The 70,345-nt window shown below is 51.0% G+C and overlaps 1 protein-coding gene and 1 long non-coding RNA gene across 6 annotated transcripts; one reads left to right on the top strand and one right to left on the bottom strand.

The window, feature by feature from the left end:
* Positions 1–30,980: 30,980 nt before the first annotated feature.
* PJA1 (praja ring finger ubiquitin ligase 1) lies at positions 30,981–35,760 on the top strand. Of its 3 annotated transcripts, XM_032330689.1 has the most exons (3): positions 30,983–31,132; positions 33,106–33,626; positions 34,191–35,760. In XM_032330689.1, the coding sequence occupies exons 2-3, from the start codon at positions 33,334–33,336 to the stop codon at positions 35,311–35,313; spliced, it is 1,416 nt and encodes a 471-aa protein (XP_032186580.1). In that variant the 5' UTR covers positions 30,983–31,132; positions 33,106–33,333; the 3' UTR covers positions 35,314–35,760. The 3 variants fall into 3 exon arrangements, with proteins under 3 accessions (XP_032186577.1, XP_032186579.1, XP_032186580.1); XM_032330686.1 differs by having other exon boundaries at positions 30,981–31,132; positions 33,106–35,760; XM_032330688.1 differs by having other exon boundaries at positions 30,982–31,132; positions 33,432–35,760.
* Positions 35,761–39,432: 3,672 nt separating this feature from the next.
* Positions 39,433–63,661, bottom strand: LOC116582872. 3 transcript variants are annotated; one of them, XR_004282540.1, is made up of 6 exons: positions 63,337–63,661; positions 62,511–62,677; positions 50,409–50,788; positions 41,911–42,009; positions 40,407–40,524; positions 39,433–40,183 (listed from the first exon to the last, which is right to left on the bottom strand). It is a non-coding gene; the product is annotated as an uncharacterized LOC116582872 (long non-coding RNA). The 3 variants fall into 3 exon arrangements; XR_004282539.1 differs by lacking the exon at positions 41,911–42,009; XR_004282541.1 differs by lacking the exons at positions 41,911–42,009; positions 62,511–62,677.
* Between the last annotated feature and the right edge of the window lie 6,684 nt (positions 63,662–70,345).

Genomic DNA, 70,345 nt, shown 5'->3' with positions numbered 1-70,345 from the left:
CATGCAGGAATCTTCGGCAGAATCGGGACTGAGAGCTCCATATTCTAGTGACTTGTATCCCTGCATAGGGCTCTCCACTTCTCCCTCTGCCTGCTGGTTGGGGCAGGGGAGGGCTCCCAAGGGTCAAGGAAAGAGGAAAGGGTAGCGTGTGGAAAGATGGGCCTTTGAGGCCTAGGGGGCCAAAGTGGAGGTGGAGGAGAGTCAGAGGTGGCAGCACAAAGGACAAGGCCATCCACGGCCACAAGCTGGTGGGGACTTGAGGGGCAGAGCAGGGAAGCGGGCAGACAGGAAACAGCAGCTGGAATATTGAGGACACATGTTTCCCATTAGGTGCTCCTTCTCTGCCACTCACTCTCCTCTAGGAGGTACAGGGAGAAGAAGGAGGATGTGAGGTCTAGGTGAGCCCTCCTACATGGGGACATGTTGGCAGGGCTCCCCAGGTAGGCCCTTCTGGAGCCCATGGCCTCAGGCCCAAGGCCCTCCTACAGACCAGAGTTCCAACCTGCTTACCCAGCTATTCTGCCTCCTTGAGGCCTCCTCCTAGGCCTGTTCACCGACTAGATGCCTTCAACCTACTGGCTTTGGGTCAATGACACCCAGGTTTGAATCTCTCTTCCAGTACTGGCCAGGTGATAAGACCTCGGTTACTCTTTCTGATCTTTTGTTCCTACAACTGGAAAGTGGCAAAAATAATTGCTGGCCTGCCTCCCTCCTAAGAAAAGTGTAGGAAGGGGACAGAGACCACATGCAGAATCTCCTGGGGCCCTGCCTTTCCATGGGCAGTGGCATGGCTCAGTGACCTCATGCCTCTCTCTTCCTCTCTACACATCCTGGCCCTGCTCGGTGGGAAGACACCTGACAAGTGAAGCCCTGGAACTGTGCTGTATCTCCATCTAGGTCCTCGTTACATAGGTTGATACTTAGGTAAAAATGTATGGAGCTCTAACACTTAGGATCAATAGGAATAGTATTTTTCGAAACCCAGGACACCAACAGATTCTCCCAGATCTTTGCATGGTGGGCTCCTTGTCATTCAGATGACCCTATAAATATCACCTCTTCAGAGAAGCCTTCCCTGACCCCTACCCTCCACCACGTAATATGATCTAGTAACACCCCCCCACCCCATACCCCAGTTACTTCTTTTTCTTCTGTTAATTCACTGTCTTCTATTTTGGGGCTTCTATCAGTAGTGTGCTGGAGCTGTCTCTCACCAGCACCTCCCATCTCAGTGTTCAGTGACTTCAGGTTGGTGGCTTGGAATCTGCCACAATGGATGGAGTTATACCAAGGATATCAGCAGGTGCTGCAGTTCAGAGCTCCCTTCCTCCACAGCTGGTTATTAAACATTGACCAGCACACCCTGTGCATCTCGTTATCTGAGATTCTCTTTTGCCTTTGTTTGTTTGCTTATTTGTTTTCTGCACCCCCCCATGTGTAACGTCCGCAAGGGCAGAGTCTATGACATCATTTTTTGCCACTGTTGCCCCCAGTGCCTAGAACAGTGATTGGCATATATTAGGTGCTCAATAAATGCTGGTTGGATGAATAAAGGTCTGATGGAGATGCTGTGGAAGTACCGAAGAGGGAACAGTTAACTTTATATTAGAATAAGGAACATTTGGCTTGGGACTGCAGGGATAAGAAAAAGTTGGCCAGGTTGACAGGATAGAAAGGACTTCCAGCAGAGGGAACAAACCAGAAGCATGAAAGAACATGGGACCGTCTGGAGAAACCCCGGAGCCAGAGCAGCCATATTACAGGGTGGGTAGGGTGGGGAGAGGTGGGAATCGTGTGGAAAGGTAGGCTGGGGCCACAATGTGAAGGACCGTAGCTCCTTGAACATAGGGCTGGGTCTTCCCCTGTGGGTGTTTCGGAAGCCACTGAAATGTTTTAATTAAAGAGAGAATCTGATCACGTCTGCTGGCAAGGTATCTCTGAGAGCAGTACAGAGGGTGGCTTGAAAGGGCCTGCCAGAAGTCCTGCTGTCTCTGCAGGCTGCCTAGGACAGAGGCTAGTCTTTGGAACCCACAGATCTTCTTGTTTTCCCTGCCAGTTAGTTTCCTTCCCTCAGTGAAGATGGAACACAGCTGGCCCTTTCCTCAAAGCCCAGCTACCGGTCAGGTTCTAGGCCTTAGTCTCTCCTGGCCACATGTCTCCTCAGTCTAGCCTAGCTCAGAGGGGGAAGCCTCTGGGGCCCTGCCAAGATTCTAAGAGGAAGGGTGCCCACTGTGGCCACGGGAAAGGTCTGTGCCTTCCTAGTGTTCTGACAGTCACCCCACGCCCTGCTAGAGAAGGAGGGTTAAGGGGACTTTGTTGTCTGGGGTGTTGCTATGCAGCCCTGCCTGAGATTGGGCTGTGGTCTGGTATGGGGCTCATGTTTGGCAGCCAAGGCAGGCCACCCCAGCCTGGGCTCCCACTCCAGGCAGGGAGCGCTAAATTAGACCCTCCGGCCTTTCAATTTAGAGGACAAGAATAAACCCAGCAACATTCCTGCTGGGGCCCCAGGGCTCCAACCTCCAGGCAGAAGCCAGGCTCTGACCTCTCCCTGTAAGTTATAGAGACTGGGGAGCTGGGGAGCCAGAGATGGCTAAGGACTCAGCCACAGGGCAGACTGGTAGCACAAGAGGTTAGGGCATTTGCCCGTGTCCACTTCAGTTCGGTCTGATTCCACTCACCACACACATGATGTTGGGCACTGAGCTAGCTCAGCTCTGAATGACCACAGGGAGTACTATTAGGACTCACCCATCTGAGAGATGCCTTAAAGGCTATCTGGACCACACTTGTTATGTTTCAGATGAAAAATGAGGCCCAGAGAGGAAAATGGCCTGACCCAAGCTCACACAGCAAGGCGGGGAGCAGAGCCAGGAATAGAATCTAGGGCTCTAGTTCAGAAATCACTCTGCCCCAGGCAGGCGCAGAAGAACCATGCTGCTGGAACATCAGATGGTAGGTCAGGGGGTGCCCTGGAGGATCCCTAGAATTCAGGTTGCCTGCAGAAGCTGGGGGAGGCTTTGCAAAGGTGGGACACGGAAGCTGGGTTGAGGCAGAGGGCGATTCAGGCATAGAGAACAGGCCTCACAAGAGCACCTCCTCGCCAGAACCAAGTTCCTTATGTGGCCCAAGAGTGGCATGGGTCCATGGGTTTCCCTCCCTAGCATCAGTTCCAGTAAGGACCTCCTCCTAGGAACACTTGCTTCCTTTCCTTCTTAGGAGGAAGAAAGCTGAAATGAGGATGACGATCATCAAAATAATAGCTAACATTTATTGAGTGCTTATTGTGTACGAAGCTCTGTGCCAAGTGTTCACACCTGTTCACACCTGTTCATTTGGTCCTGTTGGCAATCCTATGAAGTGGGACCTATTCTCATCCCCCTTTCAGAGCTGAGACAATGGAAGGACATAGAGGTTAAGAGACTTGGACTGGGGTAACACAGCCAGTGTTGGAGCAGGGATCTGAACACAGGTGGTCTGGTTCCAGGGTGTGCGTGCCTAACCACCACACTATAATAGCGTCAATGAAAATTATAATGATGAGTTCATCCCTATGGGCCAGACACTGTTGAAAGCCTTTTGCAGGAAGTAGCTTGTGTAATCCTTACAAAAACTTTATGTGGTGGGTATAATTATTATTATCTCTACCTTACAGAGAAGAAAAACTGAGGCAGAGAGTGGTGAAGAACTAGTACAGCTTCTGCAAGGCCTTGCCAAGTAGACAAGGGAGAAAGGGCTTCCCAGGCCGAGGAAACAAAATGGAGGCATGAAGGAGCATGGACGCCCCTGGGGAAGCTTGGCTGCCAGAGTAGATTTTATGGGGTGAGGGTGGAGAGAGACATGGGGTGGGCCTGGAGGTTGCCCCATGCCCTCCAGTAGAAGGGACTCTGCAGTGGCCTGGGTGAGAGGGAGTGAGGCACTTCTCCTAGTTGATCGGTGTGGTAAGCCAGAACTGTCCTAAGGCCCCTCCCTGCCTCCATGGGCCAGGCTAGTGAAGGGAGTGAGGGGAGCCAAATGTGCAGGGCTCGCCCACCTCCTCCACGGGCAGGCAGAGCCAAGGGATATCTCTGTAATGTCTCTCTCTCTCCTCTTACCCGAAGTTCACTGTCCTAGGGAGCCTAGTAATTCTTGGAAACCCAGAGAATGGCAGGGCCATAAGAGAGGCCCTTAGTGTGACTGTCCCATCCCATGCTCTTGTGGCAACAGTGTCAATGCTGAGGCTCAGAGTGGTGGAGAGGCTCACCCAGTATCCTTCAGCTTAGAAGTGGTGGGGCTGTGGGTCAATCAATTCCCAGTCCCAGACTTGGAGTCTCCTCCCCCACTTAGAGTCTAATCTTTTTGAGTAGGCCCTTAGGGTCAGAAGACAGCTGAGCCTGAGTGACAGTAGAGTTCACACCTGAAGCCATGGAGGCTAGAAGGAAGTGCCACAATATTTCTCAAATCCCAGAAGAGAAGACCAGTCAACCCAGAACTCAATATCCAGTGAAAATGTCCTTTGGGAATGAAGCAGAAGTGAATATACTCCCAGATGAAGGAAAACTAAGAGAATTTGCAGCCAGCAGATCTGTTCTAGAAGAAATGCTAAAGAAAGCTCTTCAGATGAGAGAGCAAGGAAGGTAACCTGGGAAAGGGATAGATTGGTTCTTTTGTGTCATGTTGGCCCTCATCATCTTCCCCCATTCCCCGCCCTGTTCTCTTACGGTCCCTCCCAGCCTGGCCCACCCTCCCAGAGGCCCATGCCCTCTGCCTCCTGGCCGGGGCGGTGATTTAAGAACCCTGGGCCTGGGCTCATAGGCAAGGCAGAAGGCTAAGGGGATTGGTATGAGATGCGGAATTCTGGGATGTGGAATAGCACCTAATGCCCATTGACCCGCTAGGCCACCTCAGGCAGGTTTCTTATCCTCTCTCAGCCTCCATCTGGCTAACGGGGAAAATTACCCTTTTGCATGGCTGACACAAGCGGAGGGGTGGGAAACTAGTTAGTGGTGTGTGGAAAGGCTGTCCAGATTCGAGGGATGGTTATTATCATTCCTCTGCTGGCCTCCCTCCTTTCCCGCCAGCCAGGCATCTGCAGTTGGGGCTGGGGGCAGGCCACTTAGCAACTCAGCTTCCTTTGACTTCCTCCCTGGGGCCTTAGCAGTTCTGGATTCCAAAGCTTTGATGGAAGGGGTAGGAGATGTCTCTTCCATTAGCATCCTGGGCTGCTTTGCCTGGGCCTACCTCTTGCCACGGATTTTTATCAGAAGGGAAAGAAGTAGGCCAAAAGTGGAGTGGCTCTTCCACCAGGAAGATCCTAGCATGCTCTGGGCTCAGGCAGAGGGTCGAGGCTTCTCCAGCCAGAGGCCTGGCCCTGCATGCAAAACTCAAGGTAGTAACAAGCTGTGACATCAAGCAGTGATGGAGTCACCAGGTGAGAAGGACAAGAAGGCACCTAGGCCTGGACACAGAGCAAAGGCTGCCAGAGAAGTTCGGAGATCTGACTTCTGAACCCACTGAGTCCCATGCCAACGATGGGCATTCTCCTTTCCCTTGTCAAGCCTTGATTTCCCATCTGCACTCTGCATGTGCGTGTGCGTGTATGAGGGCTGGACTGCTAATCTTGGAAGTCTTAGGCTCTGACGCATAGTGGTTCTAAGTGAGCCAGTTAAGGCCTGGGGAAGGAAGCCCCGGGGTGGGAGGGGGTCCCAAAAACTCTCCGGAGGAGGCGGTACTGTGTGGTCCTCGCTAGAGCACTTTGTCACCTGACTGAGGGGCTGGGAGTTCCAGCTCTGCTCATTATCATCTACAGAACCTTAAACAAGTCACATAGTGTCCCTAATGTTGTGAGGCCAGTTTTGCTTTTCTCCCATGGCCCCCACCTTGGCAGGACATTGCCATTTCAGTGGGCCACGTGGAAGATGTGAGATCACCTTCGCATCTGATAGCAGGGCTCACCAAATAGCTACAAGATGCGGTCGGCACAGTTGTTCTCATGCGTGGTTCCCACATCCAGCCTGTTCCAGCCCCCCTACACAGCCCAGCTCCTAGCCAGGCTGGCACCAGACCCTCTCAGGCCCTGGGACCTGGAGCAAACCCGATTCCCCTCTGAGTCTCATGAAGGCAGTCACAGGTCTGGGCCAAACTGTTTTTCCAGCCGGTGCCCCCCTCAGAAGATGGCAGAGGCTTTTGGTACCCCAGTTTCACTGTTTGCTCAGAGGTGATTCCACAAGCTAGTGCACAGGGCTTTGAACTAGCCTGGGGCCAGGTGTGAGGTGATCAGGGTGACTGATGGGGAGGGCTATGTCAGCCCCTCTAAACTGAAGGACACTCACAGAAGGGAAAAGAACAAGCTGTTTGGAGACCATGACAGGTCCAGAAAGTCCTGGAATGCCTGTGGTGTTAGGAGAAGCCCCAAGGGCTTGGTCAATTATAAAACAGAGGCACCTTGGGACTAGGCTTCAGTAGTTGGAGAAGGGGCAGGGATGGACAGACTTCCAGAAGCTTGAAGAACTCCCTCTCCCAGCTCCCCAGTAGCCAACCAATTGCTCTCCACATAAAGAAGCAGGGACACTGGGGCACCTGGGTGGCTCAGTCATTAGGTGTCTACCTTCAGCTCGGGTCATGATCCCGGATCAAGCCCCGTGTCAGACTCCCTGCTCGGTGGGAACCCTGATTCTCCCTCTCCCACTCCCCTTGCTTGTGTTCCCTCTCTCTTTCTAATAAATGAATAAAATCTTTGAAAAAAAAAAAGAAAAAGCAGGGACATTTAATAAATTACTCCCAACTTCACTTGTCATCTGACCTGGGTCGGGGGTAGGAAAAGGAGGAGCAGTGCCCTTGGCTCTGTGACATTCTTCCCTGCCTTGCTGGATACCTTCCCTTTCCCTGAGGTTGGTTATCTGCCTTCCCCAACCAGGCTCTGAGCCTTCCCAAGGTCTTCCAGTAGATCTTTTTTGGGGGTTTAACTTAGCTGGGTACAGCCCTGCTGGCTGAAAGTAAAGAACCACGACACCCATCCTCGTTCTAGAACAGACTCAGGGCACCATGTGGGCTTGGGCCAATTCCAAATCAAGGTCCCCTGGGTAGTGGGTAGTGGGTAGTGGAACTAGGGTGCCCTAGTTCCAAGGCTTTGGGCTAAAGCACACCGTAGGTGTTTCATGATGCATAAGCTGATTTAATAAATGAATACATTACCTTCACTCCCAGCTGTCCCACTGACCCTGTCCAGCCTGTACCCACCTCTGACCATAAGCCTACCCCGGGCCTCCCTGCCCACCTGACTTCAGAGAGAAGGAAGAGAAAAATCTGAGACACAGGATGGCAGAGCTGGCCTGGCCCTTACTCTATGGGGTCCAACTGACCCAGATGGGAGTGGGGGGCCCAAGGCCCCAAGAGGTGAAAGGACTGGCCAGAGGTGTTAGGACTCGGCTCTCCTGCCTCTGTCACAACATATGGCAGGAATTTTCGTTAGGTCTGTGTTGCAGGGGTCCCACTCCAAAGCAAGTCCCTTCCCAGAATGCACCAGGACTTCAAAGCATGGCAGGATGGCACCACTCCCCTTCGCCCCCGGAACTCCTGAGTCTAGAGGGTGGGAGTGCCTTTGATCAGCCAGGAGTGTTGACTGTCCTTCACTGAGCCTGACAGCAGAGATGAGCCAGAGGCTGGCCCATGCCCTCTGGATGCCGAAAGAGCACACCACGTCACCAGAGAGAAAGTCCAGCCTCCAGCCTGGGGCTTCCTGCATCTGGGGCTCGCCACCCAAAGCCTGCACAGCTGGCCGGCAGGGAGGCCCCCAGCTGGGGGATGTTTGTGCTAATCCTCAGCAATGGAAGCAGCTTGATAGCTCAGCTCATGTCTCCAGGGTGGGCTGCCACTCAGTGCTAGGGGCTTGGCTTCCAAGTGACTTTGCAATCCCACATTCTTCCCCTCAAGTCCCTGCCTCCTACAGCAGTTACCCCACCCCCAGCTTCTTCTACCCTTTATCACTACTTCTTCAGAGAAGGTCAAGGGTGGGGAAAAAAGGACAGGACCCTGGACTGGGAGTCTAGAGACCTGGGCCCTGCCACTCTCTTGCTGAATGCTCTTTGAGTTAGTCCCTGGCCCTCTCTGGACCTCAGTTTCCCCAGCTATGGTGGAAGGGGATGGTCCTGGCACTGCTACTCCACGGGCCTCTGAATCAAGGAATGGGATTTGTGCCTGATAATGACCACGGGCCGTGCACGTGTAAGGGCTGCTCGGTCTCAGGCCTCTTGGGCTCAGTTTGCTGGACTCAGCACTGTATCTGTTCAGCATGGCCCTGAAGCCAGTGTTAAAGGAACAGGGAAGTAATGTTCTGGAGAGAACTTTGATTAGGCTGGGAGAGAAGAACACAGAAGAGTACAGATTGTGCGTTCAGACTGAAAAATGCCCCACCTGTCCTTGGACCTGTGGCCTAGGAGAAAAGCCAAGAAGCCCGATGGTGTATACATTTAGGAACAAGGAGTACAGGCCTCCTCTCAGAACAGGGTTCTTGGGTCCGAGCTCCTATCTCGCTCCCCATATCCAATGATGCTCATCAAAACAGCCTTTCTTGAGAAAAAAGACCATGCCACTAGACTGCTCTAGCCAACAAAAGATGGAGGTTTGTGCTTGGCCGCCTGAGCCAGTGTATATTATTACTGCCAGAGGCCGCTGGCACCCACTAGAGCTGGGGACCACCACCATCACCTATGCAATGCAACAACTCAGGCCTTGCTTGCTAAGACTGGGGAAAACCTGTACCTCAAGCCCCCAGTTGAGGCTGGCCAACAAAGCCATTCCTGCCAAGGTTTCCCTCCCTCATGGGTTCCTTAGGGCCACTGGGTGCTGGGCCAGGAGGAAAATTAAGAGGTAGAAAGCCTCCTGGAGGTCATTGGTAGTTGAACAACCCTCGGTGATGGGAGGTGGACCAGAAGTCTATGGGCGTGGAGTGCCACTGGGAGAAGGAGAGGGGCTCTCCTGTGGCCTGTCCACCTTGTGCCCATCGTCTTTTTTTCAGCCCTCACAATCCAGAAGAGAGGGGGTCTGGGCTGCTTTTTCTAAGTGAGAAAATCGAGGCCCAGAGCAGTTAGAGGGCTTTCCAAGATGTCCAACCACCCAGAGTCAGGAGTCAGGCCCAGTGTCTTCTCCGATTCCCACCGTCTCTCCTGACCCCCACACTGCACTGCTGTTGTCCAAAAATAGACAGGAGCACATCCAACAGGCGAGGCCTGGAGGGTTTCACAGGAAAGGTGGCGTTTGGAAGGGAGTTTTAAGGATGGAGGTTTGGGGTGGATGAGTTGGAAAGAGGGGAATATTCCGAGGGTGTGGGGGAGTGTGTGGGGTGAGATTCAGGTGCACCAAAGATGGGGTTGAGGCATAGAGAGTTCCCATGGAAGGATAGCAAAGAGGCCAGATTGGCTGCAGGGAGAGAGCAAAGAACAAAGCTCCACAGATAGTTTGAGCTCTGACTGGGAAGGGGGCTCTTGAACACTCGGAGAAGGAATTTGGTAATGGAGAGTTGTAGAAGGATTTCAAGAGAGCAAGGGCCATGGTCGCGGAGGAGATGGGACCTGAAGCATGACATACCAAGGCCAGAATTAAAGGTTAAGAAGGGAGGAATGCCAAGGAATGCCCTTCTCTCCAAAGAGGAGGGGGATTTAAGGAATTAAAATGCATAGGACTCTAGGTATTACGGGGGGGGGTGGTTAAAGGAAAGGAAGATGAGGTAAGTTGAGGGTTCTAGCAGATGAAAGAGCCAGCACAGGAGGTGAGGCTCTGGGAGGAAGCTGACAAAGAGGAGATTTTGAGGTTGGGTGTGGGTGCAAGGGAAATGCTGGTGCCCTTTTGGCTGGTGATTTTGAGAAGCCTATGGGACATTCCAGCAAAGGTATGCCATGAGCAGTAGGAGGAAAGGAGAGAAGGAAAGGAACCAGCTAAAAAGAGGGTGGTTTGGGAGGCATCACCCCTTACTAGCTGGGCAACCTGAGGCCAGTCCCCAAACCTCTCCGGGCCTCAGTTTCTTTGTCTGTGTGATGGGGTAACAAGAACGCCAACCTTGTTGGGTGGTTGTGAAGATGAACTCACATGCGTGCGATGCTTAGAGCAGTGCCTGGCACGGAGGAAACACTCGAGGACTCTTAGCTCTTAATATTATTATCGACACATAGGTGATGCTTGTAGCCTGAGGGGTGGGTGAGATTGTGCAGGCTGCACGTGAAAGGATGAGCTGAGTTGCAGGCCTAGCAGACCTCAAGGAGCCTCGGCTTGTCACGAATGGACAGAAACCTGAAGACGATCAGCCAGAGATCCTCAATAGTGTGTCAGTGACCCAAGCTGGGAGGCCCTGGACCTCAAGTTCCAGTCTTACTAGGTTTCCAGAACAGAGTCTTTCTGCCTGACTTGAGATCCGGGTGTCCAGCTGTGATAGCCATGGTCATCTGGGCCACCAAGTTTCCCTACATCACCTCTGCTAACAGTCAACCCAGTCCCTCATACTGAGCCCTCAATTAAGCACCTTTCTGGAGCTGAGCAAAGGAAAATCTTCACTTGGTATGGGCTTACCTTTCCTTCTCTCCCACTGTGGGCCTTGAGATGGACCTTCTCAGATTTCCATCTGTAGAGTGGTTGGGGAACGGCCCCCTTTGCCACTCAGTCCAGGACAGAGGGTGTAGATGATTTTCTGGGTTTGAACAGCTCTGGGCACACTCAGGGATTCCCACCCAAGGCAGGCCCAAGCACTAACTTACCAGGTGATGCAAACACAGGCTCTTCCAGTGGAGGAAGGACCTTCTCTTTCTGCCTGCAGTCTTCCAATAGGCCACCAGCAGCCCCCTGAGAGAGCGGAGGGGAGGCCTATTGGCGGGCTACAGCTCTGGGGCCATGGGCAGTCTGGAGGCCCCAGCAGCAGCCCAATAATCCCCCGTGATGGTAGCCTGGCCAGGCTCCCGGCATGCAGCAGGTCGCAGAGCGCCTGGCTCACATTGGCAGTGGGGTCCAGGGTCCCAGGTGGGCTGCCCACACTTGTGTTGGGCAGCTCAGCCAGGCCAGCTCTGCCAAAGTTCATGACAGAGACAAGCAGGGGATGGAGGCAGGTATGTAGTGGTTGCATTCCAGGCTCTATGGGTCCTTTCCTCCTTTTTGGTAGTAGGGAACACGGGGGTGGGCAGAGGGATGTGAAACACTCATACACTGTGAAGAACACTGAGTGTAGGGACCCTGGGCAGCTCAGCCTGTTGAGCATCTGCCTTTGGCTCAGGTCATGATCCTGGGCTCCTGGGAGTGAGTCCGGTGTTGGGCTCCCTGCTCTGTGCACGGAGCCTGCTTCTTCCTCTGCCTGCCACTCCCCCTGCTTCTGCACGTGCTCACTCTTTCTCTTTCTTTCACTGACCAATAAATGAGTAAGTTCTTTAGGGGGGGAAAAAAAGAACACTGGTTAGAGAGGAAGGACTGCATGAGCCACAGATGACTGCCTGGGCAGTCATGGCGAAGGGGCCTTTTACCCTTGCTGTCAGAACCAGACTTTGTTTGTTCGCTTATTTTAATTCCAGGTAGTTAACATACCATGTACTATTCGTTTCAGGTGTACAATACACTGATTCAACACTTCCATACGTCACCCAGCTCTCACCACATGTGCCGTCCGTCGTCCCCATCAACTATGTCACCCATTCCCCGCCACCTCCCCTCTGGCAACCATCAATTTAGGCCCTGTAGTTAAGAGTCCGTTTCTTGGTCTGCCTCTTTTTTTCTTTGAGAAACACACTTTATTTGAATCTCTTTTATGTGCCAGACACACAGGACTTCCTTTCATCTTCACAATGCCTCTCCAGGTGAGGTATTATTCCTCCCACCCTACAGGCATGGAAACCGAGGCCCAGAGAGGTAAGGCGACTTGCCCAAGCTCAAACAGCAGCAAAGTGGCAGAGCCGGTGTTTAAATCCAGGCCTACCTGAATCTGGAGCTCATGGGCTATCCCCTGTGCACAGCAGCCTCCGGTTACAGACTGGAGGAGAAGGAAGAGGAGGAAGTGTGGTGAAGGCATGGGTTCTTCTCTTTTTAAAGATTTTATTTATTTATTTCAGAGAGAGAGAGTAGGGGGACAGGCTGAGGGAAAAGCAGACTCCCCACTGAGCAGGGAACCAGATGCGGAACTCCATCCCAGGACCCTGGCTGGGACCGTGACCTGAGCCAAAGGCAGACTCTTACCCGACTGAGCCACGCAGGTGCCCTGAGCCCATGGCTTCTTAACTAGAGTAGAGTGGCTGAGCCTGACTGGCAAATTTAGTGCTTGTCATCCCACAGGGTGAAGGCTGCGTGGGAGTGCCCAAACCCAGACATCTAACACAGCCCTAAAAGCCTGGATCAGAGAAAGCCTGAAGTGCCCCCCCCCGGCCCCCCGGAGTGTCTGTGCTTCTCTTCGGCAATATGTGGACTCCTTTCTATCAGTGACAGCACAGGTGGTGGCAGTCTGAGCTCTCTGAGCCTTGCCTTCCTCCCTAGCCTTATGGGCCTGTCATGCAAATTAATGGAAAGAACTCCTGGGAAGGAGCTGGGTTTCCAGAAGCCCCGGGGACATGGAAGAAGCCATCTGAGAATGAATGCCTCACCTGTGTACACCATGTTAGAGTTTACAGAAGCAGAGTATTATTTATTCTCAGGGCCTCTTTCGTTCTGTCTCATAAGCCAGATGCTGGTGATGGTGCATTGAGGGTGGCAGTGGGGATGACAGCTGGGGTGATACACTTGAAAAGAAACATGTATCTGACTGGAACATGGCTGCACCCTTTGATCCGGCAACTTAGCATTAAGAATTAGACAAGTACTTGAAGGATGTTGGTTACCTTCTTATATTAGCCAAAAAATGGGAAACAACCTAATAGTCCAACTCTAGGGGATCAGTTAGACAATTGATCGCTCTAGCACATAGAGGACACACAAGGGAATTAGAGTACGCTTCTGGTTAAGGCAGTCACAGATCCCTCTATACCAAACCTGGAGTACCCAATGATCAATAAATACAGTGTCGAAAGAGAAGACCCCCTCCCACCCAAAGGCAGTCTGGCTCAAAAGCTGAGGTACCCAACATGCACAGAAGTGTGCATCCATGAGCACCACTGTAGCGCATCAGCCCCGAGGTCAGAACATGGATCTGGAATGGGGGCAGAACTCAGCTCCTGGGGTACAGCAATCACCCTACCATGGGCTGGGAGGCCACCAGCCAGGCTTACAGTGGCGGCCAGAAGAAGGATCTCCCAGTAAGAGCTGGAAATACCAGCAGCTGCTGGCAGTTCTGCCTACAGGGCCTGTGGGAGGCTAGCAGGGGCTGGATGGAGCCCCACGACCAGAAGTGAACTGAGTCATGAGGACTCCAGGTTGGATCAGGAGAACCCTGACATGCCCTGGGGCAGAGCTCTGAGCTGCCATTCTTAGACCTGATTCTGGACTGGGGGGCCTGAGGGACCAGTGGAGGTGACCACAAAACCACCAGACAGTGAAGGAGGGGGTAGCACTGAGGGAGGGAGAGAGAGAAAGAGAGAGAGAGAGAGAGATACTAAAACGTAAGCACAAACAAGACAGTACCAACTCTCCCTCTCCAAATGAGCCTGCAACCCCATATTCCAAAACACATAACAAAATCTAATGCTCAAAGAGAGCCAACGAAATCTACAATCAGCACATAAATTTACTCCAGATGAAGTTTTAGAGAGCAGGCTGACAGATTTTGAAAATAAGCGTGTCTAGGATGTTCGCAGAGATAACTGAAGGCATGATCGTCCTTAAAAGGACAAGATAGGATTGTACAAAAGCAGGAAGAGATACAGGAAGAAAAAAAAGCAGTTGGAAATCTTTAAAATAGAAAATACGGTCATTGCCATAAAAAATAAAACCTCCAGGGATGGATAGGCCATGGCAGAGGAAGAGACCTGCTGGGTCCCAAGGAAGAGGCCTACCCACCAGTCCACACAGCTGTGGGCACATGGCAGAGCCACGCCTGGTGGGGTGGCTCAGCTTCTCCAGCAGGCCACCTCTCCTGGTGACCACAGAGCCAGCTTTGATAGATCCAGGCTGCGCTTCCTTGGCATTCCTGCTGACCTGCCAGTCCCTTCCCACTCCTTGTCGGGACCATGCGAAACAGCCCCTCCCTCTGTCAAGGTGGAAATGCCATGTTCCCTTCCTGGCTACTGCCCCTGCAGAGAGAGGGGACTGGGAGCAAACTTCCTCGCCAAAGCTGTGACCTCAGAGGGAGCCACCCGGAACATCAAGCCTGGCTTTGGGGCAGGGGATTGGGTAAGCCAGCCCTGTAGAAGACCACCACCATCTCCCCGCCCGCCCCCCCGCCCCAATTCTTACCAGAGGAGGACAAAACAGGAGTCGCCGTGTGAGGTGAAGGTAGTGTCTCACACACTTGGGAATCACAGGCATCCAGCTTCGAATCCCAGCGTTGACGTTCAGATGACGTGCCCTTGACTGGCAAAAATTACTTTCTCCTTCAAGCAAGGGCCATGTTAGCTAGAAAATGTGAAATGTTCACCTCACTCCTGGCCTGTTCTTTCATATGGGGCCTGGCCCTGCCCCGACTTCTAGGGTGGGTACTGGGAGGGAAGAACTTCTGTATTGGAGCCCCTACTCTCCAGGGAGACTGAAGAGACAGGGCCCGGCAGGGTCCAGGTGGAGCTGCAGAGCAAAGGAACTTGGGAAGTCGGGGTCAGGGAACCGCAAAGGGGCCAGGGGAGCACACCAAGCAGGTGGTCTGCCCTGACGGTTCCTGTAAGTTTCCAAGTTCAAACCCAGCTCTGCTCCACAATGCTGGGGCCACCCAGGGCCAGCTGTTTAACTTCTCTCTGCCTCAGTTTCCCCGTCTATCCTAGTAGGGATAACAGCATTCCCTCCCTCCACGAGCAGGATGAAATGAGGTGGGGGCATGTCAGGCACTCAGCACTGTGCTCACAGAGGGACCCTCTCTCTGCCCCTTCCCAGGTCTTTAGCTCCAGGCTCTGCCCCAGCCCCCAGCCCCCAGCCCCAGCAGTGCCACCCTCACTCGTTGTTCATCTGAGCCTTTCCTCGCTGAGACTTCTCAAGGAGACAGAAGTCCAGATTGCCCAGCTCTTTGGAATGATGACAGTTTCTGTGGCTGGACTGGCCTTTTATAAGTGAGAGGGGAATCTTTGTTCATTCTTTTATTTGCTCATTTGTTTCAATATTTATTCATCCCCGACTATGGGCCAGGCACTGGTAATAGAATAGGGGGCCAAAGAGAGCTCATGTTCCAGTGGAGATGATGTCTACCTTTCCTGGGGAGGCCTCAAATACAGTCCTACACCCAGGTTAGCTGTCGGGTCAGACATGCCTTTTCATCTCTTTCTGAGATGTCCAGCCTTATGGCCCCAGCAGACACCTAAGGGATCATGTAATCTGCCCTCTGTTTCCAGACAACTGTTCCAGTGTAGACCACTCAAACACCTAGGAACCAAGCCTGGTTCTGTTACTTTTTGATCTTGGGCAAGCATCATAATGGCTCTAAGCTTCCATTTTCTCAGCCGTGAAATGGGGATATGAACAGCACCTACCTCAAAGGGTCACCATGTGGATGACATGAGATCACAAGAGAGCATCCTTGAAACGGTGCCTTGCACGTGGTAGGGCTCGACACAAGTTAAATTTAATGCTACTGCTATCATTGCTACTATTATTACTATTATTATTACCTGACCCAGTGTGTCACAGGCCTTTGGTTTTGTGACCAGTTTTGGGTTTGAAAGATATGCCTAGGCCAGGCCCTGCAACAGGGCCAAAATCCATATGGAAGCCTCCCAGGGAGCCGGCCCACCATGGCCGATGGGGGGTTAAGGCCCACTCCTGGGTGTTCTCATAATGCTTTGTGGAGAACACCCCCCTTTAGGTTTGCCTCATGTGACCCCTTCTCAAGAAGGCCTTCCCTGCCACTCCCTCTGAAATTGCAAACCCCCAGCATTCCCAATCCTCCTTCTCTGCCCTCTTTGCCTCTGTAACACACAGCACCACCCTTCATGCTATGTATTTTAGTTATTTTTTTTCCTCTTTAAAAATTGTGGTCTGCCTCTCTGCCCAAGAATGTAAGCAGGAAGAGACTGTCAACTCTGTAGGGCTGAGCAGGTCCAAGGCAGTTGGCCAAGAGATAAGCCAGATACCCTGGTCTGCTACTTAATAACTACAGGAGAGTCTCTTCCTTAATCCGAGCCTCTGTTTTTTCTGTCAGAACCACGAGGTAGGTGGAACTGGTGGTCTCCAAGGGACTCCTCAGCTCTGACTTAGAACATTCTGTGTTTCTATGCAGCTTCTCATGATCCACGGAGCAGGGCCCCGGCCTTCACACATAGGAGGCTATGTCACAAGCACTCAGAATTAAAAGCAGGATTCCTCTGCCCCTCAATCTGGGCTTCCCAAGCCCTCTCCTTTGACAGGAAGGCCCTGGGCTTGGGGGCAGTGCGGCTTGGCCCCCCCCTACTCCAAGTGGTAGGAGTATTCAACCTCAGCTCCCCATCCTGGCTCATGGGGCCCCAGCTGATGCCCTCCTATAGTCTGATGACATTGCCACAGGTCATGGCCAGAAGCATGCTTCCCTTCAAGATGCTATGGCTGGACATGAAAAAGGCACATTTTCTGGTGAATTACCTGTGGTTTGCAAATGGGGTAAAACAACCCCACAGGACAGTTGGCTGATTCAGGTATCACCGGCTCCTGGGTGCAGGTCCCGCCTGGAAATCTGTCCTCTCTCTTATTCTCAGAGTGTGGTCATCTGCTGGGGCCCAGAATAGAAAAGGCCAGAACCTGGCACCTAGGTCCCAGCCCTTCTCTCTGCCCCAGTGCTCTGCCAGGAAAGAGACCCCATCTGGAGAAGGCAGCCATCTCCACCACGGTTTGGTGTCCCCCCGTGGGGGCCGTTGACAATATTTATCAGGTAATTGCTAGGGGCCACACACTGCTTTAGGGGCTGTGGAGCACAGTAAGCAAACACAGATAGGGTCTCTGCTCTCCGGCTCTGTCTATATTCCCAGGGCAGAGGGACCATCAGCACCCTGGAGGCAAGTTACAAAGACTGGGCAGGAAACCTGCAGCTTGCAGCAGAACCTGTGAGCATAGATGAGACGGTTGGAAAAAGAGTGTAAAGAGTGAGAAGCAAAGGGGCTTGGGATGGAACCAGGGGCACCCCAACACCTCAGAGGAGGGCCGAGGGAGGAAGCAGTCAGGGGCGGGAGGCCTGGGCATTGAACCAAGACAAGAGGAGATTTCCAGGAGGAAGGAATGACCAACCTTCAAATTAGTCCAGTGAATGAAAGGGAGGTCCAGGCAAAGAAGAGAGGTCTCCTTGTTAGGGAGAGGCACCACTGAGTAGTACATATGGAAGGCAGCCTGTCTTGGGCTCCAGAGCCAAGAGGAGATGGTGAGTGCAAGCAGTAATAAAGCAACGTTTATCAAGCACCTATTATATGCCCGGTCCTCAGCATGGGCCCCCATATGCCTCATTCTTTTATTATTATTATTATTATTAAAGATATTATTCCTTTATTTGACAGAGAGACGGAGTATGAGCAGGGGGAATGGGAGAGGGAGAAACAGATTCCCCGCTGAGCAGGGAGCCCGATGCCGGGCTTGATCCCAGGACCCTGAGATCATGACCTGAGCTGAAGGCAGACACCCAGCTGACTGAGCCACCCAAGCATGCCCCCACCTTTTGCCTTATTCTTACATCAATCCTGTCAATAATTTTCTAGATGCAGGGACTTCATGAGAAGTAAAAACAAGGCCCCTACCCTCATGGATCTGGGGACAGGGGAGGCATGGGCAATAGGAGCCATATGTGAATCTGAGTATTAGGCAAAGAAATGGGAAACCGCAACTGGGGTAAGCGTCATAAAGGAGAAGCGCAAGGTCCTAATGAGAACTGGGCTCTGACCCACTGGGAGGGCAGGGCAGACTTCTCTGAGGAGGCCAGCAAGCTGAGATCTGAAGGACAAATGGAAATGGAAGAGGTAAACAGAGGAAGGGGGAGTGTCTCACGCAGAGGGCACCACATATATGAAGGAACCTGAAGGTGGCCAGTGGGAGCAGAGTGAAGAAGGGAAAAGGAAGAGTGAGTCAGGGTGAGGATGGAGGGTGGGCGGAGACTAGATAAGGCTTCACAGGCCATCATGAGGGGTTTTGTCTTTGCCCTACAAGCACAGGAAAGCCATGGAAGGGTTTTAAACAGGAGTACAACATGGTCAGTGTTGTCTCGGAAAGGCCACTCTGGCTTGTTGTACGAAGGAAGGGCAAGAGATAATTTGGCCAAGCACTGAGGAAGCTGTTAGGCGGAGTCCAGTAAAAGATGGTGGTAACTTGTCCCAGAATGGAGACAAAGGAGATGGAAACAAGTGGATGGATTAAAAGACGTTTAGGTATTGTTGACAATAGCGAGAAATTGCCTGGTTGTCCATAAGAGGGAAGGTTTCACTCACTTGAGAGGGTCGATTCTCCAGGAGAGGCAGAATGGCGGGGGACCCAAAGTACCCATGGAAGTTTGCTCCCAATGAAAGGCAGCTCCTTTATTATAAGAGGAGACGAGTGGCCAGGGAGGGAAGACTCGAGAGCTCGTTTGGCTTCAGCCTTGGTTACAAAATCTCCTGGGGGAACCCCTGGAGCCTGGGAGCTCCAGCCCTACACAGATGTGTATGGTGGGCTCCATGGAGGTGGTGGCTAGGGAGCTGTATCTCCCTGTCTCCATTGATCAATGGGTCCTGACATCAACTGAGGGCCGTCATACCACACACCTGTGCTTGTAACCTCACACCTGGCCTTCGCAACGGTCCTGTGCACCATGTTATTAAATCCATTTAAGGGTTAAACACAGTAGGCTCAGGAAGGCTCATGGTCACAAGGCTAGAAAAACGCCAGGACTCAAATCCAGCAGACCCCAAATCTCCTGATTCCTGGGCCTTGGAGAGGTCCTGGGAGAGAGCCACTGAGGAGATGGGATGAAGGAAGAAACGGAGGCCCAGAGACCCTGAAGACACCTGTGTAATCTGAAATTCCCTCCAGCTGGGTTTTTCCCACCCAGGGGGTGATTGTGCGATGGCTGGAGACGTTCTGGTTGTTACAGCTTGGGGTGGGGGTTCACCTCTGGTGCCCAGTGGGTAGAGGCCAGGGCTGTTGCTGAATGTCCTTCAGTAAGCAGGACAGACCTGACAATATAGAGGCCTAGGGTCCCAGATTGCAGAACCCCCAGCCTCAGAAGCTCCCAGGGCCTAGCACTTTCTCATAGTCTCCCTGTCCCTCCTCAAAAGTGAGTATCTGCATTATTGCTACCGGCTTTCTACTTCTGCGATGTGTGCGTCACTGGAAAACATTCCAACAATGCCACAGTGTTTAAAGTATAAAATAAAAGCCAGGCCTCCTCCCTCCCATCTCAATTCCCCAGAGATAACCCTTGTTACTGTAACTTTTAGTGAACAGGTTGAACACCACAAGTGGAAAACAACTTGTTTTTCCCCAGTCCAGTCTCTCTGTGACCTATTTCTTCTATGCTTCTTGGGTAAGAGCTCCAGAAGAGCCATAACTTTTTCAGCCATTTTCAGAAAATTAAAATAATCCTCCACCGATTGCTCTCAGGAATTAACATGTCCAGTCCAGTGTCACAGATGAAAGACACTCCGGACATCACTGAGAGTTAAAGTTTTCCCTTGTCCTCTGTTGGGCCTATGAGGCCCAGAAGCAAGGCTGTCATAGATGATGGTGCGGGGGGCTCCCTTGTTCCTTCTTTCTGGCTGCAGAGGAGGCCCCGGTAAGGATGCACCATTGTTTATTTACCCAAGTATTCATTAGTGGGTATTGAAGTCATTTCCAGTTTTTCACTTTTATAAATAATGTTGTGACATCCTCATACATATGCCTATCAATACACATTGGTTAAATAGTTTCTTTAGTGTAAATTCCCAGAAGTCAAGTTGCCAAGCTATGTGTATTTAAAACGATGAAACCTCGCCAAAGGCAAGGGAAGCAAGGGCAAAAATGAACTATTGGGACTTCATCAAGATCAAAAGGTTTTGCACAGCAAAGGAAGCAGTTAACAAAACCAAAAGAAAACTGACAGAATGGAAGAAGATATTTGCAAACGACATATCAGATAAAGGGCTGGTATCCAAAATCTATAAAGAGCTTAGAAAACTCTACACCCAAAGAACAAATAATCCAATCAAGAAATGGGCAGAGGACATAAACAGACATTTCTGCAAAGAAGACATCTAGATGGCCAACAGACACATGAAAAATTGCTCCACATCACTCGGCATCAGGGAAATACAAATCAAAACCACAATGAGATACCACCTCACACCAGTCAGAATGGCTAAAATTAACAAGTCAGGGAATGACAGATGCTGGCGAGGATGCAGAGAAAGGGGAACCCTCTAACACTGTTGGTGGGAATGCAAGGTGGTGCAACCACTGTGGCATACAGCATGGAGGTTCCTCAAAAAGTTGAAAATAGAGCTACCCTATGACCCAGCAATTGCACTACTGGGTATTTACCCTAAAGATACAAATGTAGTGATACATAGGGTTACATGCACCTGAATGTTTATAGCAGCAATGTCCACAATAGCCAAACTATGGAAAGAACCTAGATGTCCATCAACAGATGAATGGATAAAGAAGATGTCATGTATATATACAATAGAATACTATGCAGCCATCAAAAGAAATAAAATCTTGCCATTTGCAACTACGTGGATGGACCTAGAGGATATTATGCTTAATGAAATAAGTCAATCGGAGAAAGACAACTATCATATGATCTCCCCAATATGAGAAAGTGGAGATGCAACGTAGGGGGTCTTGGGGGTAGGAAAAGAATAAATGAAACAAGATGGGATTGGGAGGGAGATAAACCACAAGAGACTCTTAATTTCACAAAACAAACTGAGCGTTGCTGTGGGGAGGGGATTGGGAGGGGGGAGTTGGGTTATGGACATTGGGGAAGGTATGTACTATGGTGAGTGCTGTGAAGTGTGTAAACCTGGCGATTCACAGACCTGTACTCCTGGGGCTAATAATACACTATATGTTTATTAAAAAATTATTAAAATAAACGGATTCTTAATAAATAAATAAATAAATAAATAAATACAACGAGGAAACCTCTTTCCAGAGTGTTCTCCACAGCAATGGTATCAGTCTATGCTCCTAAGAGCAGAGGATGAGAGGGCCTGTGAAAGGTCTGTGTTAGCATGTATTTCTGTCTCTGTCTCTCTTTCGCCTAACACAGAGCCTGGCACATACAAAGAAGACTGGGCTGCATTACATATTGAATGAATGGCTGATAAGAGTGGGCTTGGCATCCCGAAGCCCACGAGGGAATTGTAAAGTCTCTCCCAACGTCTTCTTCCCTCCCTCGCCCCTCATACTTCTGTAGATCCAACATCCTGAACTGCTCTTGAAACTGTCCTTCCCTCTCCATCCATGACCAATGAATTCAGGCCTCGCCATCTCTTGCCCTGAAGAGTTCCTTGCTAGTCCTCCCATGTCCAGTTGTGCTATCTCAGATCCGTTCTTGACACCCCCAGAGTGAAGGCCCTGAAACACCATCCAGTCAGCCTCCCTTCCCACCTCCAGAGACCGACTCCCTCGGGCCCACTCCACAGGGCAGGCTGTTGCCCTGCTCCTGTCACATCTCCTGGGGGCTTCGCCTCCCCCTGCCTTGTACTCCAGCCAGTCACATGATGCTGCCCACCTGCCTCCAGCACAGCAGGCTTTGGCTCTTTGCCCATGGTTCTCTCTGGCCACATTTTCCTCCTCTTTTTTTCCTGTGAGCCGACATGCATTGGTTTGTAGCTCCGCAGCATTCATCCTCTCCTTTTCTTAGACTCCTGCTTCTTTACAGTGACTCGCCTGCCTCACTGGGGTAAGATTGGTGAAACACTCAATCTGTGTGTCTTCCTGCTACCATGGGAGCCAAAGGGACATAGCCTTCTTCTCCCCAGTCCGGTCTCGCCAGGGAGCAGGCATAGGATGAAGTTTGATCACTAGACACTCTCTTTAGACTTTGGATCTGGAGCAGGTAGTGTAAGAATAGAAGAGATCATTTTTTAGCCTTGTTTTATTTTATTATGTTATGTTAGTTAGCATACAGTACGTCATTAGTTTTTGATATAGTGTTCCAAGATTCATTGTTTGCATTTAACACCCAGTGCTCCGTGCTATCTGTGCCCTCCTTAATACCCATCACCAGGCTCACTCATCTCCCCACCGGGTTCCCCTCTGAAACCCTCAGTTTGTTTGTCAGAGCCTCTCATGGTTCGTCTTCCCCCCCGATGTCTCTCCCTTCATTTTCCCCTTTCTTCTCCTAATGCCCTTCGTGCTATTCCTTATATTCCTCAAGTAAGTGAAACCATATGATAGTTGTCTTTCTCTGCTTGACTTATTTCTCTCAGCATAATCTCCTCCAGTTCCTTCCATGTCGATGCAAATGTGGGGTATTCATCCTTTCTGATGGCTGAGTAATATTCCATTGTACATACGAACAATTACCCATTCGTCTGTTGAAGAGCATCTCGGCTCCTTCCACAGTTTGGCTATTGTGGACATTGCTGCTAGGAACATCGGGGTCATTTTCATCCATTTCAGCGGCAATTGTCGGCGTTGGTGGTATAATGGTGAGCGTGGCTGCCTTCCATTTCAGAGGCAATGCCTTCCTCTAACCCTCCCTACTTCCTACCCCTCCCCTGCTCCTTCCCACCACTGCCTTTGCTTCTGTCTATACCGAAACCTGGTTCTGTAGCCTTTTCTTTGATTGTGTGAACTCCTTGAAGCCCACCCCCTCAGTTCCACAAATTCCTTTCTCTTGTCAGTTACTCAGAGATAGCTTCTGTTGCTCGTGACCAAAAGTTTCTGAGATAAAGTCCGGCCCAGATGTCTCTTCCTCTGCAAAGCGTTCCCTGGTTCTTTGAACATTCTCATAGCTCCCTGTCCAACGTGAAACCCACTCTAGGGTGTTTTTTTTTTTTTCTTTCTGTCCCTTCCAGTAGAGTAAAAATTCATGTTGGTCTCACCATGGTAAACTCAGTACCTGATCCAGAGCCAAGCATTGAAGGCAACCAACATGGAAGGACTAAACTCATGAACAGGCTCTCATCCTGCCATGAAAGCGATGTTAGTGGCTGCCTCCTTTGTGGGACTTGTGGGAATAACATGAGCGGATTTCTGTTTGGAGCTCTCGTTCTTTCTGCACTGGGGAAGATGGAGTGGGAGAAGGCAGGGAAACAGACAGGAGTGGGGGGTGGGAGTGGCAAGTGGGGCAGCTCAGGTGGGAGATGCAGGTGAACTGGATTAAGGTGGTTACAGTGGGAGCTGAGAGGGGAAGGGGCTGACTCTGGAGACCGTGAACCAAGCACTGGAAGTGAACACAAAACTCAGTTGCTTCTGGTAATTCCCAAAGCACAGGCTGGCCATTTACAATGCCCCCCCCTCACAAGGAGGTGATGAGGGAGCACATGTGCATGTGCACAGGGGACCATTAAGGAGGGGGTCACACCGTCTCCAGCATCCCCCTCCCGCCACCAGCCACCACGAAGGCTGCCTGGCCCATTTTCTAAAGAGCTTCCCCAGGCTGCAGGGGAGAGAGGAGAAGGGGGGGCAGCCACCCACACCACTGAGCAGAGGTGAGCTGAGGAGCATCCAGTCCTCTTGTCCCGCTGCCCTCAGCCACCATAGACTGCCAGGTGCCTTGTTTGGGATGAAAGCTTTTAAAAACCCATGTGTATGGATGGTCATGCATTCATTTTTGTTCATTTCACTAATACTCACTGAGCCTGAAGCACGCAATGCGCCATGGACCCTGATCTTAAGGAGCTCTGGAGCTGGCGGGGGAGAAGATGCGTAATCAGGCAATTAGGAACCAGTGTGAGCGGGAGGTAAGCACTGGTTGCTATGGGAACACGAGGAGAGGCCACAGCTGCTGCTCCTCTCTGAAGAGTGGTGGCAGGCGAAATCAGAGGCATGAGGCAGGCAGACCTGCTTGCCAGGCCCAGGTCCACACTGCCCGGGCGTCTAGTCCGGGACAAAATCTTTTGGCACAATGCAACCTGTCACCTCACTGCCTCTCCAAAGAAATGAGAAAGGCGAGCATGATGATACAAAGGTCAAATGAGACCCTGCGTGTTTGTGCATGGCCCCTAGCTGATTGAGGCTACATGGTCGGTGCTAGGAATTTTTTTCAAAACCTATCTGTTGGGTGAGTGTTTCCCAGGCTACCAGCCACCAGAGGTAGAGCTGTGAACATGACGGACAAGGCCCCTGCCCTCACAGAGTTTATAATAGTAATTTGAGAGGAGAGGCTGATTAAAAAAAAAAAAAAAATGCAGCGCAAGTAATTACTCTTGTGATGAGGACCATGATGATGCTGCCAGAGTGGTTCAGAGTAGGAGTACACCAGGGGGGCTGGGAAGAAAGACTTCCTGGACAAAGTGACATTTCAACAAAGATCAGGAGGAATTAGTCAGCAAGGAGGTGGGGACGCTGCATTCCAAGTATAGTGAACAGCATGGGCGATGGTGCTGAAGCAACAGGGAGTCTGGCATGTTCCAGGCAAGTAGAGGAGGTCAGCGGAAACTGGGCTGGGAGGGCACAGAAGAGGTGGGAATGGGGGAAGCAGGGCGCCAATGAATCTGAGCCTCTGGGCTGTGGTGAGCTCTCACTGGATCCTAGGAGGACACCCCCCCCCCCCCCCGCCCAAAGTGCCAGTGTTACCCTGACTCCCATAGCTGATCAACTTACCTGTCAGTACCTGAGGTGGGGTCAAGATCAAGGGGCTTGAAACTGGTAGAAGTTTCTGGAGTACAAAAGGGCCATCTCAGTGAGATGTTTAGGCCCCAGTTTATTTTGTGAGTGGGAGCACTGAGGCCCAGAGAGGAAGAAAAATTTGTTCAGGGTCCCCTGACCAGCAAAACTGTCAGGTCTGGAACCAGAGCCCGGTCTGAGAGGCCACCCAGGGCTTCAGGCCTCAGCCGAAGTCTGAAGTGAAGTGGTTTTTGTTTTTGCTTTTGTCTTTTTCGGGAGATACCCTTGTCTCTCCCTCTCAGTGTAACCGGCAGGGTTTCCAGTCCTTTCTTGCCTTCTTGCACTTCCCCAAGTGTTCTTCTTTTTAAAAAGACACATTTTCCATAACCTCAGCTCCTCATTTGCTTATCCTCCACCCTTCTGCTGTGAATGGGGTAGCCAGGGGCAGGGCTTAGATCCCAGGCTGGGCCCAGAGAAACTACTCCTGTGCCAGCCACACATATATCTTCTAGGCTTACCATGACTTCTGCCCTCACCAGTCCCCCCAGTCATGTTCCATGAGCAAAGCTCTCCCTGATGACATGGCCACACCATTTTCCTGCCTGGGCAGGCCCCACCATACACTCACTCATTGGCTTTCAGCTACCATCTAATACCATCTCTCCATTGCCGAGATGAGAACAGTGAGGCCCGGGTGGGGGATGGGGATCCACCCAGGGTCCCGCCTAAAGGATCACTGTGCTATGTTCTGGCCTTGTGACTCTACCTATCTCTACCCCCTGCCCTGCCCTACAACCTCCCAGTATCTTCGGCTGGCTCCCTTCTGTCTCTGTTGATAGAAGCACAGACGCACCAAGGGTCAAAGGAAAATTCTGTGGAGAGAGGGTGGCCCAGCACTTCCTGAGCAGAGGCTGCAGGGGGAAGAACAAGGGGAACCTGTTCTCTGCCTCTCTGACTTAGCTGGTGTCACATGCCATCTAGTCCGCTACTTGCTCCCTGCCACTCGGGGCCTGCTGTTCAGCCATGGATAAAGTGAGCTGCTCTAGGCCTCCATCAGGAAATGCCCCACTTGGTAGACCTCCTTTTCAGTCAGGAACTGAGGCCACCACACTCTTCCTGCCTCAGGCCTCGAAGTAGCCAGCTTTGGAGCTGATGGTCCTGGCCTCAAATTCCAGCTCTACCACCTCTAGCTGAGTAGCCTTGGACAAATCCCTTACAATCTCTGAGCCTCGGCTTTCCCATTGGAATGTACAAATTGCTACCTTGCCAACTAACTATGAAGATTAAATGAGCGAGCGTATGTAAAGAGCCTGGCAGATGATAGGGGTTTGACAAGTGTCGGTCTCCTCCCCAACGCTCTGGGCTTGCCCCTCCGGCCTCACTCCCAGCAATCTCCACCTGGTTTCTGCCAGAGATCCTTGGGGAGAGGCTGGCACCAGGTCTTGGCGAGAGCTTCTTGGCTCTGGAGAGAAGAGAAGAGAGCTGTATCCCACAATAGACAGGCCTAATCCCTGACACTCAGCAGGAGGCACACAATGTGAAGTTAAGCCAGGGGAAAGGATGAAGGGCAGGAGACATTGGAGGGATGGAGAAGGGGGCAAGTGGCTTTGTAGCCTGTGGGAAGTCAGGACAGCAAGGAAAGGGCCAGACGGCATGGGGGTCCATCCTATCCGGCCAGGCAATACCAGACAGGAGAGACAAAGGAGGAAGCTTCTGAGCTGCAGGCTGCTTGAACCTCTTCTGATGGTAGCTACTCTTAGGCGATCCTGGGGCCCAGCATCTCTGTGTCATCGGGACCCATCCAGGCTCTAACATGAGACTCAGCCTAGCCCCATCCAGCTTCAGACATCTGGTCCCCCACCCCACATCCCTGCTCTGTCCCCTTTACCTTGAGCCAGGGTCAGAGTTGATTGCCCTCATTGTCTGTCTCCACAGCCAAACCCCTGATGCCCATTCCAATCAGAGTTCCCTTTGGATCCATTACTCCCTAACACACAGTCGTCCCCAACCATCACTGGCTTCGACCTTACAATTATTCTTCACAAGGAATTCCTCTCTGTCTCCAAAGTCATCAGCATTAATTGCTACAAAGAGTACTTAACTTTGAGGCTCTGATGAATGTGGCTGAAACGTATCCACTGGCTCTCCTGTCCCCTCTTTCAGCCCAGAGCTTGGCCAGAAAGATGCCAAGCAGGGGTTAGTTGAATCTGGGGCCAGCAGTGGCCCTCCATCTCCAACTCTGGTGATGACTGAGTCTGTGGCATGGATCAGAGCTAACACTGCAGCTGGGATCAAGGCTGAGTTTGTGACCAGGTTCAGGGCTCAGCCTGACCAGGGTTTGTAAGTTTCTTTCAGTCGTCAACAACAGAGTTCAACTCTAGCTAACACGGGCAGAAGATAAGACTGTATTTCAAAGATCCTGGGGTGGTCTTCGGAATTGGTTGATTTGAACATGACTCAGCTCCAGTCCTCTCAGTGTCTGTGTGTCTCCTTCTGACTTTTAGATCCCTAGGAGAAGAGTCTAGTTGACCCAGCATGGGTCAGGAGTCTGTGCTCCAGGATCAGTCAGGCTAGCCATGGTGTAGGGCCATGCATTGGAAATGGGAAGGGCCCCAGCCTTGGGGGGAAAAGCAATCTGGCATCATCTACTAAAATTAAAAGGCTACACATCATTCGATGTGGTAGTTCTAGTTTTGGGACTTTATTCCATGGAAATGAAGGCCCTGACACCTTAGGACCTATAAGTACAAAGACATGTAGCACAGCAGTGTTCACAGTGTCAAAAACCAAAACAGAAACAAAACATAGAATCATAATCATCTATCAATCAGTTGATGGCTGGACAGATTATGGCAAATCCACAACATAAATACTAGGCAGCCACTGAAGATTAGTAATTCAAGCCCTACCAGTTGATTTCAGGGTGTATTACTTAGTAAGCACAGCAAGAAGGGCAAAAATCTATAGATAATCCTATTTTAAAAAAAAGGACAAGCAAAAACCCGTGAACACAGCACACATGTACATATATACACATAGCATACATCTACCTGTATATGATTATTCACATATAAAGAAAAATATGCAATAATGGATACTAGTTACTCAAGTAGGTTATGGGGAGCAGTGATACAGTTAGAGGAGAGAGACAAGTACGCAGAAGAAAAGGCTGTAACATTCTATAGGCATGCATATATATATATATATATATATATATATATATATATATAGCAGCGTATATTGTCCCCAGGTTTTCATTTGTGCTTTACTTTACTTAGAATTGTTTATCTATCTCTATAAGTTTTGCCTATCAGGAGATGTAATTAAGTCTTTTCTTTTTTTGCTCCTGCATGTTTTGTCAAATTTATAGAGGTCTTGTCTCCAGGATTTTAAAGAGCTTTCTATTGTTTATTTTAAGTACTTTTATAAATTCATAAATTTCATATTAAAGAAAACACCAATTAGGAGAAGATATTTACAACTGTACAAATATAACCGACATCCGGTCTCTGGCATATAGAAAGAATTCCTAGAAATAAATAAATTGGTACAACCACTTTGGAAAATGGATTGGCAATACCTGTTGAAGCTGAGATGCTCCAATCCATGTCCTGGCCCAAGTGAGCCCCACTTCCTAGAATTTCTGCCCTTGTGTAATCCCCTCTCTATGAGTGTGAGCTAGACCTACTAATTCATTTTTAATAAGTAAAATATGGTAAAAAGTGTTATGATGTCTCTCCTGAGATCTACCTTGAAGAAACGTTAAAAGAAATTATTCAGAAAGAAAAAAAATGATATAGGTCAGCAACTTGTATCTACATTTAAAAACAATAGGGGATTTGAGTAAGAATAAATGAAAGTATAAATAAGATAAAAGCTTGCATTTTTCTTCTTCTTAACTGATCTAACAAATAACAGTAAGTTCAAAAAAATAATAGCAGCAATGTAATGGATGATAATGGTTTATGGACAAGTGAAATGAATGAAAGCAAAGTTATAAGGGGCAGGAGGGAAGAATTGGAAATACTCTGTTAAAAGGTACCCACACGACCCATGAAGTAGTGTTGTGTCACTTGAAAATGGGCTTGGATTAGTTAGAAACGTACATTATAAACTTAAGGACAACCACTAAAAAATGTAAAAATTAGCAATATAATTGACATTATAAAAGAGAAGAGAAAGTGGAATTTTATAAAATGCCCAGTTAAAATTAGAGAAGGCAGAAAAAAATGGAAGACAAAAAAAGAAACAAGGAACAAAGGCAATGAATAGGAAATGCTTATAATTTGACAAATATTAATCCAACTACACCAAGAGTCACTTTAATTGTGAATGGTCTAACTACACCAGTTTAGAAAGCAAAGGACAATCAGAATGGATTTTAAAAAAGAGACCCAAGTATATGTTGTTTACAAGAAACCCATTTTAAATATAGAGACACAGAGAGATGAAAAGTAAATGGACAGAGGAAGGTATACACACTAACATTAATAAAAAGAAAGCTGGAATAACTGTTAATTCCAAACAAAGCAGATTTCAGAACAAGAAACGATATCAGGGATAAATCCGGATAAATAATAATAAATAATAAATAATAAATTTTTATTATTTAATAAAAAATAATGACATATTGTCATATATGTCATAACGAATGTCATATATGTCAATAACAAATATGATATATATATAAATAATGACATATAATGATAAATAATGACAAAGGGTATCAGTTCAGATCTGAGAATCTGAAGAAAATAAATTTGCTCAATCTGTATGACAGGTACATGCAAACGTGCATTTTATGCTCTACTTTCCTGTGTATTTGAAATATTTTAATTTTTTGATGAAAAATGCATCCTTTCTTGAGTACAGAAAATGTATATAGATTAGGTTTACTAACTGTGTTATTCAGTCTCTCTATATCATTATTTATTTTATAGTCTATTTGGTTCATTTATTCCATAATATGTGTGGTTAAGTCTCCCACTATAATTGAAAACTTTCTGATCTCTCTTTATATTTTAACATATTAGCCTCATATACTTTGAAATCACACTGCTTGTCATAGAAAGTTTACTGACTGTGTCTTCTTTCTCTGTGAATGAAACGAACTGTTTTGTTCTCTTTAATGTTTTTTACTTTGAGTCCTTGGATTTTTTTGATATTAACTTTGCTACATGTCTCTTACCTTCTCTTTTCTTTTCTTCTTTTTAAAATTCCTTCCTTCCCCTCCCTCCCTCCTTCCTTCGTTCCTTCCAGTATTTAAGTGGCATATTTTCCATTTCTATATGTGCTTTACGTGAAACTCATATAAACAGTGTATAACCAGATTTCGAAAAAACAAAATACTTAAAATGAGAGTCTGCTTTTTATAGGTGTTAATCCATACTACATACTGATATATTTGGATTTATTCCTGCCCTTTTAAAAAAATACCCTTTCTTGTTGCTTCCCACTCCATTTCTGCCCTTTGATAGATGGATTTTTCTCTTTGTTCTACATATTATTTCTTTAGTGGTTTGACAGTTACATATATATATCCTATTTCTATTATGTTGTGACCCCTAATATTTCTTGTTCTTCTATTATGCATTTTATTTCCAAGAACAAAACTTTGCTATTGTTACATTAGATGTAAATACTAAAAATACGTTGTAAAGTGCAATTTTAAAAAACCAGGAGTTCAGTAAAATTATACAAATCCAGAAGGTATAGTTATAATATTTTTAAGCTGCAATGCGATTACCGGATCCTGATCAGGTATTGCGCTTTATGACTGATGATTTCTTTTGGATGGAGAAGCTTGATTTTGTAATTAACAGCAAGAAATTCTACTGTAAACAATTCAATTGCTTCAATTATCAGGTTGAAAATAATTACAGTCCTAGATATAATTTCACATTTTCCATATTTCTAGTAAAAGCCATAACATATAACATAGGGTACGATATATTATTATAATTACTTTAATATTGGAATTAATAAAAAAGAATTTTTAGATTTCATCTTCAAAAAAAAAAGACAACAGAAGGGAGTTTGGCGAAATGTTTAACATTTGTTAAAGCTGGCTGTTGGTTACATTTTTTGCTGTCCTTTTCAGTATCCTTGACGATTTCATCATTTAAAATGAAATAATGCTTTGGGGCCCACCCTGATTTGTCGAGAGCAGCTGCCGCCCCCGCCACATCAAGGGGGCGGGCCCCACCGACGCCACAATCACTTCCTCCGCCGCAGTCGCCGCCCGCCCTGTTGCTGTCTGCCGGGGGAGGAGCTGGAGACCAGGAGCAGCGGCTCTGGCGGTCGGTCGGTCGTGGTGGTCGGAGGTCCAAGAGCTCTGCGCCTCTCGAAAGCGTGAGGGTGTCCGGACTGGGTGAGTGAAGACTGTTTCCTTCCTCAACTCCTCCAGACGGGGCGGTGGGACGGGGGACCTGGCATGGGGACAAGGATTCGGGTTCCTCTTGCGAACAGATTTTTCAGGCTCGCCCCTCGGGAAGGGGTGGGGCGGACGCAAGACCTAACTGCAGAGTGAGGCCTGTGTCCCACGACCTGACTGGAGGCTCCCTCCTCCGTCTCCCAGCCCCTTCTGTGTGGCGTGGCCCCCACTCGAAGGGCTTTAATCCCTGTTTGAGAGGGGAGTGGTGGTCGGGGCCCTCTCCTCCTTCCTCCCTTCTTGGTCCCTTTGCGGAGCACTCCATGGCCTTTCTTCCCCCATTTTGCAGTTGTTTTGCTGAATAGTAAATTGTTAAGATTTTTAGGTAAATATATTATTGTTCCCAGGAAAATAATTGTCGGAAAAACAAATTATTCCCAGGGAGAAACTAGACCCTCGCACGCCTTTTCTTTTTTCCCCCTTCCCTGGCCATCTGTTTGGATTTGCCGTTTGAGCCCATAACGTTTCCCCATCCCTCATTATGACATTGCGGCCCCCTCCCCCTCCCTCTGCCGTGTCTCGCGTGTGTGGGCAGGGACCTACACATACACGCATGCATGCATGGCACGCACACACGCATGCGCGCACGTGCCCGCGGGCGTACATACGTACACACACACACACACACACACACACACCTTCCATTGCAGCCCCCTCCCTGCACCCCCCCACCCACTCAAGGTTCTGGAACATCCCCTTCCCCTTGCACACATGGATACACACACATACATACCCTCTTGCACACTGTCACACCCTCAGTGCCTTCCCTGCTTCTCACGGCCTGCCCCATACACACCACCAGAAGCAGCCCCCTCCTTCTTCGGCCTCTGTATGCTCTGGTGAGTGCACACACACACAGTACACACAGACACCCCTTCGGGGGCTGCCTTAGCTCCTGCCTGCCACATACACACATCAGGATACCCTTTGATTGCTGGCCCCCTTTCACATGCCACATACGTACGTATGCACCCTCACGCTCTCATTCACACAGCCCTCACAAATGCTCCCAGCCCTGCTCCCTGCCTGCTGCATCTGTGCACAGACAGCCTTCCTCTGCTGTTCCCGGCCGTGCATGCACACATTCACACTCACACTCACAGAAATCCTCGCTCAGGGACAACAACCCCTCCTCCCTGCTATAGCCCCCTTCACAAACACACATATTTCCCTGATTGCTGACCCTGTTCCACCCAGTGGCCACCCACACATCCCTCTCCCGTGCTGTCCCTCTCGTGGATGCATTTGCTTGCACTGACTTGTCTCTATTGTTGCCTCCCATTTCACTGAACATGCACGTGCAGACCATAGGCTGCCCCTGGCCGGTGCCACCAAAGCTTTTCTTGCCTGCCACAGACACATACATAGGCGTCCTTGCGCCGAGTTGCAGCGGCTGCACATACGACCACGCATGCACACTCTCTGTCATGTTTGCACACAACCCTCTCCTCTGAAGTCACCCCACCTGCACCTGTCGTTCTCCTGCCCGCATCCAGAACAGGTCTCATCCTGTCTGACGCTAATGCCTCTCCCCAATACACCTGTCCCCTCCCCCTACAAACACAGGCCTCTCTTCACAGCATGATGGCTGGTTCTGCCCCCACTTCCACCTGCCCCTCTCCTCCTGACACCTCAGCACTCACGAACATGTGGTGATCTATATTTTCCACCCTATTCCAATTTGCATTTCTCCTGTCTGTCTGCAGGGCTCAGAAAAGACACAGACACCCCATAAAATAACCGCAGCAGTCTTTCCTCTTCCACGTTGGCATAATTCCACAGTGCTTCACCCACCTTCCCAGGGTCCAGTCACTGCCCCTGCCCCCAATCTTCTGTCAGATTCTCCCGTAAGTCTGGCTTTCCTATCAACCCAGTTTTGTAATCATTTTGCCAACATTAAAAATGTGTTCCAGGTCTACACCTGACAGTCACTGGAATGCTACTTCAGGCCTTAGAAGAAAGTGAAACTAATTGTAAAGGCCCCTTATTCTTTCTGTTACCTGCCTGCTGAAGTGGAAATAGATCTCCCTGCTCTCTTATTCCGAACTGAGTTGGCGCTCCCATCTCCAAAGCTTGTGCAGGGAGCAGGAGCCTTTCCACTCAAGGCCCAGCTGTATTGGAAACCCTGCTAAGGCAGAGCCATGGGTCAGGAATCTAGCAAGCCTGTGTGGCCCAAGCCAGCAGGAGGGTATCAGTCCAATACAGGCAGGAGGTATGGAAGAAGGCATGCTTATGTCAGTTTCAGGCCATCCACGAGCCAGCAGGAAAGGATTTCCAGCCAGAGAAAGACGACCTCGGAAGTCCCAATGCACAGATCAGCCCCCAGTCAAACCACCAAGAGGAGCCGGTCGCCATTTTCCATCACTCGTCGTAGTTGGGAAGACAGCGAGAGCTCTGGAGCCGGCCTGAATGTTGATAATGAGGACTACTCCAGGTACCCACCAAGAGAGTACAGGGCCTCGGGTAGCAGAAGAGGAATGGCTTATGGACATGTTGACTCTTTCGGGGCAGATGATAGTGAGGAGGAGGGGGCTGGGCCTGTTGAGCGAGTGCCAGTGAGAGGGAAAACTGGCAAGTTTAAAGATGATAAGCCGTATGACCCAGAGAAAGGGGCCAGGTCCTTGGCTGGGGTGCCCCCACAGTTCTCTAGCTTTAAGCGTGATGTGAGAGAGGAGCTTGACAAGTTAGATCCAGTCCCTGCGGCCAGACGCTCTGCTAGCAGAGCCGAGTTCCTGCAGCAAAGTAGCATGGCCTCTCAGACATCTGCTGAAGGCAAGGTGGCAACCACCGGCGACAGCCTGGAGAGGCAGAGGCGGGAGCAGAGTTTACCTGCACGTCCCAGCAGGGCTCCTGTGAGTATTTGTGGTGGGGGGGAAGACCCCCCAAAGAGTGCAGAGGAGCCGGTGGTGAGGCCCAAAATCAGAAATCTGGCCAGCCCCAACTGCGTGAAACCAAAAATATTTTTTGATACTGATGATGATGATGATATGCCACATAGTACTTCCAGGTGGAGGGATACGGCCAACACGGCTGAAGGCCGCTCGGACGGCCTGGCAAGAAGAGCCAGAGGCGAGAGTTCAAGCGGCTACTCTGAGCCGAAGTACCCCGAAGACAAGAGGGAGGCCAGGAAGGACCAAGTGAAGCCAGAGAAGGTGCCAAGACGCCGACGAACCATGGCCGACCCCGACTTCTGGACGTACAGCGACGACTACTACAAGTACTGCGACGAAGACTCCGACAGCGACAAAGAGTGGACTGCTGCTCTGCGTCGCAAGTATCGCGGACGGGAGCAAAATCTCTCATCCAGCGGGGAAAGCTGGGAAACTCTGCCGGGGAAGGAAGAACACGAGGCTGAGCAGGTCAGGGGGAACACCAGCGCTGGGGCCAGCTCTAGCGCCGGGGCCAGTGGTGGTAGTGGTGGTGGCACTGGCGGTGGTGGTGGCGGCGGCGGCGGCAGCGGCGGCGGTGGTGGTGGCGGCAGTGGCAGCGGTGGTGGCAATGGCCAACTTGAAGAAATCCAAGGAGCATGTCTTCGGGAGGAGGAGCAGGTGTCCCCGAGAGGAGGCGAAGTTCCTTGGCTCCAGTACAATGAAAATGAGAGTAGCAGTGAGGGGGATAATGAATCGGGTCAGGAGTTCCTGCAGCCCGGGGTGTTCATGCTGGATGGAAACAACAACCTTGAAGACGACTCCAGCGTGAGCGAAGACCTCGAAGTGGATTGGAGCCTCTTTGATGGGTTCGCAGACGGCTTGGGGGTGGCCGAAGCCATCTCCTACGTGGATCCTCAGTTTCTCACCTACATGGCACTTGAAGAACGCTTGGCCCAAGCGATGGAAACCGCCCTTGCGCACTTGGAGTCTCTCGCTGTGGATGTGGAGGTGGCCAATCCGCCGGCCAGCAAGGAGAGCATCGACACTCTCCCCGAGATCCTGGTCACTGAAGATCACAGTGCAGTGGGGCAGGAAATGTGTTGCCCCATCTGTTGTAGTGAATATGTGAAGGGGGAGGTGGCAACTGAGTTGCCTTGCCACCACTATTTCCACAAGCCGTGCGTGTCCATCTGGCTTCAGAAGTCAGGCACCTGCCCCGTGTGCCGCTGCATGTTCCCTCCCCCACTCTAAGACCAGGGCTCTTTACTCCTGGTCAGATGATTGTCCCCATCTGAAACCCACAATACCGCCGGAGCCCTCTCGAAATTAACAATTGCAATGAAAGCCGTGATTAATCTGCACCTGTTGATTCCTTGTGATTATTTCCAATGTGAAAACGGTTGTGTGCGATTGCATTAAAAATCACACTGTCTATCTTAGAGGTTAGGAAAGGAAGACTAAACTTTCTAAACGCTACTTGAGATTGCAGTAAAAACATACATTTTCTAACCAGAAAGTTGAGATAAGTTGCGTTTGTTTTCTTTGGTAGACTATGTTGCTGTTAACCGTAATGTCAAGTTTATCTGTTAACTATGTCCAGAAGGCATCATCATTTCTGTTGCATGTTATGGGTTAATGTTCCTGTAATTGCAGTGCCGTAAAAGCTTATTAAAGTTCTCCTTTTGGTTTTACATGGTACAGTGGAATTGTTTGGTTTTGTCTAATATGGTGGTACTAAGTGACTTTATAATTGATCCCTTGCACCTGCATCAAAAATAGGGTTTCGTGGGTTGTTGTTTGTTTGTTTTCTGGTGTTCCCAGTAGAAAAACTTGAGTGTCACTGGAAATGCTGACCCCAACAAGAGCAAGAAATTAAGGGTGACAATTTCTATAAGTAGGAATACAGTGTATGATTGTCAAACTACTCTAGGGGCAAAGGTCACATAGACAGTACCCTGTCAGTCTGTGGGAAGGAAAGAGACAATGAGAAAGTGTGTGGGAAAATAAAGAACAATGGTAGAAACATATCCAAAATGAGTATGAGTTAGGAGGAGAAGGAATTAAAAAAATCCCCTTTTAGGAAATAGAAACTCTAAGAACAGGGCACCAGGCTGGTTCAGTTGATAGAGCTTATGACTCTTGATCCTGGGGGCGGGTGGGGAGGTGTGTGGTGAGTTGGAGCCCCATATCAGGTGTAGAGATCCCTTAAAAAAGTGAAACCTTACAAAAGAAAAGAAACTCTGAGAGGAAGTGGGCAACCCCTCCCCAAATAACAAATCTCTATGCTGACTGTATACATTGACACAGTGACACAAAAGGATTAGATTAGAAAAATATATGGCAGACAAGTGCTGTGATAGATATTGATACCCACTTACACAGAGTGAACAGGTTTTAACATTTGGCCATATTGGCTTCCAGTCCTTTCTCTCTCCACTAAATAGAATCAGGCACAAGTGATGTTCCTCACCTGTCACATTTACTTTCCCTCCTCCACAGAGGTAAGCACTACCCAGGAAATGGTATGTTTACTTCTGGTCTGTGTTTTTAGACGTATGTGTGTCTATGTATATGTATATGTGTACATATATATGTATATGTGTGTATATATCCATAGCCAATATAGAATGTTTATGTTTTCTAAGTGGGCATAATTGATAGAATGTGTGTATTGTTCTGGAACATGATTTTTTTTTTCACTGAGTATTGTTTTTGAGATTTAACCATTTTGATACATATAGCTCTAGTTTATGTACTGCTGTATGATAGACATTCAGTTGTATGAATCATCACAATTTATCCATCCCCTTATTGGTGGGCGTGTAGGTTCTTCCCAGTGTTTTGTGGCAATCAATATACTTAAAAGATGTCTCTCTGTGCATGTGTGTGAGTTTCTCTAGGGGTAAGGATGCGGAGTTGGAGTTCCTGGGTCTTTAGGCTTGGAGGGGAATTTGGGGGTCCTGCAGGCTTAAGAGTCTTTTTCCTAACCACGTATTGACAAACTGCTTTCCCGAGCAATTGTACTAATGCATGCTCCTGCTGACAGTTTATGGGAGCTGTTCTTAGCTCCAACAGCCTGGATATGGTTAATGTTCAACCTCACGGGTGATCAGTGACATACAAATGAACAGAACAGTGAAACACACTGTGTCCATCAGAAAGCCATGGTTTTTCTTCATGATAATATCTCATTTGGGCTAGGAGAAAACCAGGAAACACAAGTGATAGCAGGCTTGTTGGAGAACGATTTAGGGGGTTAGCTACCTTTCAAGATGCAAAATGGTGCATGTCTCTGAGCCCGACTTAGATCCTTGGTGGTACAGAGCTAATACCATATAGCCGTTAAAAATTATATGTGCTGATACGGAAATATCTCCAAGGCACACTGTTAAGTAGGAAAAAAATATTGTGGAGCAGTTAAATATTGTTTTCATGTAAAATAAAACCTTGCAAAACCAAACTATAGATCATAATGTACCGAAGTGTCTGGAAGGCTGCATACCTAACGGATGGCAGTGGTTACCTCTGGGGAGGGACAGGGGGTTGGGGAGAGAGGAAGGGGGCTTTAGATTTTTTTCACCTGCCCTCATTAATTAGCTTGATTTTCTAACAGTGGCACTGATTTTCATAAATATTAACAAAATAAGTAAAATCAAAACAATTCCCAATTAAAAGAGAGAGAGAGGGAGATGATGCTGATTCTCTCAGTGCAAGTACAGAGACATGGGTGGAAGCCCTGGCAGTCCTTTGTTTCTGAAGTGGTCAAAGCTGATACTGTTATTTTGTCCCTCACAGCCATTGTGTGACCCCCCCCCCCCTTGGCCTTCAGCCAGCACCTCACCTGTCACGGTGAGTCAGAAGTCTGTGACCTTAGAGGGCTCTTGACAGGCGGGCCTGTGGTGGTTTGCCTCACTTTACCTTGGCTGTGCCCTGACTGGCACCACACCAGGGGGTATGGGCAAGGCACCCTTGGGGCTGCTCTTATTTCCCTTAGAGACACAATTAGTAAATCCACTTAAGTTGTTTGGGGGGCGGGGTGCAGGGAACTCCTCTCAGGGCCTGCAGCCCCCTGCTGGTCTTGGAGAGGCCTGTCGCCACAGTGGCTCCTGCTGGAGGTGAGGCGCTCCTGAGGAGGGACAACCCTAAGGCCTGAGACCCTGGGCCCCAGGCTCCGAGTCGCCTGGGCTTGGGCCTGGGACCTCAGTTAAGCACATCAGACCCTTGTGCCTAATACCTTAGGTCTGGAGGGGGAGGAAGTCAGAGGCATCAGGGTCATGAAGCATTTCCTCTCATGCCACATTGGTGGCGACCACAGTGGGGGACTACGCTGCCAATACCAGAGACCCAACAGTCCTGTGTAAGACGTGGCTATGTCCTTGGATGCCAAGTTCCCCTTTTCCCACCAGTTTCTGATTCCCCGGCCTCTCCAACTCTTCCCCAAGCTCCCCCATAGCTTTCCAATAAAATTGTTTTGCTTAAATTCACCAGGGTTGGTTTCTGTTGTTTCTAACTGGGAATCCCAAGTGGCACACTTGCCAACCCCATAACCCAGTTTTGTGCCTGCTTTTCAGTCAGATGAAATACCCAGAATGGCAAGGGGTCAGGCGATTTCTGTTGATAACACAGTGGACCCATTATTGGCACCTGGAGCCATGGTTCTAGAACATGCAGGCCTCGGGCCACTACACATGAAACAGTCCTTTTTAAGAGTTGGTGATTTGGCGTATTCATGAAAGGTGCTGCCCACCACGCTAGACTCCTTAGTGTCTGGACTTGTTTCCTGGCTGTGGGATAAAGAGCCCCACATTGTGGCCACCGATTTGGAATATAAAACACTATATCTTACAAGACAGGACCTCACATTCCTGAGGTGGTCCCCCTAGCTAACACTACAGCTGAACTGTTATGGGGCCTTTCCTGGCTCGAAGGCACTACCTTCTCTCAGCCCCTCTGTTCTAGCTACATCCTTCTACATTGATGCCCGGACCTCTGACCTGAAATGCCCTTTCCAGCCCTTTCTAGTTAGTTCTATCCATCCTTTAAAAAGCCCTGTTCATGTGCCAGCTCCCAAGAATGGTATTTTCTGACACACCTAACTCCTTCACTCTCTTGGTCCCATCTCTGTGAGGTCTTGTCAAGAGCTCTTATTTCAGAGTAATTTCCACAGCCCGGGCTTCTCAGTGCTTGCCTCAGAAGTATTCAGCAACGCTTGCTGGCCGGAGGAATGAGCTCCTCTCCCAAGGTAGGCGTAAGGCAGGGGTGTGTTAAGATGAGGCAGGAGAAACCATGGGGTCCTGGCCCAACCAGGAGCTTCTGAACTGGCCTTAGCCCCACGCCTACCCTCAGCTCCTGCTGGCCCTGCCCCCGCCCTGCCCCGCCCCTCCCTCCACCTCCTCTTGCCACCCTCTGTCCCATTTTCTGTTTGTCCTGCTGAGTTCCCCAGTGTTTCAGAGATGTTCTTCAGGTCCAGGGCCTATGGCTGAAAAGTGGTGCTTCTCTTGAAGATGGAGAAATAGGAGGAAACAAGCAGCCTCAAGACACCTTTCTTGGGCCTGGGTTGAACCTCTGTCAAACACGGAGTGAAAAGGGTGTCTGTCCATCTGTCACTAGTCCCGGCCTCGGATAAGCTGTGGCCTGGAGCCAGCTTTCAGCCTGACTTGGCATTCCCGTCTGCGCAATGGGACCTCGCCACTAGGCTGTTGCTGCTGGCTTCTGCTGCCCCCAGCATGCCTCCCACCCTACTCCCTTCTTCCAGTTAGAACACCATCGAGGCTTCCTAACCCCTTATATGTGGATACAATTTCACCCCAGACCCCTTCATATCCAGGGATGTCACTGGATCTTCCATCCCCCCTGGAAGGTGAATGATAAGGATACGAAGGTTCAGAAAAGTGATGAGCGTTCTGAAGAGACAGAGTCTGTTCGGCCAGGGAGGGCAGCAGCTGTCCCGGCCCCAGTGTAGTGAGGAGCGGGTAGGGGTGTCGGGTCCTCAGCATCAAAGTCCAGGCCGGCCCCAGCTGGACTCCACTCGGGTGCTCAGGTCACAGGCTGAATAGGCCGCCAGCTTCCTGGCAGCATACTGCAGGCCCAGGGGCCACCCAGATAAGAGGGTGCCTGGCATCTGGATGGGAAGAGGAGAAACAAGACACAGGATTGTAGAGGAGTTCTTCCACAAGAGCTGGGGACTGGGAGACAGCAATAGCTTATAGTGGGAAGAGCGTGGCTGAAGCAGGGCATTGGAGCCAGCCTGAAGGGAGGTAGGGACTGGGCGCCAAATGCATGAAGACAAATCTCCAGGGACCCAGGGGACCCGAGCCCAAGGCACTGCTTGGCCCAGACCATACTTGCATTCAGGCAACGCCGTCCAGCCCAGGCTGCACTCAGATCGGAGGATTCAGAGCTGACTGGGTTAGTTCAACAAATATTTATTGACCTTCTGTCTGTGGTGCGTTGGACGGGAACCTGCAAGAGATGAATAAGGCTTACTTAGTCCTTCCCTCAAAGAGCTCATAGTCTAGTGCGGGGAAACAGATGTGTAAAGAGAGGATGGCAACCCTCGGTGAAAAGTGCTACACGGAGGCAAACACGGGGTGACGTGGAAGCAAAGAGCGTGGCTGGCCGCGCCGGGAAGGGAGGCTTGTCAGAGGCATCCCAGGTGTGGCCACTCTGAAGGCTCGGGCAGGCATTAGCCAGGTGAAGAAAGGTGAAGAAAGGGAAGGAGGGAGGGTAGCATGGGCCCCTTGAAACATTATCTGTCGGGGAGCATGTCACCTGGTGTGTTTGAAGGGCCCTTCAGTGAAATGTATTAGCATTTAAAATCCGCACACCCTCTGACCCAGCAATTCCACTAGTAGCATTTCTCCTACATGAGCAAAAGCACGAGGTTGTTTGTACAGAGATATTTACTGTTGCATTGTTTGTAGTAGCGAGAGACTGGCAAGCATTTCCCTGTCCATCACTAGCGGCCCGCTTAAATAAATCACAGCACAGCCATCAGAGGTTTCACTAGACAGCCTTTACCCAGATGAGGCAGAGCCACAGCTCTTGCCATGTAAGAGTAGTCAAAACCCAAGGAGTTATAAGAAGGAGGCATAGAAGAGTGAGGACAGGGGTGCCCGGGTGGCTCAGTCGGTTAAGCGTCTGCCTTTGGCTCAGGTCATGATTCCCAGGTCCTGGGATCAAGTCCTGCGTCAGGCTCCCTGCTCAGCCAAGAGCCTGCTTCTCCTTCTGCCCCTCCCCCAACTCGTGCTCTCCCTCTCTCTCAAGCAAATAAAATCTTAAAAAAAAAAAACAAACAGTAAGGACAGTTACCACGCATGTTTCACAAGAGATACACGTACATCTGTGCTTACCTGTACACAGAATATCTGGAAAGATAAACAAGAAACAGGAGTTGAGGTCAGGGGTGAGGAGGAGCCTTGATTTGTAGCGTGTGCCCTTTTGTCCCTTTGGACTTTGTGTGAATTAGATAGGTTGTTTCTGTTTTTTTGGTTTTTGACCATGTGTATACGTGATCAATAGAGAGAGCTAGAGAGAGAGAAACACACAGAGTCAGAGACAGAGAAGGGAGGGAGAGACCTCTGCAGGAGGACAGAGACCTCACACAAAGGGAACAAAGTGAACAAACTCACAGGGTATGAAATAGTATGGTGTGCACATGCACTCTGGGAATGGGCAATGTTGGCCCAAGCAGGCCCTACAGGGAGCAGAGGAAGCACAGTTCAGCTTTGCCTCATGAAGACATGGAGTGGGAGCTGGGGGGTGGCCCAGCATCCAGAGTGGGTCCACTATCATCTCAGATCTCCAGGTTTTGTACGTGCATAACATGCTCAGGAAATCTATCATCACCTTGGCTGACAGTGGTTCTCTGTGATGGGATGATAGGTAATTTTAAATTTCTTTATGTTTGGAGGGCATTTCTCAAATTTTCTTCAATAAGCAGGTGACCTGGGAGAAAAAGTGAAAACAAAATCGAAATGTCACTGGAACCCTGATTCAAGGCTCTCAAGGCAGGCTCTTCCTGAAGGAAGCCAGGCAAGGCCCTCCATAGTCATCAGCAGAAGGGGCTGACAGAAAGACCAGGGCGTTAGGAGTCAGACCTTAATCTGAAAGGGTTTTCATGCTAATTAACTGTGAGTGGTGAACAAGGCACATACCCTCTCCACCTCGGTTTGCTTATTTATAGAATGGGACAAAAGAACACCTACCTCAAGGGGTGCTTGGAACGAGCAAACGAAATAACAAGATGGACAAAACCCACTCTAAAAACCCAAGGTGATCGTTGTTGTTGGTTGTTACCATTTCTACTGGCTCTTTTTTCCTTTTTTCCCAGGCTGTAACAGCAGGAGCCCAGAACCCCGCAGAGAAACCACTACTCTCTGGGTGGAAAGAATCCCCCCCCCACCACACACACACACACACTCATTCCCTCTTCAGCAATTCAGCAAGGCTGACTCCGGATGGCTGGGCCCCGGTCTGCCGAAAAATACTTAGCAGAAGCCCAACATTCCCTTTGGAAGTGGAGTGCGGCAAGATAGGGGAGGAGGAGGAAGCAAAATGTTTGCTATTTTTTTCTGTGCAATTGACTCTGCCGGCCGAGGCCCTTTGCTCACGGCTGTCTGTGTGCACAGATGGCGGTGGAGCCCCTCCTGGTGAAGGGCTTGGCTTCCTGTTGAGCATGCCCACCCCATTCAGGCGGGCTGAGGAATGTGGGCCGTCCCGGCTGGATGGGCTCAGTGTCTGCCCTGGCCCCTCCCTGAGGCCCGGCCTGACCCCTCCTCAGGCCTAGATGAAGGAGCTTCTGTGTCTTGGGGCCCTGCCTGATTAGATACGGCTGAAACATTGACTCCTCCCTCGCAGGCTAGGCACCAGGGAAAGAAAAGCACAAGGCTTGCCCAGAGTCCTCCCAGCTCCGAAAGTGGCTGGCCTCAGAGCTCATCTGGGTCTGTGGGAGTAGAAAGTTGATGCCAGTCTCTTTGTTCTAAGTGGACGAGTCCTGGAGTGCTGGCTAGGTTCAGGTCAGCGAGGGGTGGGGGATTTCCATGGGCCCAGTCCCCAGGGCTGTCAAGGGAAAGCCTAGATCATGTATATACACAAACACACAGATCTGGTGGACTACCAATTGTGGTCCAATTCAGTTCTGCAGAGGTAGACCTTGTCTGTTGGTCACAGGTGGGTCACCTGAGGTAGTGGGTGGTGAGCCTCATGGGGACCAGAGAGGAGTATAAGGGGTTCTTTGCCCTTTCCGTTTTGTTTGTTTGTTTGTTTTTCCCCTCTTCTCTGCATCCGAAGAGCTGCTTGACTACTTCTTAGATCTGGGCCTTGAGTGAGTCACATCACCTCTCTGAATGTCAGTCTCTTCATCTTTAACATGGGCATGATAACCTCATGGAGCCGCCTTGAGGAGGACATGAAGGCATAGCGCAGTAGCATGACGCAGGAACCGCTTTAGAAGTGGCATTTCCTTCCTGTATATATTAAGTACTTCCTTTTGTGGAGTGCTGGGCAATCCAGAAGTGACCAAGATGGTCTCCACCCCCATGCAGTCTCAGGGGTTCCAGTCCCTTTGGCCTTTAGCCCCACTTAACCTTGTGCCCTGCTTCTGATCAGGGGATTCTGGCCTGTTCCCGAGACTCCAGCACTGCTCAGGTCAGATGTCTGAGGCCCAGACTGCTTCTTGCTGACCCAGGCCCTGCAGCCTCAGCCTAGCCACTAGAGCCTGTAGCCTAAAGACGGCCCTCCCTGGGCAGCCTGTCAGTCTGCTACCAAACACTTCCAGAACTATATCCTGTGATTTTCACAATAGCTCTCCAACAAAGGTTGCTCTAATCACTAGTCTCCAAGAGACCTGCTTTCAAGTCCCAGGGCTATCTTCTACAAGCGTTGCAACCTTGGGCAAGTGCCTCCGCCTCTCTGTGCCTCAGTGTTCTCATCTTCAAAATGGTAGTTGAATAAGAGTAGCTCCCTTTTGAAGAGGGCAGTTAAGGTGCTGAAACGCTGCCTGAGGCATATTAAGCTCTCAGTTCTTGTTAACTGCTATCCTTAGGAACCAAGGCTCAGAAGAGGAAATGACCTGCTCAAGGTTACACAGCTGAGAAAGTGGCAGAGCTAGAGCTCTTACCCTAGCCTTCCTGATAGTAACGACTCTGCCACACAGTGCTTCATACCCTATTTCTAGATTCTGGGCCAGGACTTCCTATTTAATTTGCATTTCCATTTAACTTACTCCTCACAGGCTACTGCCAGCTAATCAGGCCTGTGTTGGATTTCCCATGCCGCCTTCTTGACAGGGCCATCGCAAGGGCCTGCTGCTATCAGCTCGCAATCCTATCCATTGCCCCTGCCCCCAGGCAGGCCTCCCTCTTGGTTCCTATAATTTGGTTGATCATAGGACTCTGCCCCACTACCTACTTGAAAGAATAAAACTCACAATGCTAATAGAGAATAACATGCTGGCACCTTAAAATATCGACGTATTCAATGCTTGGAGGTAGGTGCTATGCTCACCCCCCTCTTCCATGTGGGACATTGAGGCACAGAGAGATTAAACGGTCTGCCCAAGGCCATACAGCTCTAAGTGGCAAAGTCAATTCAAATCTGAGCAGGCTAGCTACAGCGTAGATGCTCTTAACCATTATCTCCCAGAAGGAAAATTTTAGAAGCTGGCTGGCCAGTGAGCCAGCCCTTTCCAACCTCCATGAGTCCAGCCACGTGTGACACAAAACTTCACAGGAGCACAGGCCAGGCCGGATCTGTTCACAGCTGAATCCTCAATGGCTAGCCGTTTCCCTGGCACATGGGAGGTGCTTAGAACAGCGTTGCTGAATAAGTGAATGAATCAATGAATCAATGAATGAAACTAAAATAGGGTGGGGCCATGAGGTGGGGGAAGAGAGACAGATTGGAGAGATAAAAGGGAAAACTGAGCGGATTAGGACACTGATCCAATTGGGGGTGTGAGGAAGTCTTGGATGACTCCCAAGGTTTTGGCTTTTGGGTGACTCAATGGTGAGGTCATTTACTGAGATAGGAGGGACAGAATGCAGGGGTGGAGACAGCAGCACTGATAAACTTGGTTTAGGATATGGAGTTTGGGGGAGCCTTTGAGACATAGGGGGGCATGTCCAGGAGGATTGGAGCTTCCAAGAGGAATTTGGGTCTCCTGCCCAGCCCCCTCCCATGGCTCTGCCCCCTCCAATCACACTTGAAACCGCTGGCCCATCGGCCTTACCTCTTCCTACTGGGAAGGAAAGGAAGGAATCTTTGATGGTGGGAATGGGGGCGGTGCTTTTCTAAACCAAACAAACGCATACACAGTGCCTGCTTGTTGAGGATCAGCATGCTTGGCTCTTGGCACATGTAGGCTGGCTTCCAGGGCGGACCCCCCTCCCACCACCCGCCGGCCCCTGCCGCCTGCTCCCTGCCAAGGTGAGCTCTGACAGGGCGACTTGTCATCTTTTCAACACCTCATTTTTCCCTCCTTACTCACTGCCCGGGGAGAGGTCCTTCCTGTTTGCACACCTCAGGGGCTAGGCCAGGAGGAGGAACAAAAACAGCCTTCATGGTGCGGGGGGGGGGGGGGGGGGGGGCAGGAGAGGACTGGGGGGACAGGACGAGAGGGAAGAGCAAGAGAAGTGGAGGAAGCGCATTAGAGAAGGTTGGGGACCCACCTTCTGTCTCCCGGCTCATCACGCTCACGCGCGCGCGCGCACACACACACTGCACAGTGCACTCACTGAGTCCTGGAACTGGGAAGGCTGATTCCCAGGTCAGCCCAAAGGGGTCAGGATTCCAGCTGGGTTTAGAAACTAGCTATCCTGTCTTCTCTGCCTCCTGTCCCCGCCCGCTCAGCTTCGAGTTGCCCAGCCCAGAAACCGCTGCTCTGCCGTTTCTGCAGCCGGCCAAAGCCCAAGGCCTCCTTTTACCAGCCCCCCCCCACCCTTTCTCCCTGGGTGTGCAGCTCCGCGGTTCTGCACCCCTGGCCCCAAGCCCAGGGCTCCGAGAGCCGCAACCCCCCCCAACCCCGCCCCCATTCCCCCTCCAGCGGGACCCCTCCCGGGAGCCCCGCCCCCGTCAGCGGAGGACCCGCAGGTAATCCCCTCCCCCTTCCTGCCCCCGCAGCTCCAGCCCCTTCCAATTAGCGCAGTCTCGGATCCCCTCTGCTGGGAACTGGGCTCCCCCGCTCCGGCTCCCTCCCCCACTCGGGTCCCACGTGGGGAGCCCCGCTCCCAGGCCTGGCCGCCCCATTCACTTCGCCCTCCGCCATTGTCCGCGGCCTGTCACTCACGCATGGCATTAGCATTTCTAAAGCCCACTTCTCCTAGTCGCTGCTTTGGCTTCAGCCTGGGCCGGGGAACTTAGCCCTATAGAACAAGGAACAATTACAACTAACCTTCAAGAGCACTTTAGAGTATATAATTCACGTTGCTATATAGCCATTTAATTTACTTCTCACAACAGCCCTTAGCAGTGGGACACAGACGTCCCGAGAAGCTCAGTGAGTTGTCCAAGGTCACAAAGTAATTTCTAAAGCCAAGATTTCAGCTCAGGTTTGTCTGCTGCCAAAGGCCACATTCTTTAACTACACCACCTTGCCTCTTTGTCAGGCTGAGCTTGCTTCTGCTTGGCTGGGCTTTCTTAAAAGGTGGGCATGGTGGCTTGATATTCCTGCCGAGGGAATGCTGGATTCAGCCTGCTGGGGAGGTCCTGGGCGGTTTCTGTGCTGCCACTAACCCAGGGATTCACTGGGCAGGCGGTGACCACCACAGGCCGCCACCTGAAGAACAAAGCCTGGCCCAAAAGGAAGCAGGGGGAAGTTATGGCCACTTCCATATGAACCAGATGCCAGGCTCATATCCCAGCCCTGCCCCTTGGCAGTGGGTTGGCCTTAGATAAGTGACTTCATTTCCTTGGCACCTATTTCGGAGGGTTATAGTGGAGTGGGAAGTGGGCTCATATGCATTGAGAGACATAGGGCAGTACCTGGATAGAAGTACATGAGTCAGGGGCTCCTGGGTGGCTCAGTGGGTTAAAGCCTCTGCCTTTGGCTCAGGTCATGATCCCAGGGTCCTGGGATGGAGCCCTGCATCGGGCTCTCTGCTCAGCGGGGAGCCTACGTCCTCCTCTCTCTCTGCATGCCTCTCTGCCTACTTGAGATCTCTGTCTGTCAAATAAATAAATAAAATCTTAAAAAAAAAAAGTACATGAGTCAGTTAGCATTACTACGCGCTCGGTCCACGATGCTCCTGGGGTCAGGAGCAGCATGGCGTGAGCAAAGAATGGCTCTATTACCAGACAGCCTAGGATTCCATTTCTGACTCTGCCCTTCACTGGCTGTGTGACTTTGGATAAATGACTTACACTCTCTGGTCTTCCGCTTCCTCGGCAGTAAAACAGAGATAGTGATAGTTCTCACTTTCCAGAGTTGTTACGAAGATTAGCATTTGCCCACGTGTTTTCTCAAAAGGTGGAATAACAGACACTATATACTTTAACAATCATTGCAAATGATTCTATTCAAGATGGTATTCAACATCTGTAAATCCTTTGTCTCTTCTTGCCTCGCCTCTGACTCAGGGGTACCCCTCACCCCACCTGGGCTCCAGTTGCTCTCCAGATCTCTGTCTGATCTGCGTCTAGACCATAGTAGATGCAGCATTTTCTGAGCTTGCCCTTCTGACACTAAACATGCAGACGATGGTCAGAGGACACAGGAATCTCCATGTTTGTACCCTTGTTTTCCTTGGGGGTGGGGGTGGAATAATCCCTCACAGGGTCCCAATATGAAATCCACTCCCACCTATTAGGTCCAGCATGGGACCCTTATCCTCCCCGAGACAAACACTCTGGGCCACAGGAGGGCAGAGCAGGCTCTGTTTGGTTGCACCTGACCAGGAGAGGAGGCCAAAAATCTCAGAGGAGGGAATCATTTTGGCTTTAGCATCTATAGCCGGAGCTTAGACCCAGTCTCAAATCAATGCCTTCAGGGGTAATATCCAACCAAAATGGCCCCCTCTTCTGTGTTCTGGTACCCACTGACAAGGTTCGATACCTACAGGTGCCTGTGTTGTTCTGTCCCACCTTCATAAACAACGCCTTGAATCACCAAAGAAAAATCACTTCATGAACTGGAAATAGAATCCCTATTTCAATTCTACAGATATTCGACCTTGGTGATAAGAAGGTCACTTTACTCCAATGGTGATTTTAAGCAGTCATTATTTTCTTCAAAAGAATCATGAATTGGGACATCTAGGAGGCTCAGTCTGTTAAGCATCTGCCTTCGGCTCAGGTCATGATCTCAGGGTCCTGGGATGGAGTCTTTCACTGGGCTCTCTGCTCAGCGGGGAGCCTGTTTCTCCTTATGCCTGCTGCTCCCCCTGCCTGTGCTCTCTCTGTCTGACAAATAAACAAAATCTTAAAAAAACAAAAAAAAGAATCCTTTGACTAGGCCAACATTGTTCCAGTTGTGTTATACCTAGTCAAAATCACTTGGAAACTCCTTTGTTTCCTCAAATCTCTAGATCCCTACTAATAACATTTCTCTAATGGCTATAGGTTTTCCGTTTAGGCCAGTGATTCAGCTGGGCCAGGAGTTGGAGTGCGTGGAAGGGTAAATTACAGAATTCCCAAAGGTATGTGTGGTCGATAAAAGCGTATTCAATATACCTATTTTTCCCTCCTGGTTGTCTAATGTCCAGAAAGCCAAGCTTATATCAAAATCATTTTGGTTGGTACGGGATACATAGAACATGGAAGGTGGTGTGCACAAATGAAGACTGAGAAGCTTTGAGCCAGCTGGGTTCTCTAAGAAGGTAAAGACCGACTGCCTGGCGTACCACTGGGCTCACTTCCGCTCAAACCACTCCTGTTACTGGAGAGATGACCTGACCCTCTTTGCACAGATCGAGGAGCATGTGGCAGTCTTAGGCCAAATACCAGCTTCTAGTGGCCATGAGGAATGAGGGGCCAAGCTCCATGAAACCGGGTAACCGGGGATGTTTCCAGAAGAGGCAGTAGAGACCACAGATTTATGTTCTGGAGACCACGAGGCTCTGATGGTTTTCATCATGCTTGAGTGTTTTATCCTTTCCTGGACTTTCTCTCTACTGAGAACTGGGTATTGTGGGGATGTAGGGGAGATGGGAGGGGTGTGGAGTAGGTGGGTAGGAGTAGAATGTTCAAGGTGGAAGGGTCTTCAGGCCAACCTTCTCGTTCTGCTATCCAGAGAGAGCAAGGGGTTTACTCAAGCTCACTAGGGATCTGGTATCAGCACCAAGGGTAGAACTCAGGAGTTGTTTTACTTATCCTCTGTACCCAGGGCTTCTCTGAATCCAGACTCTGCTTCTAGATCTGTGCTGTTTAGTACTGCAGCCTCTCACTGCCTGTGCCATCTGGGTGCTTCACGTGTGCCTAGGTGGAATTAAGATATGCTGGGAGTGTAGGGGGTGCTTGGGTGGCTCAATCGGTTAAGTGTCTGCCTTTAGTTCAGGTCACGATCCCAGGATTCTGGGATCGAGTCCCGCATCAGGCTCCTTGCTTCAGCAGGGAGCCTGCTTCTCCCTCTCACTCCGCCTGCCACTCCCCCTGCTTGTGCGCTCGCTCTCTCTTTCTCTCTCTGTCAGTTAAATAAATAAATAAAATCTTGAAAAAAAAAGACATGCTGGGATTACAAAATACAGATGCTGAAATGATACTACTTGGGATATTTTGAGTGAAAGGAAAGGTATTATGAAAAATTAATTCCACTTTTGAAAAATACTTTTTAAACTTAGCTACTACAAAGTTCCCTGTGTGGCTGGCATGATATTTCTATGGAACAGTACAGTGCTAAATCTCCAGTGGAAGTGACCAGGCTCTCCGTTCTGACTAGAGGCTGGGACAGGGCCGGGCAGGAAGTGGAGAAAGGTCCCAGCAGACGTCAAGAAGACAAGGCCTAGCTTGACAGCAGGAGGACTGGTGAGCCCAGGCTCAGCGGCTGGACAGGAGTCAGGCAGACAGGTCTTATCTGGTAACGAGACTCTGATGGAAGGTCGTGGAGGCAGAGCCACAGGACATCGGGCTGGGAGGCCTGACCTCAGTCCCGGGAAGCCTGGGCAGTAGCCTTTGAAAGCAGTGATTACATGCCGGAGAGCCCAGTCTCTAGACTGGGCTGCATTCCAGTTCTGCCACTTGCTAGCTATGTGACCTTGGACAAGTTACTTAACCTCTATTGCTCAGGTTCCTCATCTGTAAAGTGAGAGTAACGGTAAGATTTCCTATGTCACAAGGTACATGTCAAGCTCTTGGAACGGTGCCTGACACAGAGTCACTACTCAAAACGTATTAGTTAGCATTATTCTCCTTACCTGTCAGGGAAGCAGGCTGGGATCATAACCCTCTTCTGGCATCCTTCTGCAGTCCTAGAATGGGCCCAGATTTGTGGGACTAGCTCTGTCAGATCTGGGGTACCAAGCCAAGGTACAAGCTGATGAAGTGAAACCACTTCCAGAAGATGCTGACTGTCCTCGAGCCAGGCGTCCAGGTGAAGTTTCAGCCAAGGCTGGGGAATCAGGGGCCTGGGGAGGGGTTGGCTCCATGGCCACAGATGTGGTCACAAGAGGCTGCAGGCCCCGGAAATGGGGCAGCTCAGCCCCACTCAGGCTCCCGCTGCCCTTTCTGGGACCATCTGTAGATAGGAGAGGCTTTGTCCCAGCCCCGCCATATACAGGGATTCCACGCCTCAGCACTGTAAGGAAAAAATCACATGGAGACATATAAATCCCTCTGTCTATAGCTTAAATAACAAAACGCAGTTCTCACTGCAAAGCAAGAAGCAGAATTTAACTGCTCCAAATGCTGCCGTTTCTGTTTGTGCTTGTCTCTAGGCTTAGAGAGCTTGTATAGGCAGACACAACACTCCATTGATATTCTCAGTCATGTCCAGCAGTTGAGCTCTTCTTCCCCCTTGATAATGGGGTTGCAGCCCAGGTCTGGCCCAGGATTCTAGTTGAATCCCAGAAAGTATGTCCTGCTCCCCTCCCTCCCTCCTCCTCCACCCCATGACGTCTGAGGCCCCGCACTGAGGAAAGCACAAGTGTCAATAGTAGACTTGGAACAAAAGGGTTTGAGGAAATACTTTTTAATATCTGACCTAATCCAGCGAGGTGTGAGACACTGGAATAGGAGACCCAGCGAGGCTGAGATGATCTACTCTGAGGAAGGGAGTGATTTCTGGTTTCCCCATGGCTGATATTCCCCTCAACTTCAGAAGTGGGAGAGAAGACTTGCCCATCTGTTTGGAATTTACTGTAAGAAAAAAGAGAGATGGGGAGGGAGGGAGGGAGAGGGAAAAAAAAAGGAAAGAAAAATGAGGAAGATGTGTGTGTGTGTGTGTGTGTGTGTGTGTGTGTGTGTGAGTGAATGGGTGAGTGAGAGAGAGAAAGGAAGAGGATTCCTTCTCTTTGGCCACCAGCTCCCCAAACCTATCCCTTAGCAGCACTGGCACGAACACCAATAGGAATTTTCAAGTCTCCTGGGGCAAGGGCTTCAAGGGGAAAATGTGCCATGTGATGTGTGCTGTGGTGATTGCCAGGCTGGTTGTCTGAATGGTAGAGTGAGGCTTGGCTCATCCCCTAGACCAAAATAGCAGAGCAACAATCACCAGATGCTTCTAGAAAGAGGGTATGCACATACACTGTGTGTGCACTTGTGCAAGCACGTGTTTGTCATGGGGGACATCTTCAGCTGAGCCCCATCGGGAGCCTACAGGGAGCCCAGAGACAGCTTCGGCCTGGCCTCTGGTAGGCATGGGTGGAGATGACGGCTAGGGCAGGTTCGACAAGGTGACAGGCAGATCAGAGAGGAGGGATGAGTTGAGCTGAGACCACAACAGGGCTGGGCATGAGACTCATAGTGCCCTCGAAAAGGCTTAGCCAGTGGCAGGCTGGAAGCTCTGTTGTCAGCAATGAGGTAGCCTAAGGCCGGGTGATTGCCACATGACCACACTGTCCACAACCAATTGTGGGTGTTTGAGGCTGGCCCCGGGGAAAGGGGGAGCACTAGCAGAAACCTCCTCAGAGGGGGCCATGGTTGCCAAACAAATCCAGAGACTTCCAGACTTCAAAGATTTCCCATCAGAGAGTATGCCCAGACCCTAGGTTCGGGCTGGCATGAAACAGACTGAGAAGGGTAGGGGATCTGCTTTCCTAAAAAATGAGAAAACTGACAAAGGGGAACAATGTGAAGCCAAGGGAGCACTGGCTGGGGAGCAGGGAGGCCTCCATTTGAGACGACTGAATCCAGAGTCAGATCCACTGTGAGACCCTGGGCAATGACTTCCCCTCTCTGGGCCTCAGAGTATGTGTGACTGAGGGGGCGGGCTCCATGATCTCTAATGCCAGGCCCGATGAAACCAGGGCTCACGGAGTCAAGATATCTAGATTCTCCTCATGACAGCAGACACCTTTGAATCCTTCCCATGTGAGACTCAGTTGGACCTCCCAGAGCAATCGTCCTTCCAAGCACACCCGCTCCCCACAACGACCGGAATCTTCACAAAAGTTATCTTTAAGGCAAGGGGTGAACTATGCCCCCACCTCTGCCATCTCACCTGCACTTCTGGAAGTCCTTCCTGTGTCTCCCTTTTATCCCTTCTTTATGTTAGGGCTCGCCTGAAAGTAGTGTCTCTAGGGTCCCATTTTTAATTTCTTTTGTTTCCCCCAACCAAGCAGAGGAAGAATCTGACTGCACATCTGTTTGGAATTTGGGGGTGGGGGAGGGAAATGAGGCAGCTCGGCGGCTTCTCCTGTACTCCCTGAGTTCCAGGCTGGGGAGAACCGGGATGAGAGCCGGGGTGGGGGTCTCCCTGTGCCGCCCCCCACCCCCACTGCCTCCCACCCTCCATGGTCCTTGTCAGCTGCCTTCTCAGCCTGTCTCATCTCTGAGACAAACAAACAATCAGGAGGCAGACCTGAAACCTTTTGCTGAGGCGGCAAACAGCATGGCCGGGCTCCGGCCTTAATGGGCCCCAGTCCTGGCCTGTCTGCTCCCTCCCGGCCTGCCTGCCTCCAATGTGTTTCTGATTTGTACTGAGCTAGCGGCTCTGCCACGCTGAATGTGGCGGCTGCCTCGGCCCCGCCTCTCAGGGATCCAGGGGTGGGAAGGTTGGGAGAAGCCAGAAGCTTGGTGTAGAGGCCGTGGCAGGAATTCTGAGATGTATACGCAGACATGGCCTGGGGAAGGGGGTGGAAGTAGGGATGGATTTCATCTAGCTATAAACAAACATGCTTCTCATTTAGAGACCTACGGGTGCCAGTCACCGGATCCTCCTTACCCATTTTCCAGCGGGCAGGCAGAGCAAGAGCAGGGATGGTGATGCTAGGGAAGTAGATTGGGCACTTTCCGAGGAGTGCCAGTCTCTAGGGTGGGTGGGATTCTCTGAGGATGCGAAAGGCAGAGGTGGGCATGAAAAGAAGTTCCGAGAACTATTGCCTCCAGAAAAGATGTAAGGGTATGGAGACAGGAAGTTCTGTTTGCAAAATAGCAGCAATCTTTTCGACTCCCCTTGCCCAGTCCTAGAATGGGAGAATGTGGGCTGTCATGTGGCCATTTACTGTACAGCCTACTTGTCCCAGGGAACAAGTGATCATCAAGAAGGCAGTCTCTGGGGCTGGGTGGCCTGGCTCTGGGACACTAAGGGGGGGCATCGTGTCATCCTTGCTCCTTTACCTTGCACGCTTACCCCTACACACACATACGTGTTTCCTTGCACAGCTGGGTTGAGCAACCTGGCACATTTTCCTTTGCCCTTTTGGCTTGGTCCTCCGCTTAGAGATACTGCCTGGCACGCTGAGGAGACAAAGAGGGTGGCCACTTTTGGGGGCCACAGTGGTTCTGAATGTGCTGATAAAATTGGTTTCCTTTATCGTTTGCCCCCCCTCCATATTTTGTGAGTCCTTGAGGCCTGGCTTGTTCTCTACTGGATTGCTTTCTACCTGGAACTGGGGCTGAGACCGGAGTCAGGGTCAGACTTGAGTGGAAGCAACTGGCTTCACTCTGTAGACGTTACTAGGGTGGATAGAGACATCCCTTTGGCCCTGAATTTGACAGTCATCCGAGTCTTACCACTGCTCTCTCAGCCTGGACCCAGCCTATAGATGGGGTTTGGTGGCAAGCTGGGCCCAGAAGGTAGCGGGATTCAAGGCTAGCTGGACAAAAAAAGGTGAGGGGCCGTGGACAACCTCGGATTGTGTTCACAGAGGAAAGCCCTGTGAGCTGATGAGGCCTGTCTGGGCCGCTGAGACATGAACGGGTTCCGTCCTCGAAACCTCCTTTCCAGAACCCCCATTCATGGGAGTGTTGGAGGGAGGGGGAACAGAGCATCCTCAGAAAAGCAGCCCCTGGGACCCTGTGGCTTTGTGGCTATTTATTCCTCCTCCTGCTTTTTCTTAAGCTCTAAACGTTTCTCACAGTGTCTAGCCAGTTCCAGTTATATAAGCAGCATTGTGTGTTGACGAGAAAAATATCCATTGGTGGTGTGTGGAATCCAATGGCCTTTGTCCCCCCAAGCCACCCAGTACTTCCCTTCTAGCTGAGGTCAGGCCCCGCTGTGAGCTGGGGGATGGAGACTGTCTTCATAATCACTGTTTCTGTCACACGACGGGACATGGATGCCAGGATCCTGTGTTTGTATGTGTGTGCGTGTGCGTGCATACCTGTGTGTGTGGTGTGGTGTGTGAGGAACACACACCTTGCCCCATAGACTTTTGGGGGTGAGGGTCACCGGCCTTGACTTCAGCAGTGTCCCGCTGGACAGAAGGGTTCTGGCAGACACCTCCTTCTGGTATGCACTATCCTAACAGGCAGGGGACCCTTCCTTTGCTTCCCAAGAGAAATTCACCTCTCCTCTTTTCTGTATTCTTGTTCCCCTCCCTTCCTGGTTTCCCTATGGCTCTCCCGGGCCCCAGAGGCCACTGAGCCACTGGCTGAGGGTGCTGTGGTAGAGGCAACAGAAACAGACAGCAGCTAAGGTAAACGACAGGCTCCCCAGGCCAGTGGAGAAAATCTTGAGGCTGAGCTGAGCCACCAGCGGGCTGCAGGATCAGGGAAAACTCATTCCTGGTCTGAATCTCAGTTTCTCCTTTTAAAGCACATGGGAGGGGGAGAGATTAGATTAGATGGCTATGAGGGGCACCAAAGCCCAGGGCCCCACCTACCGAGCCCCACTGTGCCTGGCAACCTGGTATCCCTAGCGGTGCCAAAGGGCTCTGATTCTTTTCTCAAGGCAGCAGTCCCTTTAATCCTTCCTCAGGCCACTAGCCACATCAAGCCCGCCCTGGCTGTGAGGGTGCCTCAGGTCCAAACTTCTAAAGGGAGACAGAACCCACTCATTCATTCATTCACTCGTCCATTCATCCATCTCTTTTTTCCATTTAGCCATCCTGCATGGACCCCCAGGGTGTCAGGCACTGTCCAACCCCACCCAGCCTGAGACACTAATTACCTTTGTACCTCTGCTGTCAGAGGCCTCTGCCTGGCCTCCCCTCAGTTCAGCAACTTCTCACCCCAGCTCTAGGGAGCTATACCCCCAACTCCCGCCCCTCCCCCACCCTGGCCCAGGCTTGTGTCCGGTGGCCCCTGAGCTCACACTTTCTGGATGGCTGCCTGGCAGCTTTTTTTCTAGGACAAGTCTCACCTCAGCCAGAACCGGCCTCCAGGACTTCACTCCTAGGCTTAACTTTTACAGGCTATTTAGCCCTGTCTCCATTTCTCTCCTGTTCTCTCTCCAAACGTTCCAAGACTCCTCCTCCCCTTGCTTTGCTTTATCTAAGGTGTGGAGGGGCTCCAGGCCTCCTGGCGGAGCCTTCTGGATCCAGCCTGCAGTCAGAGAAACACCACATAATGCACATCCCAGCCCCTTGGCCCTGAGCCTCCAGCTGCTCCCCACTGCCCCCCTCCCAGGAGCACCCTCAAACCCAGCTTTTCTCGACCGAGCTGTGTACTGGCCTTTCCACAAAGCAAGACCCTTGGGGAGGGGCACCAGCAGGGAGGGGCCTGTGACTTGGTGCCAGGTGGGTTTTGCTCTAGGGCAAGGCTGGTGGAGAAGATGGGGTGGGGGTGGTGGGTAGGCGCTGGGGAGTGGGGATGGAGGAGTCTGTCAGGGGACTGCCAGCTGGGGTATGTGTCAGAGTGAATGGGCCGGTGCTCGTCTCCATGTGTGACCCTCCCAGCAGCCGTCAGCCTGCATTAACACACACATGGGTGAGCCTGCACGTGGGCACGATAGGCAGCAGGGTACGAGGGAGGGTGGGAAAAAAAAAACAACAAAATACTGGCTGCAGGGCCAGAAGAGGCCCTTATCCCCCGTCTAAGCCTCAGTTTCTCCATGTGTCACCTGAGAGGGCTGAATTGGAGATCTTGAAGGGCTATTATAACTCTAACATGCTCTAGTTCTATTATGTTCTGTACACTAGGGCAGGCTCAGAAACTTCCTTTCTGGAGAAAGACATGACATGCAGAGTCACTTCTAAAATATCTATGATATGTCCTTTCCTTCACTCTTGTGTCCGTCTTAGACCCCCCTTCTCATCTTTGTCTTCCTAGAGCCAGTGTAAGGGCAGAGGCAGAGTGGAGAAGGGTTGTCTTAGAGAACCATCTCCTAGTTCAGGAGGGCCGGGGGGCGGGGCAGGGGAGGTATCCAGGGATGCCATTCCTGCACAGACTCAGAGAGGAGGCTGCTGGATGGAACACGAGGAGCCCACACCTGTCGTGTCACCGCCACCACTCCTCCAGGATGGCCTTCAGGGCCTTGGCAGTCTAGCATGGGCTGGGCATCTCTGGAGGCCAGAAAACCCTGTATTTACCCAGAGCATGGGTGTTATGTTATCTATAAAAATAGCAAAAATTGGGGGCACCTGGGTGGCTTGGTCGGTTAAGTGTCTGCCCTCAGCTCAGGTCCTGGGATTGAGCCCCACATTGGGCTTCCTGCTTAGCAGGGAGTCTGCTACTCTCTCTCCCTCTGCCCCTCCCCATTCTTTTCTCTCCCTCTTGCTAGGTCTCTCTCTCAAGTAAATAAATACACTCTTTAAAAAAAATTGCAAAAATTTCTGAAGGTATTTTGAGTCACACTTTCTCTAGGAGTTTAAGCATGCATTTATTATTACTGTTTTATTGGGAATGGCTTATGGGGGCTGGCGGGGAAAATTATAGGAGGCTAAAATCTCCCATGCCAGCCTTGAGTGCCACCACAACAGAACTGGATTTTAATCCTGACCTTACCATTAGCTTCGGTGCATGATCCTGGCCAAGTGACTCCCCTTTTCCTGTGCCTCAGTTTGCCTGTTCGTATGATGCTGGAGGGGCTGTCGGGGGTGGGGGTATGGTTTTCACTGTCCTCAAAGGGCCAACCTAGCCAGCTTTCATGTGTAACAAATCCACCACTTCTCTCAGGACCTGGGGCTGTGGAGGAGCTGCAAAAGGGAGGTCAGTTCCATTCATATTCCAGTGAAAACAAGAGGCCGGCAGGGAAGCACAATTTCTGAGTCTTGATTTGAGGTCAGAGAGGTGAAGGAACTTGCACAAGGTCACAGAGCAAGTGGGTGGCGAAGCCAGTCCAGACCAGTTCTTCTGGGTCCCAGGCCAGTGCTCCTCCATCGTTCCCCACCCTTACATAACTAAGTTACCACGGGGTGGGGGGGGGGGGTTCTAGGAAAATGGGTGGGAATGAAGAGAGCTCTTGAGATCCACAGCTGGGTCTGAGAAGGTTAAATTCCCAGCTGGAAGCATTCAGTGAGGCCTCCAGAAAACGGGCAGTCCTTACAACTTGCAAATAAGTACTTCAGGCCACAGGAAATGATCCCAGACCACAAGGCCCCAGGATTGCACCAGAACAGTCCTGCCTGCGTGTCAGCCAGCATGTGGGAGAGGCAGCCTGGGGTGGGGCGGGAAGAGGCATCCTACAGACCTCGGCCTTAGGCCCAGCTCTGGGATTCTGCTAGCTGAGCAAACTCGGGCCAGTAACCGCCCCCCCTCCACTCCCCCCAGCCCCATTTGTAAACTGGTAATCATAGACAGTAGCTCTGCCATGGATAAGTTATCTGCTGGATAACTAGGTGGACTGGCAGATGGGCAAAGACATTGCAAACTGTAAAATGCTGCTCAGACGGGACGGACTGTTCTGTTTGCAGAATGGTTGCTTGTATGTATGCCTGACTTCTGGGTAACTTTGGAGGAGCTCACCCTGGAGGGCCCATGTTCCAGGACCAGACTCCCTCTTGGAAAGAGGGAGGAAAGTGGGTGATTATTCAGTGTGTGTGTATGGGGAGGTGGTGAACGGATGTGCCCCTGAGGTCGGAGACAGTGGAGCTAGGGGTCTGTGGAGCTGCCTTTCATGTGGAGGCTAAACGGATGGGTCCTGAGGGCAGAGCTGAGGCCTGTGGGCACGAATGCCATTCCACAAAGCCCCCCCACATCGCCAAGCCTCACAGTGACCACAGCGGAGCATGGGGGACTTGGGGGAGGGGGCGGGGCTTCTGGCCTTTTCTCTGGGAAGAATCTCCTTCCAAGACTATCCCAGCTAGAACACAGGATTTCCATTTCAATGCTCCCTGGCAAGCTGCCCTTCCCAGAAATCTGCTAAAGGCTCACGGAAAAGCCTTTAAAAACACACTAATTACAAACAATTCTTCAGCTTCTCCTGATTTTCCTCCCCGTGGTGCTTGGGGTGGAGGCGGGGGGGGGGGGGGGGGGGGGGGGGGGCGGGGCTCAGGTGGGGAGGGGTCACTAACTCAAGACAGCAGCTTTTGTGTGTGGAAACCCACCGGAGCTCTGAGCACTGACCCAAGGGACTCCTTGGGCTCCTGCTTCCTTTGGGGTGCCCAAAGCCTGAGTGAGGCCTTGGTGGTTTGGAGAAGCCATGAAAGCCTAGAGCGGGTAACTGGGTCTCCAAGAGCCCTGTTGTAAATGAGGCCCTCACAGGAACATCAGGTGACACAACCTGCCCTCACCCGGCTAGGCCTGGACACCAGGTGCCAGTCCCCAGCCCTGCCCTGCCCTCTGCTGCTGCTGGGCCCAGTATGCCAAGCCCGTGTAGCCTCTCGGTCAGGGCGGTCAGAGTTACAAGGGTGAGAGATGAATGGATTCCCTAATTTCTATCCGTGGCCCCTCAGGGAAGGAGTGGGATGTCAGGTAATGGTTTCTGAGCTCTCTAAATCCAACAAAGCTCTTTCTTTATAGTGGCTCTCCACAGTTCTGGCCTAATCCGGGAGAGAGCGTGGGGCATCTTGGCTAAGGTTTGGCTTGTTCACAACAACCCTAAAAGCAGGGTGCCAGCCCTGGAGGGGGTCATTCTGGACCTTTAGGAAGCCAACTGAAAGGAAAGCCACTAATCTGTTCTGAGCAGCCTCAACTCATGTCTTTGTTTATGAAAGGATGCAGTGCCTTGGGAGAAGAGGGGCGGGTACTATTTCATACCTCTCAGGCCTCTGTCTGATAGTAACAATAATGGCCAGCATGCCCAGAGCACGAACTCTGTGCCAGAAGCAGTCCTAAGCACTTGACATGTATTCTTTCATTTAATCTTTGCAACCAGCTCCACAAGGAAGAAACCAAGGCCCAGAGAAGTGACTTGTGAGAGGTCGGCTGGTCAAACAGCTGCCAGATGAAGAAGCTGGGCTTGGAACCGAAGTAGGTGGTCTGACTCCCAAGTCCTAATTCCTGTGTCCACCATGATTGGCACCTGCTCCCCACGCCAGCCACTCCACACATGTCCTCTCATGTAAAATTCTGTAAGACATGCACAAATCTTCTATATTGCACAGACAGGGCAAGGAAGACGGGACAGATCTTTCTCAGGGTCCCACAATCGGGAACGGGCAGAGGCAGCATTTCAAAACCTGGTTCTGCCTGCTTCTTGACATGCTGACTTCCCTCCAACGCCTTTGTCACGGTTACATGGTTACAAGCATTCTAAGAATTCCGATGCAATGTTCTATCTGTTGAGAGCTCACCGTGCAGGAGGCATTTGTCTGTTCTTTTTTATTTTTTTTTTAAAGATATTTATTTATTTATTTATTTATTTGACAGAGATCACAAGTAGGCAGAGAGGCAGGTAGAGGGAGGGAGAAGCAGGCTCCCTGCCGAGCAGAGAGCCTGATTTGGGGCTCGATCTCAGGACCCTGGGATCATGACCTGAGCCAAAGGCAGAGGCTTTAACCCACTGAGCCACCCAGGCACTCCACATTCATCTGTTCTATTTGTGCCATTTCACTGGGACTTGCACCTATGGTATGAGGCTGGGGGTGTCACTCCTTTTGGTGGACAAGAACACTGAAGTCCTAGAGACCCTCTCTTTTGTCTCCTCCCTCTAGGCAAGACACCCCCAACCACTGCAGCATTCACATACCCATTTCTTTGGGTAAGAACCCTCCCCAGTCATGGTCTGATTCTCCTGAGACGTCCAGGTGAAAGGAAATGGGGGTTTGTTCAAGACTTTATGTATCAATTCAATGGCGAAGCCCCAGCTCTCCCACTTCTGAGCTAGATGACTTGGGCTAAGTTGCTGCTCTGTCTGAGCCAAGGCTACCTCATCACAGGTGTGTGAGGCTGACCAAATGACAAAATGGGATGGCAAAGCATTTTTAAACTCTGGAGGACCATACAAAGGTGAGTTAGGGTTTCTGAGATGAAGGTACTCATCTCTGGGTTTTCATCTCTAGCATTCTGGCATGACCTCATCACACACGTGTCCAACACATGCGTTGGCACCGCTATTGAAACCCACATACCAGCACCAGTAAGCTTCAAACAGATCGGGGAGGGAGGGGGAGAGGATTGTCCTTGCCCCCGAGTTGTCTCTCTTTTAGGCAGAGCATTCGCTAGTTCCTTTAAGTCCTTCCTTCCAGGACAAGATTTCATGACCCTTTCCTCCAAGGCAGTTAGGTGAAGTAGAAAGATCATGGGCTTGGAATCATGCAGACCCGGGGTTGAAACCCATGTTTTTGCCAGTGTCTAGCTGTGTGATCTTGGGATGTTCCCCTTACCTCCCTGAGCCTCAGTTTCTCTATCTGCAGAATGGAGATGATATCCCTACTCTCCGGCTAGCCTGAGTCTCAAATGATAGGTCCTGGGCTAGGGGCTAGGGGCTAGGGGCTAGGGATGCAGAGCTAAATTAGACCTCAGTCCTTTATATCAAGTAGTAGGAGGGGAAGTTCAAGCAGCGGGCAAATGGTCTCAAGTGCCATGATGGAATTTAGCCAAGGCTCTGGGGGCCCAGAAGAGGGCCGCTTATCCTAGTCTCAGAGGAGAAGGTGGCTTCAGAGGGATGGTAATGTCTGGGCTGGTCCTCGAGGAGGGAATAATCGCTAAGAACAGCTAACCCTTATGCAGCCCTGAATATGCATCGGGCACTATTCTAAGGGCTTTCCATGCATGATCTAATTAATAAGCATGCCCTTCGAGATGAATACAACTTTAGGCAAAAACACATGTTGATATCCTCATTTCACAGATATGGAAACCAAGGCACAGAGAAGGTAAGTGACTTGCCCAGCTGGGCATCAGAACCTGCCCCCCCCCAAGTTCACACTCTTAACAACCCCCACCAAGCTGGCGATGTGATTAGGAATTCCCTGGGTAAAGAGGAGGCTGGGGAGTATTGAGGTTGACATGAAGATTGTGGTACATGGCAGGACTAGGCTATAAGTTGGGTAAGCAGGGTCCTTTGTGCATCTGGCTGAGGAACTTAGACTCAGACTCTGGGATGACCAGGAGTCACTGGTGGATTTTAATTGGGGAATTAAGTGCTCAGATTTGTCCGCAGAAAAAGTCTCTGTGGCCGCAGTAGGGAGGCTGGTCAGAGGAGGACGCACTCTGGCGGCAGCGAAGTACAATCAAGGTTTGAATCAGGGCAGTGTTTGTGGGGATGGAATGCTTGGGATGGATTCCAGAGCTATTAAAGAGGTAAAATTGGCAGGTCATGGTAATTAATTAGATGCGAGGGATGAGGGAGAAGGAGGAGCAAAGGTTTCTAGGTTGAGAGCCTGGGTGGGTTGTGGGGCTGCCCCTTGAGAAACGAAAAAAGGCAGAAATGTGCCCCCTGAGTATTAGGTTCTGTTTGGGGTGAGGTGGGTTTGACATGTCCTTGGAGACAACCACTAGGGAAATGTCAATACTGACTAAAACTTGGGAGAGCGGTCCAGGCTGAGGGGACATTTGGAATTCGCTTGCCTAGAGGAGGTGGTAGAAGCCACAGGAGTGGCTGAGCATGGTCAGGAAGCGTCTGTGAGGAGAGGCTTACGAGAGTCAGTTTGGGAAGCCCAGTCTTTAAGGGGCATGCTGAAGAAAAGGGGCCCAGGGAAGCGATTGACGAAGGTTGGTCAAAGAAGTAGGAGAACCAGGGAAACCACAGCTACACAGAGAGTATAGAGTATGAGAGTAGAGATACTCAGGAAGCAGGAGGTGCTCACAGATACCTCATGTAGCCGAGCAGTCCATGGAGTCAAGGATAGAAAAGCATCCTCTGAGTTCTGTAATTAGATCTCTGAGGTCAGGTGACAGCCAAGTAGGGATGGGAGCCTGATGGCAGGGCGTCTCATGCAGTGAGTACAGGTGAAGAAGGAGGGACAGGCCGGCAAGGACCCTGGGAAAAGGAGATGCAGAGCATCAGCTAGAGGGAGACACAGGGTCAAGGGGGAACCAAGAACACATGATGGGAATATCAGGCCCTCCCCTCCTGGCTTCTTTGCTCCCTGCCCACCCCCCACCACCCCCAAATTGGGTCTTTGCCCTGGGCATGCTGGGGTTTGTCAATGCCTTTCAAAGTGCCGGGCCCTCCACCTCTCCTCAGGCTCCCTCAAGTCTCGTAAGCAGAAACCTCCCTTCGTTTGGCTCAGGAATAAGCCCCTGGGAAAGCCAATGAGACAGCAATTAGACCAGTTGCAACGGCCATCCGCTCACATCTCTGTGCCAGGGCAGGCCTGCTGGCACCCTGCCAAACTCTTCTGGGCCAGCCCCACTGCTTGGTCCTCCTGCGTAGGCCCCATGGCCGCCATCTGTGGAGGAGCCTCCAAAGGGCTGGAGACTTGGGAGGTGGCCTTGCTTACCTCTCCGGCTTCTGCCCCAGCCGGATGTCTGGGAAGCTAGCAGCCATCTAGAAGCCTATCAGCTTCAGGACCAGGCCGGGGCTCACCAGTTTCAGGACAAGGAAGGTAGAATGAAAGCTCAAGTGTGGGATTGGGGTCCCCCCCCCCACAGCTCCGCCCTTTGCTTCTTGTGGAACTCAAGATGACACCCCCTTACCAGTCTCCTGGGTCTTCCTGTCCACGAAACTTCAGAGGATTCTGGTTCCTAGAAATAAATCTGCCTTTGTCTGCAGGGCTGGTCCTTTAGGGCTTGTGGCTTCTGCCTGCTATGCTGCGTGGCTGCTGGGACCTGATTTTTCCAGAGTCTTTTCAGCCTTGGTGGGAAGACTTCATTACCCTGGGGATTGTCCATGTCCCATCACTTACCCCAGCCATGGCACACTCTTCTCCTTTCCTGTTTCTAACTGGTACTGAGCTGATGCATTTTACAAATATAAAATGTTCCTCTATCTCAATAGCATTCTCTAGAATGAAGGCTATGAACACCCCAGTCTACTCTACAATGGAAAGACCCTCCCTCCCTCCCTCCCTCCCTCCCTTCCTTCTTTCCACAAACATCTCGGTGTCTGACTCTGCTGAGTCATGGAGAAATGTATCAGAGATCACTCCTGCCCTTACGGACTCACCATCTGGTGGGATACACAGACATAGCCACTGGTAATGCGAATGTCCTAGTTAGGTATCATGCTGGGAGATCGTTCCAAGTGCAGGGAGGGAGTGCGAGGGAGGCAGTGACAGAGTTCTCACTAGGCACCAGGGAGAACTGCAAGGTTAGTAGGTGTGTGGGAGGCGGACAAGGAGGCAGAGGAAGGGCTGTGGGAAGAGACCCAATGGTACACAACAGCCTGGTGCTGTTGGGGGATAAGGCTTGAGTTCTGGGTACCGTTTATGATATAGATGGGGGGGGCTAAGCTGTGGAAAAAATGTCCATCCCCAGGGCTTTACCCTCATGAGGTGGTGGTGAAGAAGCAGGGGAGAGCTCCATGAGCCACAAGTTTAAAACTGGGGTCACCGCGGTGGCTGTGGGTGCCAAGGGCATCTGGGCCCAGCGGAGATGGAAGGTTGGGTGGCCTGGAGCTGGGCTGTGGCTGTAATCTGGTACCCGAACCTCGAAACCCTCAGTCTTCTCATCTCTAACATGGGCATAATAGCACACAGTTTATAAGATCGATGTGTAGGAGAAATGACATCATGCCTATAAAAGGGCATTGAAAATGGGAAGCCCTGTGTCCATGGGAAAGATTGTTGTGATTGGGACCCCTCTTCTGGCCCACAGCTTAGAAACTACCACCCGAAGGAAGCCTGCCCTGCTCTTGCCAGTGGGAAGGCATCACCCTATTTCTGAATGCTCCATGTAGAGCATCCGTGAGTGCCTCGATGGCCGAGCCCCTGTCTGATGTCTCTCAGCATCAACAGGCTGTAGCCCTGCAGATAGAATCTCATGTGCACTTCTCTTCCGGGCACCACTCCCCCACCCCGACACGGCTAAACAGATGAGGTCAGGCAAAGGTCCAGGGACCCACACTTGGAGATGCCCCTGTGGATGCAGGTGTTCTCAGGCATGGCCCACGAATGCCCACATTCACATCTACCTCTCCCCTGTGCACAGCCTGCCACCATGCATGTGTGTGTGCCCTTCCGATTGCTCCCCCTTGAATCTACTGGACCCAGTACCCCCGGCTCCAGCTTACAGATGATGAAGGTAAGGCTCAGAGAGGTACCCACAGCCAGAAAAGCCTCCTAGGGGAGTCCCACTGGGCACAGACTTCCCCAGGGCACCATTTGTGCCCACAAGCCTTCCTGGGCTGACTGATTTCTGTTCCACACTGGACACCAGAAGGCTCCTGTTTCATCCTGGGAAGCACTCACTGAACTGGTCACTTGCTGTGAGGGTGTTGCTGCTGCTGCGGGTGGGGGTTCGGGAGGATGGGGTGGTCAGGTGGTGGTGGAGTTGAAAGGGGGGGCACCTGGGTGGCTCAGTGGGTTAAGCCTCTGCTTTCCGCTCAGGTCATGATCCCAGGGTGCTGGCATTGAGCCCCGTATCGGGCTCTCTGCTCAGCGGGGAGCCTGCTTCCTCCTCTCTGCCTGTCTCTCTGCCTACTTGTGATCTCTCTCTCTGTCCAATAAATAAATAAAATCTTAAAAAAAAAAAGAGAGAGAAAGGGGGGAGGCCTGATCAAAACCATGTCACAAAGGAGGGGCAGAGTGGGGGAGAAAGAAAGAGAGAGGAGAGAGAGAGAGGTGTTTCCATTCACAAAGAAATCATTATGGTTAATTTAATTCATTGTAGCGTTTAATACAGAAAAGCTTTTCTACAGAGACTGGGCATCAGGCCAACATTTATATATAAATGGGTTTTATTTTAAAAGGGAATGCAGTGAGGGGAATAGACTAGGCTTATCCCTCTTGTTCCCTCTCCCCTTTTTGGAGCTACCTTTCTGAACTTGTGTAGATGAAGAATTGATTCTCCCACTAGGCAGGAACCCCCTACTCCTCACTCCTGTGGCCCAGAGTTTTTTTTTTTTTTCTTATTCCTCTTACTAAGACTGTTTCCCCTGCTTTCCTCAGGAGCATATGGAAACCCCAGGCTAGGCCCAACTCAGAGCTGCACTGAGAAATGCAAATCCTTGAATGCTATCCTTAAGAGAGCTCTCATCCACAACAGGCTCTTCCGCTGAAGCTCAGAAGAGGGGAATGACCTGACTGTGATCATGAAACTTGGTCTGTGCCAGTAACGGCAGAACTGAAACTCAGGTCTTCTGTTTCTCTGTCCAGCATCCCAGAACGTCAGCCCCCTGCCCTGTCAGCTCTTCAGTCTGTGCCCACAGTTTTGGGGGCCTAGCACTGCTTCCCCCTGCACCTGACTCAGGACCAGATCCACCTTTCTAGGCAATTTCTCATGCCTCTGAAATGTTCCCCTATCCCCATTACTCCTAAAACTACAGCCCGCTAATCAACTAGTTCACACCATGGGGTCAATGGCAGATAACAACTTGCTGTAAAGTGCTCGGGGTGCAATTTTCAGGCTCTCTGGACTTCTCAGAGGCTGGACAAGATCTGTGGGGGAGAGGGAGACCTGTTAAGAGCCCATCTCATTATGTGACGCACCATTTATCCAGCAGCCTGTTTTGCCACATGTTCCCGGAGTGCTGCTGGTCTGGGATCACAGTGTATATTTTTTTAAAGATTTTATTTATTTATTTGAGAGTGCAGGCGCAAGAGTGTGAGTCACAGAGGGGGCAGAGGGAGAAGCAGTCTCCCCAGTGAGCTGAGCAGGGAGCTTGAAGCGGGGCTCGATCCTGGGACTCCGGGATCATGACCTGAGCCGAAGGCAGACATAACCAGCTGAGCCCCGCCCCCCAAGGTGTTGGGATCACAACATATTGATGAACACACTGCCATGGGTTGAGTGGCATTAGCTCTTAAAGGAAGGTGGCCAAGGAGGCCCTCCGGGATTTTCTTCTCAGCCCTTGGGCACCAGCAATAGGGGTCCAAGACACACCTGGCCAGCCCCCTTCCTCCCCCTTTATGTAGCCTGGCCCCCAGGGCAAAGGAAGCAAGTAAGATGAGGGGACGTGGCACCAACACGAGCTCCTTTCCCTCTGTGCCACGGGGTCTTCCTGTGATAGACCCACCCGCACACGGCCTCATCACGGGGATTGCATAATGGACCTCTAAAAAAATGAAAGGCCATGCTCAGGGCCATGGCACTAAGATATAGGGGATCTGAACTGATATGGAAGTTTGGTGACCCTGAACCTCATAGCCGGCCAAAGCCCCTCCATCCCTAGACGGAAAGGACCAGCTTGGGGGTTCACCAGTGTCAGGGGATGGAGCTTCTGCTGCACACAGGAGCAAATAACCTCTTGGGTGGGCCTCCTTGAGCTCAGACTCACCAACTATCCATGGGGAGGGAGCTGATTTGCCCAGCAGGCTGAGCATGAGAATGAAGCCCAGACTCAAAAGAAGGAGCTGAGGCCTGGCCAAGGGGCCCTTAAGGCCCTAGAGGGCCCCTAGAGAACAACTAGAGGGGGTTGGGGGGGCTGGCTTCCAGGCCCTCAAGGAGGCCAGGAGTCCCCGGCAGCCCTTCTGTGCATCCCCAGGTTTCTCAGTGGCCTGGCTGGTATGTGGGGTATTTGGGGTTCAAGCCCAGCACAGTCCCACATCTGGTATGTGGGGTATTTGGGGTTCAAGCCCAGCACAGTCCCACATCTGGATCCTGTTAGCTCTCCACGTTCCTTCTTGGCCAGGAAGAATGTGTGCAACGCCCGAGGAGCTGCTGGACTGCGGTCTTGCCACTCGGACCAGGCTATCCAAGCAGAGTGGCGGGCAGCAGGGCCCCTGGGGGGGGGGGGGGCTTCCCAGGCTCTCCATCATCGTGCCGCCACCACCACCAGTAGCTCCCGGGTGGAGCAGGGCCCTTTCAGCAGGCGCTGGCTGCTGCATCAGAGGGAGCCAAGCGGTTGGGCTGCACCCGGGGAAGGCCTGCTGCTTCTGATTATTGGCTCACCCGCTGCTCTTGCCCCACCACCCTTCCCTCTGCAACCAGAGCGGATGGGAGGCACCGAGATGCCCCCCTGCCCCACCAAATACAAGGATCTGGAGGGGAAGGGGTCCTCTGCCCTAGTCAGGGCAAGGCAGAGCTGACCTCCGCCGACCTCTACCAGCTTCAGAAAGCAGGCTCTATTTTCTCCGTTCCAAAGCTTCCCGAACAGTCTCCTCTCTGAAGAGCTCCAGCCACAAGCAGCCTCAGTTAGAGGCAGCTATTACAAAATAACACGGAGGCCGTGCAGTCTTGTATAGTAGAGCACAGCGGTTACTGAGGGAAGGTTCAGGAGCCAGGCCCACCTGGGTTTGCACGTGGGCCCAGCTCCTCCTTCGTCCTGTGACATGGGGCAAGTGACTGAGGCTCTCTCTCTGTGCCTTCGATCTCTTTCAAACCTTCATAAGATCACAAGAGCAAGAGGTCCCTGGGTCACGGGGCTGCTGTGAGGCTTAAATGCGTTAACACTCGTAAAGTGCTTAGAATAGTGCCTGGCCCATAGGGAGCACCCGGCCGCTTATTATCGTTAGAGTTTATGTACATCCTTTGATTCACCAGAGTGTATAGCAAATTTGTGACCTCGGGGTGGCCAGAGGAAGCTAGCTAGGGGAGGGCCTCACCCCAGGTCGCATCACCAGTAGGGGCAGGGTTGGGACCACGCAGGTGTCTGTGCCCTGTTTCTTTCCCACCACCTGCCCTGACACACACCTCCTCCCATCGCCTGTGGTGGCCCTGGAGAACAACAGCAGGACGGAACTTTCACCCAGGCTGAGATATGCCGCTTTTGCCACCCAGCTGGGGGGCCATGGAGAATGACAGGTCAAGCATTTCTACAAGTTGAGTCCAGAGAACTGCTAATCCCTCAGGGCCATGGCTGCAGAGAGATAATGTAAACCTCAATGCCAGAGGCCAAGATCTGCCTGGGGCCCTGGAAGGACCCACCCAGGGTCCCCCAAGGCTCATCTCACTAAATTGCAATATGCCAAGTAGGAGTGAGGAGCCAGGAGTCCACGATGCAGTTGGGTGTCTGGAAAGGACTTGTGTTCTGATAGTTGTGCCCTGCCAGTCATGGGGGAGAGGATGGAGGCAGTGTGCCACGGCCAAGGGATCCCAGGCAGTATTGCAGGGAGCTGGTGGGAGAGCCTCCAGGGAATGCGACCACAACTTACCTTGTCTCTGCCCACAAGTCGGCTGGCAACAAAGGCCTCCAGCACCCATTCTAAATAGAGCTCAGAGGTTTGCTGAGGATTGAGTTCTGGACGCAGGAGATGGAAAAGGAGGGCAAAGAGAAAGCCAAGAGGATGCTGTTGATAGAGAGCTCTCAAGGCAGATCACCGAAGGGCTGCTCAGACAGCAGCTGCAGCTCCTCCCACACCACTGGGTGGGGGCGGGGGGCGGCAGAGCAGAGCATAGCCGGAATCCTGGATTCAAGTCCAGATTCAGCCACTTGGTAAACGATGGCACTGGACAAGTCACTCCCTGCCTCTGAGCCTTCAGGTCCTCATCTGTATATGGAGGTAATAATGCCTGTTTCTCAGGGCTGAAGATAGTGACATGAGCAAAGAGCCAGGTATGGAGCCAGCCCCAAAGAGGAGCTCAACACTGACTCCCCCACAGGCCCCGTGCAGCCATTGCCCATACTCTCAAGCACAGACAGCTTTTTGGGTCTGTGTCCTAGCTTCCCTTGTCATGGTCATTTGTCATTTTGGGCATCCTGTTTTTTTTTTGTTTGTTTGTTTGTTAGAAAGAGAGAGCGAACAAGTAGGGGGAGTGGCAGGCAGAAGGAGAGGGAGAAGCAGGCTCCCCACTGAGCAAGGAGTCTAACATGGGACTCGATCCCACAGCTCTGGTCTTATGACCTGATCTGAAGGCAGGCACTTAACTGACTGAGCAATCCAGGTGTCCTGGCATCCTGATTTCTTTTGGAGAATTTAACCTGTCTCATTTTATGTTGTCTTAGTAGGGGGTGATAGAAGGCAACTGCTTCAGATGTCAATGGGGCTGACACATGATCGGAACTCAGCCAAAAAGATGCTCCCTCTTCCAGCAAGAGCCATGGCAGAAGGGTGGGGACTGGTTATGCATGCTGCCTGGCAGCTAAGGTATCCTGGCCAGGCCATGCTGATTACAAGACAAGGACGGCCCTTCCCGTGTCTTGGATGCTCAAATCTTCCCTGCCTTCCGCTCACTCTGAAGTCTGCTTCTGTAGCTTCCGTGAGTTCTGAGAGTGCCCCTCTAGGAGCCTCGGTACAAATTTCCTTTCTGCTCCAGGTGACCCAGTCTGGTTTCTGTGTGTGCCCTCCAATCCCTCTCTCCTCCATCCCTCAGCAGACTGCAGGGGCAGACACCATCCTCTGGTCCCCCAGTTCCCCCATCAGTGCCCAGCATGGTTCGCAGAGCACACACTCCCTCGCACACTCCTGGCCTCCAACTAGGGAAGGAAGCTATGCTTTGCAGATGCCTTCAGCTGGGGGAGACCCTGCTTGGCAGGCAAGGGAGGAAGCCATCTGGTGTGGAGGCAGGGGTCGGGACGGATGACTTCCGGAGGTGTTTGGGCACCTCAGCCACCCCCGGGGAAACACATGTTCAGTCCTAGCAAGGGCCTGGCCCAGAGTGGGCGCTT

Source organism: Mustela erminea, chromosome X (assembly GCF_009829155.1).
Source record: "Mustela erminea isolate mMusErm1 chromosome X, mMusErm1.Pri, whole genome shotgun sequence".
NCBI classification, from domain to species: domain Eukaryota; kingdom Metazoa; phylum Chordata; class Mammalia; order Carnivora; family Mustelidae; genus Mustela; species Mustela erminea.
The sequence above is the reverse complement of the archived record's forward strand: the minus strand, read 5'-3'. Positions and strand labels throughout refer to the sequence as shown.

Coding starts and splice junctions, on each gene's coding strand:
- PJA1 (XM_032330686.1), top strand. CDS start 33,334: ATGGGTCAGGAATCTAGCAAGCCTGTGTGGCCCAAGCCAGCAGGAGGG.